Source organism: Natator depressus, chromosome 28 (genome assembly GCF_965152275.1).
Source record: "Natator depressus isolate rNatDep1 chromosome 28, rNatDep2.hap1, whole genome shotgun sequence".
Taxonomy (NCBI): domain Eukaryota; kingdom Metazoa; phylum Chordata; order Testudines; family Cheloniidae; genus Natator; species Natator depressus.
The window spans coordinates 4,726,117-4,787,064 of record NC_134261.1 but is presented as its reverse complement, the minus strand read 5'-3'; the positions used below and the strand labels follow the sequence as shown (position 1 = coordinate 4,787,064).

At 50.7% G+C, this 60,948-nt stretch overlaps 2 protein-coding genes and 1 non-coding gene across 7 annotated transcripts; 1 reads left to right on the top strand and 2 right to left on the bottom strand.

The window, feature by feature from the left end:
• The first annotated feature begins 8,731 nt into the window (after positions 1–8,731).
• LOC141978963 (uncharacterized) lies at positions 8,732–17,582 on the top strand. Of its 5 annotated transcripts, none has more exons than XM_074941372.1 (4): positions 8,732–8,776; positions 9,801–9,927; positions 13,409–13,522; positions 13,867–17,582. In XM_074941372.1, exons 2-4 carry the CDS (start codon positions 9,894–9,896, stop codon positions 15,558–15,560), a joined length of 1,842 nt encoding a protein of 613 aa, XP_074797473.1. In that variant the 5' UTR covers positions 8,732–8,776; positions 9,801–9,893; the 3' UTR covers positions 15,561–17,582. The 5 variants fall into 5 exon arrangements, with proteins under 5 accessions (XP_074797473.1, XP_074797478.1, XP_074797477.1 ...); XM_074941377.1 differs by lacking the exon at positions 8,732–8,776 and adding an exon at positions 8,979–9,098; XM_074941376.1 differs by lacking the exon at positions 8,732–8,776 and adding an exon at positions 10,148–10,366 and having other exon boundaries at positions 9,678–9,927; positions 13,870–17,582.
• A 6,442-nt stretch (positions 17,583–24,024) lies between these two features.
• On the bottom strand, positions 24,025–46,697 carry LOC141978956 (uncharacterized). The gene is made up of 4 exons (XM_074941365.1): positions 46,396–46,697; positions 43,623–43,749; positions 30,953–31,066; positions 24,025–30,610 (listed from the first exon to the last, which is right to left on the bottom strand). Exons 1-4 carry the CDS (start codon positions 46,459–46,461, stop codon positions 28,581–28,583), a joined length of 2,337 nt encoding a protein of 778 aa, XP_074797466.1. The 5' UTR covers positions 46,462–46,697; the 3' UTR covers positions 24,025–28,580.
• A 9,574-nt stretch (positions 46,698–56,271) lies between these two features.
• Positions 56,272–56,343, bottom strand: TRNAG-UCC (transfer RNA glycine (anticodon UCC)). The gene has a single exon. It is a non-coding gene; the product is annotated as a tRNA-Gly (tRNA).
• Between the last annotated feature and the right edge of the window lie 4,605 nt (positions 56,344–60,948).

Genomic DNA, 60,948 nt, shown 5'->3' with positions numbered 1-60,948 from the left:
TCAAGCCTAAGTTAATTGTATCCAATTTGCAAATGAATTCCAATTCAACAGTCTCTCGCTGGAGTCTGGGTTTGAAGTTTTTCTGTTGTAATATCGCAACTTTCATGTCTGTAATCGCGTGACCAGAGAGATTGAAGTGTTCTCCGACTGGTTTATGAATGTTATAATTCTTGACATCTGATTTGTGTCCATTTATTCTTTTACGTAGAGACTGTCCAGTTTGACCAATGTACATGGCAGAGGGGCATTGCTGGCACATGATGGCATATATCACATTGGTAGATGTGCAGGTGAACGAGCCTCTGATAGTGTGGCTGACGTTATTAGGCCCTATGATGGTGTCCCCTGAATAGATATGTGGGCACAGTTGGCAACGGGCTTTGTTGCAAGGATAGGTTCCTGGGTTAGTGGTTCTGTTGTGTGGTATGCGGTTGCTGGTGAGTATTCGCTTCAGGTTGGGGGGCTGTCTGTAGGCAAGGACTGGCCTGTCTCCCAGGATTTGTGAGAGTGTTGGGTCATCCTTCAGGATAGGTTGTAGATCCTTAATGCGTTGGAGGGGTTTTAGTTGGGGGCTGAAGGTGACGGCTAGTGGCGTTCTGTTGTTTTCTTTGTTAGGCCTGTCCTGTAGTAGGTGACTTCTGGGAACTCTTCTGGCTCTATCGATCTGTTTCTTCACTTCCGCAGGTGGGTACTGTAGTTGTAAGAATGCTTGATAGAGATCTTGTAGGTGTTTGTCTGTGTCTGAGGGGTTGGAGCAAATGCAGTTGTATCGCAGAGCTTGGCTGTAGACAATGGATCGTGTGGTGTGGTCAGGGTGAAAGCTGGAGGCATGCAGGTAGGAATAGCGGTCAGTAGGTTTCCGGTATAGGATGGTGTTTATGTGACCATCATTTATTAGCACTGTAGTGTCCAGGAAGTGGATCTCTTGTGTGGACTGGACCAGGCTGAGTTTGATGGTGGGATGGAAATTGTTGAAATCATGGTGGAATTCCTCAAGGGCTTCTTTTCCATGGGTCCAGATGATGAAGATGTCATCAATATAGCGCAAGTAGAGTAGGGGCGTTAAGGGATGAGAGCTGAGGAAGCGTTGTTCTAAGTCAGCCATAAAAATGTTGGCATACTGTGGGGCCATGTGGGTACCCATAGCAGTTCCACTGATCTGAAGGTATACATTGTCCCCAAATGTAAAATAGTTGTGGGTGAGGACAAAGTCACAAAGTTCAGCCACCAGGTTAGCCGTGACATTATCAGGGATAGTATTCTTGATGGCTTGTAGTCCATCTTTGTGTGGAATGTTGGTGTAGAGGGCTTCTACATCCATAGTGGCCAGGATGGTGTTATCAGGAAGATCACCAATGCATTGTAGTTTCCTCAGGAAGTCAGTGGTGTCTCGAAGATAGCTGGGAGTGCTGGTAGCGTAGGGCCTGAGGAGGGAGTCTACATAGCCAGACAATCCTGCTGTCAGGGTGCCAATGCCTGAGATGATGGGGCGCCCAGGATTTCCAGGTTTATGGATCTTGGGTAGCAGATAGAATATCCCAGGTCGGGGTTCCAGGGTTAGTTATAGCTATAACATTCCATTCAATTTCATATTTATTCACACACACACACACACACACACGTTCTGCAAGGTTGTTATCATAGTTACCAACCTTAGAACTGCTCATGCCAAGCCACTGGCCAGGTGGCCTGGACATGAGGAGGGAGCAGGGCTTTGTCAGATGCACATCTGATGCTCCTGGAAGTTGGTTAGCAGAATCAGACCCCAAAGTTCTAACTTTCTAGAGTCCATTTTTATAGGAATTTATTCCTATGCCAGTCTATGGGAATTGCTTCATTGATTCAGCGACAGCATAATCAGCAGATGGCACATTCCTGACGGCTCCATGCTGCCAGATGTTATCTTGTTCTTTGGTTCTCCCATCCTTGAGGCTGTTGGGTGGATTCTAGTCTGCCCTCTGCGGGGTCCTCTGGTTGTTTCCACTTGACGCCTTTTTTCGGCCAATGGACACTGCATTCTTAGGCTGGCACCTCCCTGATCATTCAGTTATTATCCACACCAAGCATCCATCCACATACATCCTCTATCTTTATTTTAATCACAATTGTTAACAAAGCGAGATGAATACAACAAATGGGTGGGGAATCTCTGGGTGCTGTTTCTGTTTTTACAGAGTATTGCTTTGAGTCTCTCTCTGTGTGAGTAGTTGTTGTTACAAAGAATTGCTTTGAGAACAGACTCTGTCTTAGAATGTACTAACACAATTAGCAGCTTGCAAGTTTCACACAGAGAGGGAGAGAAACAGTACCAAAAACCAAGAGATCTCTTCATTAGTAATACCCTGGAATTTAAACTATGGGGAATCAAACTCATTTGTGATTTTAATACAGAACTTCTTTAATATGATCCAACACGAGAACCCCCATTCCTGGGCCGTTCACGCACCGCCTCTGGCATGTAAGCTGCTCCCAGCTACTTGCAAGCAAATGACACTAGCTGATATCTCCGGTCCCAGACACAACCCTAGGAACCTCCATCTTGCAGTGTCCAGTTATGCCCGCTGGACACTGCAACCTAAGATGCAACCTGCTGCTTGCCAGGAGCTAAGATTTGCGATGTGACGGAGAGACTGCTGAGACTCATCAAGCCCTCAGATCACTACCCCTTCCTGCTTCTTCACGTGGGCACCAATGATACTGCCAAGAATGACCTTGAGCGGATCACTGCAGACTACGTGGCTCTGGGAAGGAGGATAAAGGAGTTTGAGGTGCAAGTGGTGGTCTCATCCATCCTCCCTGTGGAAGGAAAAGGCCTGGGTAGAGACCGTCGAATCGTGGAAGTCAATGAATGGCTACGCAGGTGGTGTCAGAGAGAAGGCTTTGGATTCCTTGACCATGGGATGGTGTTCCAAGAAGGAGGAATGCTAGGCAGAGATGGGCTCCACCTAACGAGGGAAGAGCATCTTCGCAAGCAGGCTGGCTAACCTAGTGAGGAGGGCTTTAAACTAGGTTCACCAGGGGAAGGAGACCAAAGCCCTGAGGTAAGTGGGGAAGTGGGATACCGGGAGGAGGCACGAGCAGGAGCGCATGAGAGGGGAGGGCTCCTGCCTCATACTGAGAAAGAGGGGCGATCAGCAGTGCCTATATACAAGTGCCTATATACAAATGAACGAAGCCTGGGAAACAAGCAGGGAGAATTGGAAGTCCTGGCACAGTCAAGGAATTATGATGTGATTGGAATAACAGAGACTTGGTGGGATAACTCACATGACTGGAGTACTGTCATAGATGGATATAAGCTGTTCAGGAAGGGCAGAAAAGGTGGGGGAGTTGCACTGTATGTAAGAGAGCAGTATGACTGCTCAGAGCTCAAGTATGAAACTGCAGAAAAACCTGAGAGTCTCTGGATTAAGTTTAGAAGTGTGAGCAACAAGGGTGATGTCGTGGTGGGAGTCTACTATAGACCACCGGCCCAGGGGGATGAGGTGGACGAGGCTTTCTTCCGGCAACTCACAAAAGTTACTAGATTGCAGGCCCTGGTTCTCATGGGAGACTTCAATCACCCTGATATCTGCTGGGAGAGCTATACAGCAGTGCACAAGCAATCCAGGAAGTTTTTGGAAAGGGTAGGGGACAATTTCCTGGTGCAAGTGCTGGAGGAACCAACTAGGGGCGGAGCTCTTCTTGACCTGCTGCTCACAAACCAGGAAGAATTAGTAGGGGAAGCAAAAGTGGATGGGAACCTGGGAGGCAGTGACCATGAAATGGTCGAGTTCAGGATCCTAACACGAGGAAGAAAGGAGAGCAGCAGAATACGGACCCTGGACTTCAGAAAAGCAGACTTTGACTCCCTCAGGGAACTGATGGGCAGGATCCCTGGGAGAATAACATGAGGAGGAAAGGAGTCCAGGAGAGCTGGCTGTATTTTAAAAAATCCTTATTGAGGTTACAGGGATAAACCATCCCAATGTGTAGAAAGAATAGTAAATATGGCAGGCGACCAGCTTGGCTTAACAGTGAAATCATTGCTGCTCTTAAATACAAAAAAGAAGCTTACAAGAAGTGGAAGATTGGACAAATGACCAGGGGAGAGTATAAAAATATTGCTCGGGCTTGCAGGAGAGAAATCAGGAAGGCCAAATCACACCTGGAGTTGCAGCTAGCAAGAGATGTGCAGAGTAACAAGAAGGGTTTCTTTAGGTATGTTAGCAACAAGAAGAAAGCCAAGGAAAGTGTGGGCCCCTTACTGAATGAGGGAGGCAACCTAGTGACAGAGGATGTGGAAAAAGCCAATGTACTCAATGCTTTTTTTGCCTCTGTCTCCACGCACAAGGTCAGCACCCAGACTACTGCACTGGGCAGCACAGCATGGGGAGAAGGTAAGCAGCCCTCTGTGGAGAAAGAAGTGGTTCGGGACTATTTAGAAAAGCTGGAAGAGCACAAGTCCATGGGGCCGGATGCGCTGCATCCGAGAGTGCTAAAGGAATTGGCGGATGTGATTGCAGAGCCATTGGCCATTATCTTTGAAAACTCATGGCGATCAGGGGAGGTCCCAGATGACTGGAAAAAGGCTAATGTAGTGCCCATCTTTAAAAAAGGGAAGAAGGAGAATCCTGGGAACTACAGGCCAGTCAGCCTCACCTCAGTCCCTGGAAAAATCATGGAGCAGGTCCTCAAGGAATCAATTCTGAAGCACTGAGAGGAGAGGAAAATGATCAGGAACAGTCAGCATGGATTCACCAAGGGCAAGTCATGCCTGACTAATCTAACTGCCTTCTATAACGAGATAACTGGCTCTGTGCATGAAGGGAAAGCAGTGGACGTGTTGTTCCTTGACTTTAGCAAAGCTTTAGACACAGTCTCCCACAGTATTCTTGCCAGCAACTTAAAGAAGTATGGGCTGGATGAATAGACTATAAGGTGGATAGAAAGCTGGCTAGATTGTCGGGCTCAGCGGGTAGTGATCAATGGCTCCATGTCTAGTTGGCAGCCGGTATCAAGTGGAGTGCCCCAGGGGTCGGTCCTGGGGCCGGTTTTGTTCAATATCTTCATTAATGATCTGGAGGATGGTGTGGATTGCACCCTGAGCAAATCTGCAGATGACACTAAACTGGGAGGAGTGGTAGATACGCTGGAGGGTAAGGATAGGATACAGAGGGACCTAGACAAATTGGAGGATTGGGCCAAAAGAAATCTGATGAGGTTCAACAAGGACAAGTGGAGAGTCCTGCACTTAGGATGGAAGAATCCAATGCACCGCTACAGACTAGGGACCGAATGGCTCGGCAGCAGTTCTGCAGAAAAGGACCTAGGGGTTACAGTGGACGAGAAGTTGGATATAAGTCATAGAATATCAGGGTTGGAAGGGACCTCAGGAGGTCATCTAGTCCAACCCCCTGCTCAAAGCAGGACCAATCCCCAATTAAATCTTCCCAGCCAGGGCTTTGTCAAGCCTGACCTTAAAAACTTCTAGGGAAGGAGATTCTACCACCTCCCTAGGTAACGCATTCCAGTGTTTCACCACCCTCCTAGTGAAAAAGTTTTTCCTAATATCCAACCTAAACCTCCCCCACTGCAACTTGAGACCATTACTCCTTGTCCTGTCCTCTTCTACCACTGAGAATAGTCTAGAACCATCCTCTCTGGAACCACCTCTCAGGTAGTTGAAAGCAGCTATCAAATCCCCCCTCTTCTTCTCTTCTGAAGACTAAACATCCCCAGTTCCCTCAGCCTCTCCTCATAAGTCATGTGTTCCAGTCCCCTAATCATTTTTGTTGCCCTTCGCTGGACTCTCTCCAATTTTTCCACATCCTTCTTGTAGTGTGTGGCCCAAAACTGGACACAGTACTCCAGATGAGGCCTTACCAATGTCGAATAGAGGGGAACGATCACGTCCCTCGATCTGCTCGCTATGCCCCTACTTATACATCCCAAAATGCCACTGGCCTTCTTGGCAACAAGGGCACACTGCTGACTCATATCCAGCTTCTCGTCCACTGTCACCCCTAGGTCCTTTTCCGCAGAACTGCTGCCTAGCCATTCGGTCCCTAGTCTGTAGCGGTGCATTGGGTTCTTCCGTCCTAAGTGCAGGACCCTGCACTTATCCTTATTGAACCTCATCAGGTTTCTTTTGGCCCAATCCTCCAATTTGTCTAGGTCCCTCTGTATCCTATCTCTGCCCTGCAGCATATCTACCACTCCTCCTAATTTAGTATCATCCGCAAATTTGCTGAGAGTGCAATCCACACCATCCTCCAGATCATTTATGAAGATATTGAACAAAACCGGCCCCAGGACCGACCCCTGGGGCACTCCACTTGACACCGGCTGCCAATTAGACATGGAGCCATTGATCACTACCCGTTGAGCCCGACAATCTAGCCAACTTTTTACCCACCTTATAGTGCATTCGTCTAGCCCATACTTCTTTAACTTGCTGGCAAGAATACTGTGGGAGACCGTGTCAAAAGCTTCGCTAAAGTCAAGAAACAATACATCCACTGCTTTCCCTTCATCCACAGAACCAGTAATCTCATCCTAGAAGGCGATTAGATTAGTCAGGCATGACCTACCCTTGGTGAATCCATGCTGACTGTTCCTGATCACTTTCCTCTCATGTAAGTGCTTCTGGATTGATTCTTTGAGGACCTGCTCCATGAAGTCAACAGTGTGCCCTTGTTGCCAAGAGGGCCATTGGCATTTTGGGATGTATAAGTAGGGGCATTGCCAGCAGATCGAGGGACGTGATCGTTCCCCTCTATTTGACATTGGTAAGGCCTCATCTGGAGTACTGTGTCCAGTTTTGGGCCACACACTACAAGAAGGATGTGGAAAAATTGGAGAGAGTCCAGCGGAGGGCAACAAAAATGATTAGGGGACTGGAACACATGACTTATGAGGAGAGGCTGAGGGAACTGGGGATGTTTAGTCTTCAGAAGAGAAGAAGAGGGGGGATTTGATAGCTGCTTTCAACTACCTGAAAGGGGGTTCCAAAGAGGATGGCTCTAGACTGTTCTCAGTGGTAGCAGATGACAGAACAAGGAGTAATGGTCTCAAGTTGCAGTGAGCGAGGTTTAGGTTGGATATTAGGAAAAACTTTTTCACTAGGAGGGTGGGGAAACACTGGAATGCGTTACCTAGGGAGGTGGTGGAATCTCCTTCCCTAGAAGTTTTTAAGGTCAGGCTTGACAAAGCCCTGGCTGGGATGATTTAGTCAGGGATCGGTCCTGCTTTGAGCAGGGGGTTGGACTAGATGACCTCCTGAGGTCCCTTCCAACCTGATATTCTATGAGTTAGTCAATTTAACAAAGAAATTGATACGTACCAGGCTTGTTCTCCCAAGGGGGGACTCTGACACGCTTCAAACCAAATGCACTGCTTCCGGTAGAACAAACAAATTTATTAACGATAAAGGTAGATTTAAGGGATTATAAGTCAAAGCACAACAAGTCAGATTCGGTCAAATGAAATGAAAGCAAAGAGCATTCTAAGCCCATCTCACTAGGGTGAGGGGACGAAGAGAGAGCCCCTTGTCTCTCCCAGCAGATCCATCACACACCGACTAGCCACAGACTGGAGCAGGAGAGCCCTTAGCAGGGTCTAGGGAGAGCTGCCTGGTAGGAAGAGAAGGGGGAGTCAATAATGTTAGGAGAAATGGGGGAATTTATATCTATATGTGATAACAAGAGAGAAAGGGGGAAGAAGTAGAGAGAATTTGTATCAGTATTTGGGAGGCAAGTGGCACAAACAGGGAAAGGATGCAATTACCTCCCCTCCCAAACACACACACCTCCCCCTGGAAATTCCTGGCTGCACAGAGAGGGCTCAGTCCCCTGTAGTGTGAAAAACTGCTCTCTGTCTTAATGTGCTAACAGGAGCAGTTACTGATGAGTCAGGTGGGGTGAGGGGGTGCAGGTCAAACATTTCACTGCACCACCTCAGTTCCCTACATCAGCCAGGGAGACGCTGCCGCGACTCGGCCGTGCCCCGCCTGGGCCTTGAAGCACCAGCCCCGGGAAGCCCATGCTGGGAGGTGCTGTCTGGGGGGGGGGAAATAAAGAAGCCCCTCTGCCCCCCCATTGCAAACACTGGTGTCGCACTGGAGTGTAACTGGCCCCCCTCTGCCTGTGCCGGGCTTTTGCCCCCCTCACCCTCAGGCAGGCCTCACCCCGGAGCTTACGCCCGGTTCCTCCCCCCACGATTTTGCCCTCAGCCCCCTCCTAACCCTGCCTCCAGCTGCTTGACCCCCCGCCCCGACCTGTCAATTCCCGCCCCCCGCTCAGACCCCGGCCGCCCCCCGCTCCGATCTGCCCCCTGGCCCCTTTCTGAGCCCGGTGAAGGGCAGCCGGCAGAACCGGGGGCCAAGGAAGGGCAGGGAGAAGGGCAGCGGCTTCCGCAGATGTTACTGAGCATGCTCCGCGCCCCCTAAGTAGCCGAAACAGAGATTTCCACACTACACCCCCCCCCCCCCCCGGCTTGCAAGGAGCGGGGGCTTTGCGCGCTAGGTCCCCGCTGCAGCGTCCCGCGCGGGCTGAGCCTCCCCCTGGCCCCGCGGGGCTGGGGCGCCCTTCGCAGCCACCGGCACCAGCCGCCCGCGGTCTGGCGCCAGGGCCGGACGCTCCGAGCCGCACAAGCCCCGCGGGGACCGGCTGGGGCGCTTGGAGCAGCCGACCCGCCCCCCGCAGGCCGCACAAAGCTCGCGGGGATGGAGGAGCCCCGCCCCCCCGCAGCCCGAAATAAGGCGACGGATGCACCGACCCCCCCACCCCGCAGCAAGGTCCTGCCTGCACCGACCCTCCCGCCGCCTCCCCCGGCCCGGCCCGGCCCGGCCCCGCCCGGCCCCGCCCGGCCCCGGGCTCAGCCCCTGCAGCGGCTCCGCGACTCACACGCACGCCGGGGCCCGGCCAGGAGCGCGGCAGCCCGGGCCGGCGTCTGCAGGACCCACAGGAAGGGGCAGGAGCAGCCGGGAGCGGGGCGGGCTGGAGGAAGCAGGAGAAGAAAGCCCGGAGATCGGGCCCGGGGCAGCCGGGCCGGTCCCTTCTCCGCGGGGAGCCAGCCCCGGGCTCTGCCCCCGTCCGCTCCGGAGCCAGAGACTCCAGGTGCCCGAGAGCCCCCGGGGGCAGCGCTGGGGCCGGGCAGGAAAGTGACTCTCTGCCCCGGGAGCCCCAGACGCTGCAGTCCCCGGGGGTCGGCCCCCGGCACGGCTGGGATTGGGGGGGGAGACTGGGGCCTGGGGGGGTTCCCCTGGGGAAGGGGAAAAACCGGAGGTGCAGGGCGGGGGAAGGCCGGTCGGTCGGGGGCGTTTGAACTGTCTCTGTGCAGCCAGGAAATCCCAGGAGGAGAAGTGGGGGGTGGGGTAGGGGTGAGTTCATTGCACCCTTTCCCTGTTTGTGCCGCTTCGCTCTCTCACACTGCTCCAGATTCTCTCTAGTTCTTCCCCTTTTCTCTCTCATTATCCCGTATGGCTCATCGATTCCAAGGAGATCCGTCCCCTATTTCTCTTAAAATGATTGACTCTCCACTCTCTTCCTACCAGGCAGCTCTCCCTAGACCCTGCTAAGGGCTCTCCTGCACCAGTCTGTGGCTAGTCGGTGTGTGATGGATCTGCTGGGGGAGACGAGGGGCTCTCTCTTCGTCCCCTCACCCTGGTGTTTCCTGGATGCTCGGAGCCTTGTGGGGGGTTGAAACTCTTTTGACAGCGAGCCTCCCGGAGCTCCAATTTGATTGGCTCCTCTCCCCCACGAATAGTGGGGCTGTGAGTGGGGCAGCAGGTCCTGAGTGTTGGACTCTTGCTCTTTCAGGGACCGGTGACCTTCGAGGAGGTGGCTGTGTATTTCACCAGGGAAGAGGGGGCTCTGCTGGACCCCGCTCAGAGAGCCCTCTGCAGAGACGTCATGCAGGAGAACTATGAGAATGTGACCTCGCTGGGTAAGGATTCCTGTCCCCTCAGTTCTTGGAAGGGGAAATGCAGAGTTAAGGTTCACACCAGCCGCAGAATGCAACCTCTACTCTGCCCTGTTTCAGCATCACCCCAGCGTGCCCGTGACACACACACTAGCCCTCTGCCCTCCCCTGCTACACAACACTTTGGGAACGGGAGCAGTACAGCATAAAGTCTAACAACTTCTCTTTACACATACGCCACCAGGCTGCTGACAGTCTATGTGACAAGAACACGTCCTTGTGCACCTTCACTGACACGACCTACAACACTCAGCATGGAAATGAGGCAGACTTGGTGCCCCAAGTTTCACACGCACCCCGCTTCATATCCCAGTCACAGCTCTGCCAAGCTGCTCCAAGGAATCCCTCCAGCAACAAATTCTAGCTAGAGATGACGGAGTGCACACAGCTGGAGGGCATGCAGGTAAATGCCGGTGTTCCCATCTGTGCAACACAACACAAACACTGACAGGTTCTCTTAGTCCTTCCTTGTATCTATTGTAGATTCATGGGTTTTTTATGGGCAGATGTGACGATTAGGTCATCTAGTCTGACCTCTTCTATAACACAGGCACGAAAATTTCATCCATTTGCTGCCAAGTTGAGCTGAATGCCTTGTGTTGGATTAAAGCATCTTCCAGAAAGGCATCTAGTCTTGACTCAAAGACTTCCTGAGATGTTGAAGCTGTCACTTCCCTGGTAATTTGTAAACCTTTGCACGAGCCTTCCTGAACCATTCCCAGTGGCGAGTGCCAACTCCAGGGATAGGGAAGGGGCAGAGTTAAGGTTGTGTTGCAGTTAGGACATGTACTTTAACTCTTCATTTCCTAGTTTTCAGAGGTTTAACTTAAGCTCCCATCCACATGCTGGGAGGGCAGGAGGAAGCACTGGGCCACTGTAACTCTGCATTAATGTAGTTTGTAGGCATTTCATTACCATCATTTTTGTTCAGTGTTTTTTTTTTTTTTGGCCACTATGACTGTGTGTACCCTAGAGCTTTTGCCGTCCGTCCTAGCTATGATGGTTAGCGGTATAGTTCACTCTAAGGTGCACCCCTGGGCAGCTGCCCATGAGAGAATGAAGGGCCATGCACCTAATTAGATGTGCCGCACACGCATGGCTCTACTAATTAGGTGCCCCTGGATAGGACATGGAAAAAGGTGAGGTTATGGGGGGGAAATAGGGGGTGGGTGGAGTGAGGTTGGGGAGGGGAGTTTAGGGTGTCCCGACTCCCAGCTGGGCTGCAGCTGCCGGTGCCGGGGAGATACAGAACTCGCTCTCCGCTCCAGGCTGGGCTGGGGGAGCAGGCTGCACGGGTCGGGGGGTGGGGGGGCTGGTGGGAGTAGGCTGCACGTGGGTTGGGGTGCTAAGATTTTGGGCGGGTTGCTGGCATTTTGGGGCATGCGGGGAATGTGGCTACATGGGAGGTGGGGTGCTGGGGAAACTCCATTGTCTGATTAATGCATCAGAGCAAGATCAGTCCAAGCACATCTTGCCTTTTCTTGTTGTTGAGTAAACACCAGTACAAGTCAGATTCTGCATTAAGATCTGCTAATGCAGAATCCCTCAGCCCTCTTTACTGCTCTGCTCTGGATCTGTCTCCCTCCAGTCAAACTAAATCTTAGCCCAGTCTTTCTCACATCTCTGGCAGATGTCCACCAGCTGTCAACTGAAATGCAACAAATGCCCAAAGCAAGCTCTTCATCTTTCCCTGCTGATACTAAGTGGAAAATATTTTGGTTTAGAACCGCAGAGGATTCACTGTTTTGTGTTTGCTCTATAATTCTAACAGGGGAAAATAGCGGGGGTGCCACATTATTCCTTCCCCATCAGATTATTCCTGGGATATTTCAGATCTCGTAATTATATCAACAATCAGGTGGTAATTAATACCAGCTCTTCACCCTAGCCTCATAGAATCATAGAATATCAGGGTTGGAAGGGACCTCAGGAGGTCATCTAGTCCAACCCCCTAAACTCCAACTCCTACAGGTATTGACTTTTTCAGTCCTGGTTTCCCAAAGAGCCAGTGGGGGCTACGTACTAACTGAGATAAATGCCAAGTGACCGAGATCTGTCAGGGAACAAGGAGAACCGTAGTTTCAGCCCCAGCTGTGTGCAGTGAAATGTTAAAAGAGCAAGATGACTGTGTAAAAAGCTGCCTCTGGTGGCAAGGCTGTATCTCAGGAACCTGATGATCAAATAACCCCATATTTGGACCAATAACCCTTCCCTGAATGGCCATAAACAGCTTCTACAATACCTTCCTGCTTACGCAGAAGCCAGAAACACAGTTCCCTTGGAACAATCCAGTCTTGGGCTCCCACCCAGACAGCCAAGTCAAATATGATGAGGCTTATTGAAAATCTTGTTCATTCTATAAAAAGTTCTAACAATCCCAAAGGATCGGACACATTACCCCCCAGGTCAGTGAATAGTTCAGATCTTACACAAATACACACAGCCAATTCTTATTAACTAAACAAAGACTTATTAAAAAGAAAAGAGAGAGAGAGTATTGGTTAAAAGACCATGATCCAGGCAGATATGAGTTGAGTTCTTAGGTCAGTTTCATAGTTTCATGGTGAGCTTCAGAGTTGTAAATCGTTTTTCCAGAACTAGTTCCATAGGTCACAGTCCAGTGCCCAATATCGGGGTGACATAGACTGGAGCTGGGGACCTCAGCCTTGCGACTCGAACTTCCCATGATGAAGCTTAAGCAGATCGGAGATAACAGGATCAGGGCCCAGGAGTTCTTTTTATAGCTCTCCTGCAGCCTCTTGACAGCCCGCGTTCCTTGGGTGCGACATTGTGGCTTGAAATAACCCCCCCTATTTCCTAAGGATACACAGGTAACTAGTTGCATTCATCAGCCCAAGGTAATTCTCCATTGAGCAGTTCATAGACTGTTTATTACAGACTTCAAAGAGAAATGCAGACGATGACATTATTACACCCAAGTTTCATCTAAATGTTAACATTCCCTTTTGATCTCTGAATCAGTAGATATAGTGACGGACAGGAACCGTCTGTTTACTTGGTTACCATCTAACAAGATAGAAGTGAACACATACAATTAGTATTACCCCTAATTCTCTCACAAGACCTGTTTGCATTTCAGAGCTCTAGTCTATGGGACATGGCTATGTTAGCTATTTATAAGGAATAGCCCTAATTACCATTTACATACTTTTCTAGCATGTCTCTAAAGGTTGAATTTGGGTCATTTAGCCTGTGAGCTGCTTGACCCTTTCTGGCTCAATGTCACGGGAGTGTCTGGCTGTGTGTGTTCCCAGCAGAGATGGGGATGGTTAAATCCCTCATACGCAGAGTGTCCTGCCCCTGGGGAGCTGCCTCCAGGATTTGAGTGCTTTAAAATAGGCTGGGGTAAAACCGATAGACTCTTCTCGGTGAGAAATGTCCCATGAACTCCCCTGATCTCCTTTGTTTTCTATCCCCTGAGCAGGGTTTCCCGTTCCCAAACCTGACATGATCTCCCAGCTGGAACAAGGGGAGGATCCGTGGGTCCTGGATCTCCAGGGCTCTGAGGAAGGAGAGATCCCGAGAGGTGCCTGCGCAGGTGAGGGATCCTTAAATCAATTCAAAAACGCTCCGTGGCTGAAAGAAATACCTGCAACTCCCTAAAAAGGCCTTGGGAGCTCTCGGAGTTCAGGAGTATCCCTAGGAGCCTTGCACCCTATGGGCAGCTATCGCTCACGGCTTCCTACCCATCTTGACTGACACCCGGCAGCAGCTCCCTCCCTGATGGATACAGTCTGCCTCCACATCCTCTCTTCTCGCCGCTGTGGAGAAAAGTTTAGGAGAATTCACTACCAGTGTTTTTTTCCCTGTCCCTCAAGCTCTAATTTCAGTTTGTTTCCTTCTTTTCCACCCCTGTTTCTGAGGTTTCTCTCTCTGTCCTAGCAGGTGCTGGGATGGTGAATGAGAACGAGGAGCTGACTCCTCAGCAGGAAGATGCTGAGCAAGTGGAAGTGCGTGGGGGATTATCCCAAGGATCCAAAGGGAATGTGTCCAGGTGTTGTGTGAAGGGGAAAGCCTGTGAGAGCCAGCACAGGCCGGAGAGGCAGCAGGGAAACCAGCCCAGGGAGAAAGTGGGTAAATCCATTAATTGTCAGGGGACTCACCAAGACTCCAGGGAAATCACAGCCCAGCAGGGAATACGTACAGGAGAGAGAAAAAACACATGCACTGAGTGTGGGAAACACTTCACTCTGAACTCCACCCTCGTTAGACATCAGAGGATCCACACTGGGGAGCACCCCTACCAATGCTCTGAGTGCGGGAAACAGTTCAGTGAGAAATCAAACCTTATTACACATCAGACAAGCCACACAAGAGAGAAACCCTATGAGTGCTGTGAGTGCGGGAAAAGCTTCACTCGGAGTTCAACCCTTACTAGACATCAGCGAATCCATACAGGAGACAGACCCTATGAGTGCTGTGAGTGTGGGAAAAAGTTCACTCAGAGCTCAGTCCTTATTAATCATCAGCGAATGCACACAGGAGAGCGCCCCTATACATGCTGTGAGTGCGGGCAAACATTCGCTCAGAGCTCAGCCCTATTTAAGCATGAGAAGATCCACACAGGAGAGCGCCCCTATGAATGCTCTGAGTGCGGGAAACAATTCATTGAGAAATCAAAATTTATGAAACATCAGACGAGTCACACAGGAGGGAGACCCTATGAATGTTGTCAGTGCGGGAAACAGTTCAGTGAGAAATCAAGCCTTACTAAACACCAGGCAAGCCACACAGATGAGAGACCCTATGAGTGCAGTGAGTGCGGGAAAAGCTTCACTCGGAGCTCATCCCTCATAAGACATCAGAGGATCCACACAGGAGAGAGACCGTATAAATGCTGTGAGTGCGGGAAAAGCTTTGCTTTCAAATCAGACGTTAATAAACATCAGAGGGTCCACACGGGAGAGCGCCCCTATGAATGCCGCGAGTGCGGGAAACAGTTCAGTCAGAAATCAAACCTTAGGGCACATCAGAGAGGCCACACAGAACAGAGTCCCTATGAGTGCCGTGAGTGCGGGAAGAAGTTCACTCAGCTCTCAGGCCTTGTTAATCACCAGAGAATCCACCCGGGAGAGCGCCCCTATGAATGCTGTGAGTGGGGGAAACAGTTCAGTGAGAAATCAAACGTTCTTAAACGTGAGGCAGGCCACGCAGGAGAGAGACCCTATGAGTGCTGTGAGTGCGGGAAGAAGTTCACTCAGCGCTCAGGCCTTGTTAATCACCAGAGAATCCACACAGGAGAGCGCCCCTATACATGCTGCGAGTGTGGGAAAAAGTTCACTCAGAGCTCAGGCCTTATTAAACATCGGAGGATCCACACAGGAGAGAAACCCTATGAGTGCTCCGAGTGCGGCAAGAACTTCACTGAGAGCTCATCTCTTATTAGACATCAGGGGATCCACACGGGGGAGAGACCGTATGAATGCTTTGAGTGTGGGAAAAGCTTCACTTTTAAATCGGACCTTATTAATCATCAGAGGATCCACACACGAGAGCAGCCTGTGAATGCTGTGAAAGCGGGAAAAGTTTCACCTGGAGCTCACACCTTAATAGACATTAGTGATTTCACAGGATAGAGACACACCATAAGAACTTTGTGTAGGGCAGAGAAAAGGTTTTTTTTTTTTTTTTTTTTAAAGACATTTGCTAATTCCTAAACAGGGACTTTGGTGAAAACAGCCCTAAATTTGCGTCACCCTGTTCTCTCAGCTCCCCCTGGTGAGTTGCCCACTTTTTCTTTGCAGGTCGCCCTTCTCTGGGGTGACCCATGGTCCTTTCTACCAACTCCTTTCTCCTGTGAGTCATGAGAGTGTGTCTCCCTCCGGCCAGGAGTGTCCATCAGCCTCAAGTGGGGTTAATAGGGGTGACCTAAAATTGACCTGGGCTTTGTCTCCGCTAGGATTTTCCAGCCTGCTGGAGGTAGTGATCCTAATGTAAACACCCTGCTGTATGTGCCGTGCTGACACAGCCCAGGCTGGGGTTAGCTCGCACCTTCCCCTTTGACCTGTCCTAATCGACACCAACGTTCCTGCTCTGGACAATCCCTGAGCAGCACATCTATACTGGCCCCGCTCTAGCAGAGCGAGTGTTAGTCACCAAGTTCCCCCTTTGGCAACAGATTGTCTCATTCCCAGTTGTTCTCATGCTGGTCCAGGTTGTTCTGGGCAGTAGGTATTTTTCTTTTTAACATTTTCCTTATTGAAAATCTATTTCAATATAACAAAGAGGAGGAGCAGGAGTGGGACAAATGTATCATTTCGGCCCCTGTGACACTGGAAGGAAATGGGGTGAGTCAACGGGATTCCCTCCTTCCCCATCACCGTCACTAGGCCCGCTCACTCCAGCAGCGCTGGGGTCTGTCTGAGCCACAATGGAGTTTATCCATCTATAATCTACCCCTCCACCTCCCAAAGAGTCTCTGCACTTCATAGCAAATTGATCCTAAATCCGAGTCGTTAGGGCTGGAGATGAAAATGTCCCAGACCTGGATGAGGAATTTCCATGGATCCCAAACACCATGCGATCATTCCCCATTTAAATCTCAGTTTCTGTCTATTGACAGAGCACCTTCTGGAAATTTTCCTGCTGAGCTGGGATCGTGTGCAGACGAGAAGGTCAGCAGTTTTTCCCTGATATGATGATAATTTTCTTGTTTTGTCAATAACAATTCCATAATAATGAAGTGCTGTTGAGTGAAGCAGGTTTGAATGGATCAGAGGAGAAAGTGACGGGGGAATCTGCTCTCCTGATTTTTGAGTTATCGGATGTAACCTGCTCTGGAATTTAATTTTATATGAAACTGAAAGTGACTTATACAGAGCTAGTTGAGTGGTGTTAAGTATAGTTTACGTTTAGTGAGCTGTGTTCTTCATTTTATTTGTTTGTTCATTTTAATGAAATGTATAAAAGCAATAGTGAGTCATCTCTTTCAATAAGTCACATGGGTCAGAACCGTGTAGCATCTGGGTGGAGATCAGCCAGTCCAAGTTGGAGCCTTATCGGCTCCCTCTGTATTAACCTTTGGCTCTCACATGAGAGCAGCTGTGGGGGGAGGCGGTGGGAACCCATCTCAGCTCCCGCTGGATTCTAGGGAGCTCAGAGCATCACAAGTAAAAAATGAGCTCCCCTACACAGGCTTTTAGGAGTAGAGAGTTGGTGGAAGGGCAGGGTATCTCTAAGTAGGGGTGGGATGGCGGTGGATTTCTCTGCTGTCACTGTCATGACCAGGACCAGCCAGCACACCTATCTGGCTTGCCCTGGGATTGTGTCTGGTCAGGATCAGCTGAAGTTGGGGGTCTGGTTCGAAGGGTTGTAAATGGAGGGGAAGAGATTGTGCCTTTTAGCCATTGTGGTGTTGGCAGACTGAAGATGTGTTTGTGTTTTGGGGGAACATTGGGGAATAACTGAAAGAGGGCAGAGTTAAGGTTGTGTGGGCAACCTTATCTCTTAGTTTCCTATTTTTCAGGCGTGTGAATTTTGCTGAAGTTGAGCTTCTCCAGGCAGACAACATTCCACCAGGCACTTAACTCCTTGTTAATGATGGTTTTTGTCCTTTAATTACTCCTTGAGGAATTCTGCACCAAAAAATTAAAAATTCTGCACACTATTTTAAAATTTTGTGTATTTTATTTGTCAAAGTAACACAATATAATCACTCCAGTTTCAGTTATTCAAAATACCTGTCAACAAATATGTCAACAATACAGACAACAGCAAAAATGATTCCCCGAGGAGAAAGAGAGTTAAAGAAACCCCTACAACAACCGAATTCCAGATGGGGGATGCTGGAGGGGGCTGTGTGGGGCCCCCAGAGCCCAGACACCTGCACTCCCATCCCCCCAGAGCCTAGCTACAGGGCAGCCCCCAGACACCAGTTCCCCCTCTCCCCATAGCCCAGCTGCGGGACAGCTGCCAGACACCAGCTCTGGCCTCTCCACAGAGTCCAGCCCAGGGGGCAGCCCCTGGCCCAGACGCCAACACCCCAGGGGCTTTACTCCCCACAACTTCTTTACTGTCCTGCCGGGTGACATGGTGTGGTGCAGCCCTGCCCTTCCCCGCTCTTTGCCAGAGCTGGCAGGGTCTCCCAGGCCCTCTCCCGTCCCCAGGAGAATGAGGATCAGGCAGAGTGTGCAGACTCCAGCCCTGCCACGCTCTGCTCCCTGCGAGCTGGGTGTCTTTATAAGAGGGAGAAAGACAAGAAAATCCAGTGAAAAGTCCCAGGAAGAAGTTAGCAGATTTCTTCCCCCTCCCAGGCCCCTTTTCTCTGCATGACCCTTTGCTGTGTGTGAGGGGTGAGATGGAGGATGCTGGGGAGTCAGTACCACCTAGATGACAAAAAGGGAAGTTAGCTGATTAAATGGGACATGAGGAAAATAGAGAAGTTGTCATCATTGGAGTAAAAGAAGTTTTCATTGGCTGGGGATTTGGCCCATCTGCTCGTCTTTTCCCCAATCCTGGTCGCAGACCCTACCAGCTGCTGCCCCTCGGTCCCAGCTGTGAGGGGTGTGAAGCCCTTTCACTGTGCAGTGACTAGTTCCCAGACATCTGAGGGACTTCAGCTGCCCTCTGTCCCCAGGGACCCCCACTCCCAATCCAGTTCCTACCGCTCCAAGGGGCCTTCTGCCAGGAGAGGAGCATGGCAGGGGGATCATAGAAATCATAGAATATCAGGGTCGGAAGGGACCTCAGGAGGTCATCTAGTCCAACCCCCTGCTCAAAGCAGGACCAATCCCCAACTAAATCATCCCAGCCAGGGCTTTGTCAAGCCTGACCTTAAAAACTTCTAAGGAAGGAGATTCCACCACCTCCCTAGGTAACACATTCCAGTGTTTCACCACCCTCCTAGTGAAAACGTTTTTCCTAATATCCAACGTAAACCTCCCCCACTGCAACTTGAGACCATTACTCCTTGTTCTGTCATCCGCTACCAACAAGAACAGTCTAGATCCATCGTCTTTGGAACCCCTTTCAGGTAGTTGAAAGCAGCTATCAAATCCCCCCTCATTCTTCTCTTCTGCAGACTAAACATCCCCAGTTCCCTCAGCCTCTCCTCATAAGTCATGTGTTCCAGTCCCCTAATCATTTTTGTTGCCCTCCGCTGGACTCTTTCCAATTTTTCCACATCCTTCTTGTAGTGTGGGGCCCAAAACTGGACACAGTACTCCAGATGAGGCCTCACCAATGTCGAATAGAGGGGAATGATCATGTCCCTCAATCTGCTGGCAATGCCCCTACATATAAATCCCAAAATGCCACTGGCCTTCTTGGCAACAAGGGCACACTGTTGACTCATATCCAGCTTCTCGTCCACTGTAACTCCTAGGTCCTTTTCTACAGAACGGCTGTCTAGCCATTCGGTTCCTAGTCTTTAGCGGTGCATTGGATTCTTCCATCCTAAGTGCAGGACTCTGCACTTGTCCTTGTTGAACCTCATCTGATTTCTTTTGGCCCAATCCTCTAATTTGTCTAGGGCCCTCTGTATCCTATCCCTACCCTCCAGCGTATCTACCTCTCCTCCCAGTTTAGTGTCCTCTGCAAACTTGCTGAGGGTGTAATCCACACCATCCTCCAGATCATTTATGAAGATATTGAACAAAACCGGCCCGAGGACCGACCCTTATGGCACTCCACTTGAAACCGGCTGCCAGCTAGACATGGAGCCATTGATCACTACCCGTTGAGCCCGACAATCTAACTTTCTATCCACCTTATAGTCCATTCATCCAGCCCATACTTCTTTAACTTGCTGGCAAGAATACTGTGGGAGACCGTGTCAAAAGCTTTGCTAAAGTCAAGGAACAACACGTCCACCACTTTCCCCTCATCCACAGAACCAGTTATCTCGTCATAGAAGGCAATTAAATTAGTCAGGCATGACTTGCCCTTAGTGAATCCATGCTGACTGTTCCTGATCATTTTCCTCTCCTCTAAGTGCTTCAGAATTGATTCCTTGAGGACCTGCTCCATGATTTTTCCGGGGACTGAGGTGAGGCTGACTGGCCTGTAGTTCCCCGGCTCCTCCTTCTTCCCTTTTTTAAAGATGGCACTACATTAGCCTTTTTCCAGTCATCCGGGACTTCCCCTGATCGCCGTGAGTTTTCAAAGGTAATGGCCAATGGCTCTGCAATCACATCCGCCAACTCCTTTAGCACTCTCGGATGCAGCGCATCCGGCCCCATGGACTTGTGCTCTTCCAGCTTTTCTAAATAGTCCCGAACCACTTCTTTCTCCACAGAGGGCTGGTCACCTCCTCCCCATGCTGTGCTGCCCAGTGCAGTAGTCTGGGAGCTGATCTTATTCGTAAAGACAGAGGCCAAAAAAAGCATGGAGTACATTAGCTTTTTCCACATCCTCTGTCACTAGGTTGCCTCCCTCATTCAGTAAGGGGCCCACACTTTCCTTGATTTTCTTCTTGTTGCTAACATACCTGAAGAAACCCTTCTTGGTACTCTTAACATCTCTTGCTAGCTGCAACTCCAGGTGTGATTTGGCCTTCCTGATTTCACAATATTTTTATACTCTTCTTTGGTCATTTGTCCAATCTTCCACTTCTTGTAAGCCTCTTTTTAGTGTTTAAGATCAGCAAAGATTTCACTGTTAAGCCAAGCTGCTCGCCTGCCATATTTACTATTCTTTCTACACATCGGGATGGTTTGTCCCTGTAACCACAATAAGGATTCTTTAAAATACAGCCAGCTCTCCTGGACTCCTTTCCCCCTCATGTTATTCTCCCAGGGGATCCTGCCCATCAGTTCCCTGAGGGAGTCAAAGTCTGCTTTTCTGAAGTCCAGGGTCCATATTCTGCTGCTCTCCTTTCTTCCCTGTGTCAAGATCCTGAACTCGACCATCTCATGGTCACTGCCTCCCAGGTTCCCTGTTAGCCAATTCTCTCTCGCTAGAACAGTCAGGGTGCGCAGAACTGGGGTCTCTGAGCGCCGTGGTCCTGTGTGGGGCTGCCACTCACCTTCCCCTCCTTTGGTCTCATCGTGCATTGAATCCAGCCTTTTTTCTCTCCACCACCATCAGCCTAAACATGCTGCACTTGTCTCCTGCTCCCTGTTGTGTGTAAAGAGTCTTCTCTGTAACCTCTGCCTGCTTCCCCCACCCCATTTCCTCACCGTTCAGTCTGTGTTGATGTGGCTTTTTCTCTCTGGGATCCTCCCCTTCTCCTTCGGCATTGAGCATCCTCCCGGGAAGCCCATGAGGTTGGATTCTGAGAAGCACCAAGGTGACCTAGGAGCACAAACCCCCACTGCCCTTCCATGGGACTGGCGCTTGGCCCTTTGCTGTGAGCAGGATTTGAACCTGTGCAGGCAAACCTCATAGGATTGGGGGAACCAGAGACAGGCTGGGGTAGAATCTGCTGTTTGATCCCCCGCCTCCCCGGACAGTTTCGTGCTTTGGTGACCCTGTGATTCCATTCCCAGATCACAGAACCCCACAAAGGAGAGATTTGCAGATTAACGGGGTGGGGGCTTGTGCTGAGCGAAGGCTGTTCTGACCACAGAAAAAGCCGTGGTGGGGTTTGAAGGACAAATCCCCAACCAGAGCCCTTGCTGGAGCTGGGGTGATCTCTGGTTCTTTCCTTGTTTTTAATGCTTTCCCCTGAAGAATAAAGGTGCTTGCACCAAAGAGCTGGGTGGGTATCAGTGTTGGCTGCCCTTAGTCACTGCCGAGACAGCAAAGGGCAGGCGCTGGCCGTTTAGGACTTGCTGAGGGCTAGTACAGGGTAAACAGGGCTGGTGCAGCCTGGAAATACGCTGTTTAGGAGAGGGAGAGACACGTGTCTCTGCCCAAGAGAGGTGACATCTGGGAAGTCTAAGGGTGGGTGTCACTGGTGGACCACGGAGGGGGAATCCAGGTGCAGTTGCCCTGAACGGTGACAGCGAGGTTACAGCGGGACCCTGCAGCCAGCACAGCCAGCTCCAACCACCCACTGGCCTGAACTGCCATGCAGTGTTTTTAACACCACCTCGAGATCTCCTGCAGCTGTGGAAGAAAGGGAGCTGGAGACATGGGTAAAGGGTTTCCCCTCCCTCCAGGGGCAGGGGAGGGAGAGTGGTCGTCTGCCATGGAGTCAAGACACCCCCTTCCAAAATATTACTGTTGGGGACAAGATACCCCTCCCACCAGAGACGATTTGTACCTCCTGATACAGGAAGGCACAATGTAAACATGGGCGGGGTGGGGGCACATGACTTCCCCATGTGTCGCCTCTGGAAGGAACCTGGGGGGCTGGGGCCACAGGAGCGGGGAACACGTCTCCGGGCTGGCCCCGGCCCAGGGAGACTCAGAGACCACAGCGTCTGCTCGGAGCTCCAGCACCCTCGCGAGCACCTCAGCAGGGGAAGGGGGCAGGACAGAGCCGCTTCTCAGGCCGGCAGAGGGTGGCCACTCGGCGAAGGGTTGCCAACTTTCTAATTGCACAAAACCGAGCCCCCTTACTCCACCCTGCCCCTTCCCCAAGGCCCCGCCCCACTCACTCCAGCCCCGCCCCCTTCAGTCCCTCACTCGCCCCCACCCTCAATCACTTTCACTGGGCTGGGGATGCGGGCTCTGGGATGTGGCCAGGGATGAGGGGTTGTGGGTGCGGGAGAGGGCTCCGGGTTGGAGCCAGGTGTTGGAGTGCAGGAGGGGGTGAGGGCTCTGGGGTGGGGCCGTGGGTGAGCGGTTTAGGGTGCAGGAGGGGTTCTGGGCTGGAGCCAGGTGTTGGAGTGCAGGAGGGGGTGAGGGCTCTGGGGTGCGGGCGGGAATGAGGGGTTTGGGGTACAGGAGGGGGCTCTGGGTTGGGGTAGGGGATTGGGGTGTGGGAAGGGGTGCAGGAGGGGGCTCAGGCCTTGGGTAGGGGGTTGGGGTGCGGGCTCTGGGAGGGAGTTGGGGTGAGGGAGGGGGTTCCAACCTGGGACCGGAAGTTGAGGGTGTGGCTGTGGCTGGGCGATGCTTACCTTAGGCAGCTGCTGGGTGGCGGCGCAGCAGGGCTAAGGCAGGCTCCCTGCCTGCCCTAGCTCTGCGCTGCTCCCAGAAGCAGCCGGCATGTCCAGCCCCTAGGCAGAGGCGCGGCCAGGGAGCTCTACACCTTGCACATTGCCCACACCCGCAGGCACCGCCCCCAGCCCTGAGCCCCCTCCTGGATTCCAACCCACTGCACGAGCCATGAGCCCCTTTCCTCAGTTCCTGGCCAATGGGAGCTGTGGAGCCAGCGCACGGAGCTTCCCTGATCACTCCTGTGTCTATGGGCTGCAGGAACATGCCGGCCGCTACCAGGATCCGTGCGGAGCCAGGGCAGGCAGGGAGCCTGCTTTAGCCCTGCTGCGCTGCCGACCGGACTTTTAACAGCTCAGTCAGCGGTGCTGACCGGAGCCACCAGGGTTTGTTTTTTAACCAACTGTTCCGGTGAAAAACTGAGGGCCTGGGAACCCTAACTCCGGGTTGCACAGCAGCAGCTGCCTGCGAGAGAGCCCGGCTGGGGTGGGGGCAGTAGCAGCCCGCCCCCTCCGCTCCCTGACCAGGCCGGATGCTGGGGACAGGGGCCAAGCAAGCCGGAGCCATCCCAGCACATTTCTGGCTTGCTTGGCCCCTTTCACCTCCATTTATAACCTTTCAAACCAGACCCCCAACCTCACCTTGGCCTGATCAGACACAAGCCCAGGGCAAGCCAGACCGGTGTGGCGGCTGGGTCTGGCCATGATAGTGACAGCAGAGAAATCCACCAACCACCACCTGTTTAGAGATACCCCGTCCTTCCAGCAATCTCTCATCAGGGAGACGCACTGCCCGGCCCCCCTCCCCTGCCCCCACTCCATGCTCCCGAAAGGCTGCGCAGGGGAGCTCATTTCCCCTTGCGATGCTCTGACCCCCTAGGATGCAGCCAGAGCTGAGATGGGTGCCCCCCACGCCCCCAGCTGCTCCCATATGAGAACCAAAGGGTTAATGTAGAGGGAGCTGATAAGGCTCCGTGGTCCATCAGCTGATCTCCACCCAGATACTCCACGATTCTCGCCCATGGAGCTTATTGAAAGACATGACTCAAAAATATCCCTTTTATACATTTAATTAAAATGAAGAAACAAATAAAATGAAGAACACAGCTCACTAACCCTAAACTATTACCACCACCCAGCTAGCTCTCGAGTGTACAACACAGTGATCACGTTCAGGTCAGATCAGAAAATCCGTCAGTGAATAACGATCTTGCTTTGGACTCAAGTCATCACTTTAGCCAAATCAGCACAACAATACAGCAGAAAATGAACCTTTGTTAAATCCTGAAACAGGAACCGAGGAGGCAGCTGTCCATTTAGTTATTAATCCCAATCACAGAACTTCACCCAGGCCGTGCGATCCACACTCAGCTGCTTGAATATTTCAGTTCTAACACCAAGTTATTGTTCACATTTAAGCCACAACTTCAGAGCTTCCACCTTAGATCTCACCAGTCTGTGGCTAACCTTCTCCCAGTGGCTTCTATAAAAACCTTAATACGGACACAGACCTTAATACACAGAATTTTAACAGTATGTATCCGACAGCTTAGGTTCTTTGACCACTTTCACAGAACGAGGAGCATGTGTGCACTGACATTGTAGGGCAGCATTTTAGGATTATTTAGGTTTGGGAATTATTCCTTTTAGCTCCTTTCCTGCATGGATGCGACAGGTTTCATACACACCTGCACACACTGACCCCACTGTGCCACCGGCGTAGAACAGGAAGGATGGAATGGCTCCCAGTTGATAAAAACTAGAACAAGTAACAATCAGATATTGAAACTGACAAATGAATCCAACTCTGCAGCTCTTTGGACTTCCACGGAGTAGGATCTAGAGCTGCAGTCAAGGAACCAGGCGATGGGGTCGCCAGCTCAATACTCCACATTCACAAGTGCTCTCAGGTAAGAGGAGACAGGTCAAGGCTGGCACAGCCTGGTGTTGATGTTACAACTTCCTGCTCCAGACGGGATCAGTCTGGGAGTCCTGGAATGTCCGTCTTTCTTAGACAGGTTCCTGGTGCAAAAGGGCTTCCACCTTTCCTTGGTCTTCATGGTTGACAATTCCAGATCACCCCACATTGTGGTCACTCCCCTGAAGTCACCAGGCAAATCAGGTGTGAATTATGCATTGGTACAGACAATGTGGCCTGATCCATTTCAAGTGAGGCTGACTTCAGGCTATCTTCAGTTTGGAAAAGTCCCATTAAACACACAGTTTTGTTAAAATATTGGTTGCTGTGAACCACATGCACTGTGGAGGGCTGAATCCCAAAGATCTCAAAAATGAATGACGTCTAAGGACAGTTTTGGGGAGGTTTCCATAGCCTGGCTTGAGGGTCAAAAGGCTGAGCTGTGACAATGGGCTTCCTTAAAAAACGAAAAGGGGTCTCTGCTCCCATAAAAATAACGGGCAGCCAACTCCCTCCTCCCCAACACACGACACCAAACTACCTCTTGCCTCATGCTTCCATTACCATTCATAAAAAGAACCGTGGCCATCTCCTGACAGACATTATACATCTTCGCTTTGCAGAGAAGAGGGGAACTCAGTGACCCATACAGTCTAATTGGGTAAAAGGTTACACAACTTGTCTCCTTAAGTAATTTTACTTTAGAGCTTGTCAAAACAAATTACATTTGAAACAGAAATAACTGAAGTCTGGGTCTGTGTTCTCCTGTACACTATTTCTCTCTTACGTTCCCCCACCTCAGCCTTGAAGGGATATTGTACTTCAGAGCCCCTTAGTCCAAAGGGTGTTTTACATCAAATAAACTTTTTAAGGTTAGTAATATAGGAAGTGGTGGATAACAAAAAACAAACCAATGTAAGTCACAGTGTTCCACTATAATTCAGGTTATCACTACATTAGGCTTTAACCAATAATTAACTTCATTTTCACTGGTAAAAAGAACATAGTCAAAGATTATGAAATCTTATCATAGAGGTTAGTTTCATTTTAAGCCCCATTTCCACCACGTGAGCACTGTGTAAATGTGGTCTACACCAGCATAGGGGCTTTCCACATCTGAGAGTTCATTTATCTCTGCTCCTTCTGATGTAAGTGTTGGTGGAAGGGGTCTCCTGCTATGGGGGAAGGTTTGCATCATGAGAAAAAGGACCTCAGCTCTATATCCACACCTTCCAATCTTTCAAAGTATCAGGAGGTGCATGCGAAGTGGTACAACTGAATCAGACACAAGAGCAAAACTAAGTGACAACAGCATAGAATCAGGACTCAACATTTCTCTATCCAGCAGTCTGAAACTGGAGTCTGACACACAGAATGACAGTAACAGATGAGGGAATCAAACAACATGGAAGTCCTTGGTGCTCAATCAGGCTGGGGCAGGAATCTCCTCTGAAGGCATCAGCTAGTTCTCACTTTGGTCTCAAAGAACCATGGATCCAAATAGTGAAGGACCTTCCACTCGAGCCATGGTAACATTTGGGACTCTAATCAGTGACAGTGAACTAGGGAACGGTGTTAAAAACAAACAAAAAGTTTTACCTGGACCGTAGTTCAACACAGCTTCCTCTCTGGGGCGAAAATCAACTACTGGGTGTCTGCTGTATCAAACTGAGTTCTTGCCAAATCCTTGGCCTCGTCAGGGTACATTAACACTCCTGTGGAATAGAATCCTTTACAAAACCACCCAAATTCTGAGCAGTGTTAGTGAGGAATGACTTCCCCAAACACGGCCAATTTATTTCTTTAATCCGGTAGCACAGGTCTAAGTTAGGGACTAGAAACACTCCAGCATCAGAATCCCCATATTCTGCAGCTATCCCACATACAACACTGATTTCATTTCAGTGCACATTTGCAGCATCTACCGAGGGCAAGTTCATCAAAAATGCCATTTCTGGTTTCTCCACATCAACACAGACAAGGACAGCATTTCCTAAATCATAGGCCACACGCACCCAGTTACTTCAGTTAGTTGCACAATCTGGGGCGTGCTGTTCTTCACCATTTCAGAGTGGAGACCTAAACCCACTACTGTGTCCTTGGTAGCACACCCGATGGCTCAGAGCATCCTCTCCTGGTGAGTGAACTGCACTTGAGCTTCTTCCATGTCCTCGTGCAGCGGTGCGGGAAAGACAAAAATAAAATAAGAAAGCACTATTTTAGCTAACAGTCATTTCTCCCAAAGTCCCCAATAAATCTGAGCTACATCCTGGACAACTAAATTAATATTAAATTATGTGATCAAATGGCCTTCAGGAGAGAGAGAAATCCCACGACAAACAGCGGTGTAAGTCACTTTCTTTTTCATACAAAATGAAATTCCAGAGCAGGTTACATCCGATGACTCAAAGATCAGGTGAACAGATTCCCCTGTCGCCTTCTCCTCTAATCCATTCACACCTGCTTCACTCAACAGCCCTTCATTATTATGGAGTCGTGTTATTTAGGAAAAAAAAAGCTTCATCGTAATAGGGAAAAACTGCCAACCTTCTCATCTTCAAACAGTCTCAGCTCAGCAGAGAAAAGCCCAGAAGGGGCTTTGTCAATAGAAAGAAACTGGGATTTAAATGGGGAATGATCACACTGTGTTTGGGATCCATTGGAATTCCTGATCCAGGTCTGCAACACTTTCCTCTCCAGCCCAAACGAGTCGGATTTAGGATCAATTTGCTATGAAGTGCAGAGACTCTTTGGGAGGTGGAGGGGTAGAATAGAGGTGGATAAGCTCCACTGTGGCTCAGACGGACGCCAGCGCTGCTGGAGTGAGCGGTCCTAGTGACAGTGATCGGGAAGGAGGGAATCCCGTCGACTCACCCCATTTCCTTCCAGTGTTGCAAAGACTGAAATGATACATTTGTCCCACTCCTGCTCCTCCTCTTTGTTATATTGAAATAGATTTTCAATAAGGGAAATGGTAAAAAGAAAAAAAAAAAAAAACAACCTGCTGCCCAGCACAACCTGGACCAGCGTGAGAACAACTGGGAATGAAACAATCTGTCACCAAAGGGGGGACTTGGTGACTAACACTCACTCTGCTGGTGGGGTGGCAATATACACGTGATGCTCAGGGCCTGTCTAGACTATGAAAATTGGTGTCGATTAGGACAGGTCAAAGGGGAAGGTGCGAGCTAACCCCAGCCTGGGCTGTGTCAGCACAGCACATACAGCGGGGTGTTGGCACTAGGATCGCCACCTCCAGCAGGCCGACCCCATGGAAAATCCTAGTGGAGACAAAGCCCAGGTTGATTTTCGCTCAGTGTAGCTACTTGAGGTCACCCCTATTTCCCCCACCTGGGGCTGACGGACGCTCCTAGCAGGAGAGACACACTCCCATGATGAATCGCAGGAGAAGGGAGTTGGTAGAAAGGACCACGGGATTCACCCAAGAGAAGGGAGACCTCCAAAGGAAAAGCAGGCAACTCACCTGGGGGAGCTGAGAGAACAGGGTGACGCAAATGGTGCAAACAGCCCGAAAAAGTCGCTATGTGGGAATTAGCAAATGTCTTTAAAAAAAAATCTTTTCTCTGCCCTACACAAAGTTTTATGGTGTGTCTCTAGCCTGTGAAATCGCTGATGTCTATTAAGGTGCGAGCTCCGGATGAAACTTTTCCCGCTTTCACAGGATTCACAGGCTGCTCTCATGTGTGGATCCTCTGATGATTGATGAGACTTGAGCTCTGAGTGAACCTTTTCCCGCACTCACAGCATTCATAGGGGCGCTCTTCTGTGTGGATTCTCTGATGAATAATAAGCCCTGTGCTCCAAGTGAATTGTTTCCCGCACTCACAGCATTCATAGGGGCGCTCTCCTGTGTGGATCCTCTGATGGTTATTAAGGTCTGATTTGAAACTGAACCTTTTCCTGCACTCACAGCATTCATATGGTCTCACGCCTGTGTGGATCCTCTGATGTCTAGTAAGGGATGAGTTCTCAGTGAAGCTTTTCCCACACTCAGAGCACTCATAAGGTCTCTCTCCTGTGTGGATCCTCTGATGTTTAATAAGGCCTGAGTTATGAGGAAATGTTTTCCCACACTCAGAACATATATAGGGTCGCTCTCCTGTATGCATTCTCTGATGATTAATAAGGCCTGAGCTCTGAGTGAACTTTTTCCCACACTCACTGCATTCATAGGGTCGCTCTCCTGTGTGGATTCTCTGATGATTAATAAGGCTTGAGCTCTGAGTGAACTTTTTCCCACACTCACAGCACGTATAGGGTCGCTCTCCTGTGTGCATTCGCTGATGATGAAAGAGGCCTGAGCTCTGAGTGAACTTTTTCCCACACTCACAGCATTCATAGGGTCTCTCTCCTGTGTGGCCTATCTGATGTGTGATAAGGTTTGATTTCTCACTGAACTGTTTCCCGCACTCACAGCATTTGTAGGGGCGCTCTCCTGTGTGGACCCTCTGATGTTTATTAAGGTTTGATTTGAAAGCAAAGCTTTTCGCACACTCACAGCATTGATACGGTCTCTCTCCTGTGTGAATCCTCTGATGTCTAATAAAGGATGAGCTCCGAGTAAAGCTTTTCCCGCACTCACTGCACTCATAGAGTCTCTCTCTTGTGTGTATTCTCTGATGATTAAGAAGGACTGAGCTCTGAGGGAACATTTGCCCGCACTCACGGCATTCATAGGACTGCTCTCCTGTGTGGATTCTCTGATGTTTACGAAAGGCTGTGCTCCAAGTGAACTGTTTCCCACACTCGCGGCATTCATAGGGGCGCTCTCCTGTGTGAATTCTTTGATGTATATTAAGGTTTGATTTGAAAGTGAAACTTTTCCCGCACTCACAGCATTTATACGGTCTCTCTCCTGTGTGGCTCCTCTGATGTCTAATAAGGGATGAGCTCCGAGTGTAACTTTTGCCGCACTCACAGCACTTGTAGGGTCTCTCTTCTGTGTGACTTGTCTGATGTTTATTAAGGCTTGATTTCTCACTGAACTGTTTCCCGCACTCAGAGCATTCATAGGGGCGCTCTCCTGTGTGGATCTTCTCATGTTTAAATAGGGCTGAGCTCTGAGCGAATGTTTGCCCGCATTCACAGCATGTATAGGGGCGCTCTCCTGTGTGCATTCGCTGATGATTAATAAGGAATGAGCTCAGAGTGAACTTTTGCCCGCACTCATAGCATTCATAAGGTCTCTCCCCAGTGTGGATCCTCTGATGTCTAGTAAGGGATGAGTGCCGAGTGAAGCTTTTCCCGCACTCACAGCACTCATAGGGTCTCTCTCTTGTGTGGCTTGTCTGATGTGTAATAAAGTTTGATTTCTCGCTGAACTGTTTCCCGCACTCACAGCATTGGTAGGGGTGCTCTCCCATGTGGATCCTCTGATGTCTAACGAGGGTGGAGTTCAGAGTGAAGTGTTTCCCACACTCAGTGCATGTGTTTTTTCTCTCTCCTGTAGGTATTCCCTGCTGGTCTGTGATTTCCTGGGAGTCCTGGTGAGGCCCCTGACAATTAATGGATTTGCCCACTTTCTCCCTGGGCTGGTTTCCCTGCTGCCTCTCTGGCCTGTGCTGGCTCTCACAGGCTTCCCCCTTCACACCACGCCTGGACACATTCCCTTTGGATCCTTGCGATAATCCCCCGCACGCTTCCACTTGCTCAGCATCTTCCTGCTGCGGAGTCAGCTCCTCGTTCTCACTCACCATCCCAGCACCTGCTAGGACACAGGGAGAAACCTCAGAAATGGGTGGAAAAGGGGAAAACAAACCAAAATTAGAGCTGGAGAGACAGAAAAAAATCTAGAACCTGAATTCTCCAAAACTCTTCTCCTTAGGGGAGAGAGGAGGGGAACAATTCTGCCTCCACATCCCATCAGGGAGGGAGCTGCTGCCAGGTGTCAGTCAGGATGGGTAGGAAGCCGTGAGCGATAGCTACCCATAGGGTACAAGGCCTCCTGGGGATACTCCTGAACTCTGAGAGCTCCCAAGGCCTTTTTAGGGAGTCCCAGGTGTTTCCTTCAGCCACAGAGTGTATTTGAATTGGTTTAATGATCCCTCACCTGCGCAGGCACCTCTCGGGATCTCTCCTTCCTCAGAGCCCTGGAGATCCAGGACCCACGGCTCCTCCCTTCGTTCCAGCTGGGAGACCATGTCAGGTTTGGAAACGGGAAACCCTGCTCAGGGCATAGAAAACAAGGGAGATCAGGGGAGTTCATGGGACATGTCAGAAATATAAAGGGAAGGGTAACCACCTTTCTGTATACAGAACTATAAAATCCCTCCTGGCCAGAGGCAAAACCCTTTCATCTGTAAAGGGTTAAGAAGCTAGGATAACCTCGCTGGCACCTGACCAAAATGACCAATGAGGAGACAAGTTACTTTCAAAACTGGAGTGGGGGGGAACAAAGGGTCTGTCTGTCTGTGTGATGCTTTTGCCGGGACCAGGTCAGGAATGCTCTTCAGAACTTCTGTTAAGTTAGTAAGTAATCTGGCTAGAAATGTGTTAGATTTCCTTTTGTTTAATGGCTGGTAAAATAGCTGTGCTGAATGGAATGTATATTCCTGGTTTTGTGTCTTTTTGTAACTTAAGGTTTTGCCTAGAGGGATTCTCTATGTTTTGAATCTGATTACCCTGTAAGGTATTTACCATCCTGATTTTACAGGGGTGATTCTTTTCCTTTTTCTTTAATTAAAATTCTTCTTTTAAGAACCTGATTGATTTTTCATTGTTCTTAAGATCCAAGGGTTTGGGTCTGTGTTCACCTATGCAAATTGGTGAGGATTTTTATCAAGCCTTCCCCAGGAAAGGAGGTGTAGGGCTTGGGGGGATATTTTGGGGGGAAGACGTCTCCAAGTGGGCTCTTTCCCTGTTCTTTGTTTAACACGCTTGGTGGTGGCAGCATAGGGTTCAAGGACAAGGCAAAGTTTGTACCTTGAGGAAGTTTTTAACCTAAGCTGGTAAGAATAAGCTTAGGGGGTCTTTCATGCAGGTCCCCACATCTGTACCCTAGAGTTCAGAGCGGGGAAGGAACCTTGACAGGACATTTCTCACAAAAAAGAGCCTATCAGTTTTAACTCAGCCCATTTTAAAGCAGTAAAATGCTTGAGGCACCTCCCCAGGTGCTCCAAGGTGGACACATATGAGGGATTTAGCTATCGCCATCTCTGCTGGGAACACAGAGGAAGGTTGGACATATGACCAGGGAAGATTATAAGAATATTGCTCGGGCATGTAGGAAAGATATCAGGAGGGCCAAATCGCACCTGGAGCTGCAGCTAGCAAGAGATGTCAAGAGTAACAAGAAGGGTTTCTTCAGGTATGTTGGCAACAAGAAGAAAGCCAAGGAAAGTGTGGGCCCCTTACTGAATGAGGGAGGCAACCTAGTGACAGAGGATGTGGAAAAAGCTAATGTACTCAATGCTTTTTTTGCCTCTGTTTTCACTAACAAGGTCAGCTCCCAGACTGCTGCGCTGGGCATCACAGAATGGGGAAGAGATGGCCAGCCCTCTGTGGAGATAGAGCTGGTTAGGGACTATTTAGAAAAGCTGGACGTGCACAAGTCCATGGGGCCGGACGAGTTGCATCCGAGAGTGCTGAAGGAATTGGCGGCTGTGATTGCAGAGCCCTTGGCCATTATCTTTGAAAACTCGTGGCGAACGGGGGAAGTCCCGGATGACTGGAAAAAGGCTAATGTAGTGCCAATCTTTAAAAAAGGGAAGGAGGAGGATCCTGGGAACTACAGGCCAGTCAGCCTCACCTCAGTCCCTGGAAAAATCATGGAGCAGGTCCTCAAAGAATCAATCCTGAAGCACTTACATGAGAGGAAAGTGATCAGGAACAGTCAGCATGGGTTCACCAAGGGAAGGTCATGCCCGACTAATCTAATCACCTTTTATGATGGGATTACTGGTTCTGTGGATGAAGGGAAAGCAGTGGATGTATTGTTTCTTGACTTTAGCAAAGCTTTTGACACGGTCTCCCACAGTATTCTTGTCAGCAAGATAAGGAAGTATGGGCTGGATGAATGCACTATAAGGTGGGTAGAAAGCTGGCTAGATTGTCGGGCTCAACGGGTAGTGATCAATGGCTCCATGTCTAGTTGGCAGCCGGTGTCAAGTGGTGTGCCCCAGGGGTCGGTCCTGGGGCCGGTTTTGTTCAATATCTTCATAAATGATCTGGAGGATGGTGTGGATTGCACTCTCAGCAAATTTGCGGATGATACTAAACTGGGAGGAGTGGTAGATACGCTGGAGGGGAGGGATAGGATACAGAAGGACCTAGACAAATTGGAGGATTGGGCCAAAAGAAATCTGATGAGGTTCAATAAGGATAAGTGCAGGGTCCTGCACTTAGGATGGAAGAATCCAATGCACCGCTACAGACTAGGGACCGAATGGCTAGGCAGCAGTTCTGCAGAAAAGGACCTAGGGGTGACAGTGGACGAGAAGCTGGATATGAGTCAACAGTGTGCCCTTGTTGCCAAGAAGGCCAATGGCATTTTGGGATGTATAAGTAGGGGCATAGCGAGCAGATTGAGGGACGTGATCGTTCCCCTCTATTCGACACTGGTGAGGCCTCATCTGGAGTACTGTGTCCAGTTTTGGGCCCCACACTACAAGAAGGATGTGGATAAATTGGAGAGAGTCCAGCGAAGGGCAACAAAAATGATTAGGGGTCTAGAGCACATGACTTATGAAGAGAGGCTGAGGGAGCTGGGATTGTTTAGTCTGCGGAAGAGAAGAATGAGGGGGGATTTGATAGCTGCTTTCAACTACCTGAAAGGGGGTTCCAAAGAGGATGGCTCTAGACTGTTCTCAATGGTAGCAGATGACAGAACGATGAGTAATGGTCTCAAGTTGCAATGGGGGAGGTTTAGATTGGATATTAGGAAAAACTTTTTCACTAAGAGGGTGGTGAAACACTGGAATACGTTACCTAGGGAGGTGGTAGAATCTCCTTCCTTAGAGGTTTTTAAGGTCAGGCTTGACAAAGCCCTGGCTGGGATGATTTAACTGGGAATTGGTCCTGCTTCGAGCAGGGGGTTGGACTAGATGACCTTCTGGGGTCCCTTCCAACCCTGATATTCTATGATTCTATGATTCACACACACAGACAGACACTCCTCAGCAAAGGGGCTCCTAAAACACAGAGACAGTAACTCCGTGTTCCAGGAAGTAAAGACTCCAGCCAGAGGGGAAGTCACCTTGGACCTGCTTCTTAATCACAGAGAGAAATACTGAGATTATGGGAGAGTGTGACATTCTACACCTTGGTGGAGCGTACTGTAACCCCCACATTCCTCATTTTCATATAATCATGATTTTACATATAAAGCGTGCCTTGTAAGGTATCAGAGGAAAGGTTATGATCTGCTGAAAGTCATTTCTCTATCCGTCCATGTGAATCATTCATGCATATGAAGTTATGAGAATTGTGTAGTATGGTTGTCACTGAGACATGCTGTAAATTGGGGAATTAGCCAGATCTTAGCTCCCCAGAGGCAACAGCAAGGAAAGTAACCAACCCCCGGGTGGGGTATCAAACAACCCATCAACAGCCATTGTCCAGCAAGGAAGCTACAATGCAATGACTCACCTGCATGGGGCCACACCAGGGGAATCGCTCAACCTTGTTTGGAGAGACTCAGTAATGCTCACCTGACTCTGAAGGGGGGGCAAAGCCAAGAGGGAGGAAAGGGCAGTGGACAGGCTAACAGAGGGAGTTCACCTAGGGAGAGCCCGCTGAAGATTTCATCTTACAGGCTTCTCTGAGTAGTAACTGTAGTAACTCGTAGAAGGAAGGTAATATGGATGGTGAGCGATCAGCCGTTGTAACCTGCACAGGATGTGCCATGTTTGTCTTTCTTCCACAGGACAGAAGCGGCTTTGTCTGTACAAAATGCAAGCTGGTCTTCATATTGGAAGAGAAGGTTCAAGGTCTGGAGAAACAAGTATCAACCCTGAGTTGCATAAGAGAAAATGAAGATTTCCTGGACAGACATCAGGATATGCTTCTGCGGGCACAACTTTCTGAAGATTCAGAGCAAGCTGTGCAGTGGGGACAGAAGGACGCTGAGGAAAATTGGCAGCATGTGACCTCCAGAAGAAGAAAGAGGAGCACCCTTGTACCAGCAACGCAGATACAGGTAAGCAACCATTTTCATGTTCTCTCCGCAGGTACTAATGCGGAAAGTGATGATACATCTGAGGGAAGGGAACAGAAGAAGACTCCTCCGATTGGAAGGCATAAGATGCACTGTCCTAAGGATGGGGGTTCCACGACCACTGCTCCCAAGAGAAGGAGGCGGGTGGTGGTGGTTGGGGACTCCCTCCTAAGTGGGGACTGAGTCATCTATCTGCAGTCTCAACCGGGAAAACCGAGAAGTGTGCTGCTTGCCAGAAGCTAGGATTCACGATGTGACGGAGAGACTGCCGAGACTCATCAAGCCCTCAGATCACTACCCCTTCCTGCTTCTCCACATGGGCACCAATGATACTGCCAAGAATGACCTTAAGCGGATCACTGCAGACTACGTGGCTCTGGGAAGAAGGATAAAGGAGTTTGAGGCGCAAGTGGTCTTCTCGTCCATCCTCCCTGTGGAAGGAAAAGGCCCAGGTACATAGCTGCTGACTTTTGGTTTTGCCGGCGGGTGCCCCATCCTGGCTCTGCCCCCTTCTCCAAGGTCCTGCCCCCACTCCACCTCCTAGACCCCCCTGAATGCCTCCTTCTTGCTGACCCCCTCTGCTAAATGCCTCCCACCTGCCGCTCACTCCTTTCTGCCCCTTCCTGCCTTAAGGGCGAGGTGTGTGTGCTGGAGGGGTGCTCTGCCAGTTTTGAGGGGAGGCTATTTTCAACATATTTATACACTTTCATTCTAGTTATTGAAAGTGTGTCTATCATTGGTATCTCCCCTTCCTGATGTTTCCCAGTTCTTGCTCTCCACCCGTGTCCCTTTTCCCATCTCTCTCTGCTCCCCACCTCCTGGTGGCTCTGTTTAGCGCCCGCTCCCACCCACACACTCCACGCAGCTCTGTCTCCCCCCAGCCCCACCCCCTGCGGCCAGCCCAGAAACTGCCCACCCTGAGCCAGAGAGAGACATTTAATTCAACAGCCCAGCACAGAAACGGCCCGTTCCTTCATCCTGCTGTGTGGCGAGGCTGTGTTGCTCCAGCTCCTCCCAGTCCACAGGGCTGCAGCCCACCCCCGACTCCCGCACACACTCTGCAACTTTTGTGGGCGGGGAGCCCCTGGTGGGACCATGGCCAAGGAGGGGGGTTGCTTCCTCCACCCGGCTGCTGCAGCCCGGCCCCCTGAAGCAGGAGGAGCTCAGGTGTCCCAAGGTGAAGCGAGGCAGCAGCTCCTGACATGTAGCGGATACAGGGGGGTAGATGGAAGGGAAGGAATTCCCTGGGAACTGCGGGGAATGGATCCAGGGGAAGGGAATCAATCCTTCCTGACGCGGGGAGGAGGGGATGCTGATGGGTGTGGGAGGGGATAAACTTCCTCTCTGGGAGGAAAAGCCGCTCAGGCAGGCTTGATCTGGTCGTGGGGGCGGGGGAGACAGCTTGGAGCTGGGCAAGCGTTACTTTCCCAGGCATGAGAGCCGGCCATGGAGAAGAGCCCACGGGGAGGATGGGGCTAGAAGTACTGGGGCTGTGTTGCCCCCTCCCGATCCCCCACACACGGGGAAGGGATGCGGAGCCCCGGGACCTGGGTCAGAACCATAGGGGTTGGGAGCCCCCAGAGCCCACCTGGGAGGGGTCCAGGCACAGGCAGGGTCCGGGCTGGGGGAGGCTGCTCATTTGCACCAGGGGCTGCAGTGAAGCCCCTCTCACCTTTGGCCATGGCTGGGCGCACCCGACTCGCTGGACGGAGCACGGGGGTGGGGGAGGCAGGGTGTGAGCTGCTGGCCCCAGCCCAAGTTCACTCATCAGGCACAAGGGCAAACTTTTCTTAAAGGAGCCATGTCCTTTGGTTTGTCCCTCTGCCCAGCACTAAGGGGGTCTGCAGTTGGTTTCTCCTGGCTGGAGGGGGAGCACAGGTCCTGGGGGAGACACCAGGGTGGGCTGAGAATGGCTGGCTCAGTCCCTGAGAAACCCCCTGGCCCATACTCTCCCCAGCAGCCTCCTGCGGCCAGCCGAGAGGCTGCCCATCCATCTCCCCCCAACCCCCTACCGAGGGGCTGCCCACTCATCTGTCCCACCCCTCCAGAGCTAGCCCAGAAGCTGCCGTGCCCTGGCTGCTTGTCCCCCCAGCCTAGCTCCCTCTGCCCTGAACGTTAAAAGGACTCACACATGCCTGCAGTGGGAGCCCGCTGGGAGCTTCAGCAGCTGCAGGGGAAACAGCTGATAGGTGGGACTTCGTGCCAAACAGCTGATTGGCCACAGCCACACAAAGAGCTGATGAGGGCGGCTGTGCATGCTAAATAGCTGATTGGCAGTTGCCAACAGTGAGCTCCCCGGTGGGTGCAGAGCACCCACAAATTTTTTTCCGTGGGTGCTCCAGCCCTGGAGCAGCTTAGAATGCATTTTGCTTTTGTTTCTGTTTCATTTGACCAAATCTGACTTATTATGTTTTGACTTATAATCACTTAAAAATCTATCTTTATAGTTTATAAACCTGTTTGTTTATTCCACCTGAAGCAGTGCGTTTGGTTTGAAGCATGTCAGAGACTCCCCTTGGCATAACTAGCCTGGTACATATGACTTTGTCAATTTAACAAAGAAATTGATATAAGCTCATTTAAGCTTGCAGCGTCCAGCGGGCATAACTGGACACTGCAAGATGGAGGTCCCTTGGGTTGTGTCTGGGACTGGAGATATTCACTAGTGTCTTTCGGTTGCACAATCCAAGGAGCAGCTTAAATGCCAGAGGCCGTGCGTGAACAGCCCGGGGGGGAGGGGGGATTCTCACAGCAGAGCAGGGTAAGGCCGGCTCCCAGAGTCAAGGAATGGAGTGACCTATCAGATCACTGGTCCACATAACACCAGAGGGGAACGTCACAGACATTTGCAGGAAAGCCGGGACCAGCGACCACAGGCTGGAGGGATTCAGCGCCGTAAGGAAAAGGAGGGACTGGGGGTGTCACTGAATGTCGTATCTCAGGGCTTGTCTACACTTGAGACACTGCAACGGTACTGCTGTAGTGCGTCAGTGTAGACACTCGCTACAGCAACGGGAAAGGTTCTCCCATCAGCGTGACGAAGCTCCTCCACTCCTGTCTGTTTCTGGCACGTCTTTCAATGGTTCCCCAGCTGTGCCCCAGGTTTCTCAGCTCAGCTTCCACAGCTCGTCACCATGTTGTTTTCAGGCGGTCGCGTTTTCGCTTGCCTTCAGGTGTCCATCTTAGTGCTATTCTGGTGATGGAATCAGTTTCCATCTCAAGCACATGACCGATCCATCTCCAGCATCTCCCAGCAATGATGGGGCTCAGATCCTCTTGGCTGTACTGTGTGAATCAGTCTTGGTTTGAGATTGTTGTGGGACAAAAGATACGGAAGATTTTTCTGAGGCAGGTTGTACGGAACGAAGACAGTTTGGACGTGTCAGACTTTGTCATTCCCCAGCATTCTGCACTATAAAGTAGTGTTGGAAGTATGCAGCTCTGATAAAATCTTGAGTTTGGTTTTGGTGATTTCCAGACTGTATTTAAGCTCCTGAAGGTGTTCCTGGCTTTATTGATTCTGTTCCGGATGTGCTGGTTTGCTCCACCGTCCTGCCTGATGGTGCTGCCCAGTTATGTGAATATTTCTATATTGGTGAGAACATGACCCTCTATCTCGACTAGTGATGGTGAGGCAATATTAAAGGTCATGATATCTGTCTTATTGCAGTTGATTTTCAATCCATTTTGTTGGCTGAATGTGTTGAGTCGAGTTGTTTTTTCTTGTACATGGTGTTGGGTATGTGATAGGAGAGCAAGAGAATCTGCGAAGTCCAAGTCTTCAAGTTATGAGAAGGGTGTCCAGTTAATGCCTCTTGGAACGTCTTCTGTTGTACGCCGCATTACCCAGGCAATGCTGAAGAGGATTGCAGACATGACACACCCCTGATGTACTCCTGTTCCGACTTCAAAACTGAGCTCACTGTGATCAACACTGCATGTGAAGTTGGAATAGATGCTTTTGATAATGTTGATTATACAATATGTTTCATAGGCCGGTCCCGTGAATGCTATCAACAGCCTTCTCAAAGTCTAAGCAGTTTATGTAGAGTTGCCATTGCCATTCTAAGCATTGTTCTATCATGTTTCGTTGAGTGAAGATCTGGTCTGTGCATGCACGCCCTTTCCGAAAACTGGCTTGCTCTTTTCTGAGAACGCTATCAACTGCCTCTGATATAAGCTGGACTATGATCTTACCCAATACCTTGCTTGGCACAGATAAACGTGTGATACCATGCCATTTTTTAAGGATTTGATGGCTTGAATGATCTCTTGCTTTGTTGGGGTGTCTGTGTTGATATCAAGATCTTCTTCTGCCTCCTGGATGTTTGCTTCCTCTATAGGTGGATCCCTGTCCAGCAATTCTTTGAAATGCTCTGTCCAGTGCATTTCTTGTTCTTTTTCTGTTGTCAGTAGGTGGCCTTCTGTGTCCCTGATGAGAGTGTTTGTTGGTGTCTGCCATTTACCACTGATAAGATTTTGTAGACGGTTTCTTGTTCACCATGAGCAGTTGCCTCCCTGGCTTGTGTTGCTAGATTATCAATATAATGTTGACTGTCTGCTCTCACAAGGCGTTTGATCTCCCACTGTGCCTTGCTATACTGCTCGTGGTATTTGTCCTTTAGCTTCTGGGATTTTATGTCAAACTTTTTTCTTCAGGGCTCGTCTGGTTTCTATGGTGTTCTATGTGCTGGGTATAATCCACTCCTTTCTTCTCTTCTGCCTCTGGCTTAGACAGGCTTCACTGTTCTTTTCATAGATTGTAGTTACTTTGTCCCACTTCTTGTTGATCTCCTCATCTGCCTTCTCCTCCTCTTCATCAATGTCTGCAAGTGTCTGAAACCTGTTCTTTCACTGCAGAGCGAAGGCTTTCTGTACTTCAGGGGACTTTAGCTTGTCAACATCATAACGTCTATGTCCCTTGTTTGGTGGCCCCACACGTCTCAGTTTTAGCTTGATGGAGGCTATCACAAGGTGGTGGCCGCTGCCAACATCTGCCCCCCTTCTCACTTTCACATCTGTCAGTGAGCGTCGCCATTTGCCATTGATCATCATGTGGTCAATCTGGTTCTTATCTCTGCCATTTGGCGAACACCATGTCAGCTTGTGAATTTCACGATGTTGAAATAGGGTTCTGTCGATGACTAGATCCTTCACATGGCAGAAATCAACAAGCCTCTCTCTGTTTTCATTCATCATGCCACACCCTTGTCTTCCCATTCCTCTGGCACTGTTCTCCTTACCAACCTTGGCATTCAGGTCTCCCATGACGATAGGTCGTGCCGTGGTACTCTCTCTAACTCCTCCTGTAGCGTAAGGTAGAATTTGTCCTTTGCTTCTTCATCACAGTCATTTGTCGGAGCGTAGCACTGAATCAGGGTGATGTTATTGTGTTTCCCTTTCAGTCAGGCTCTCATAATTCTGCTGCAGATGGATTTCTACTCAAGCAGGGACCGCTCCACTCCCTTCTTCAAAAGGATGGCAACACTTTCATGGTGTTGTCCATCATCCCGTCCAGAATACAGCAAAGTTTCTACTGAGGCTGTTGTTAATCTTCCTGATCCTGTCCACCTGCTCTCGCTGACACCCAGGATGTGTGAGCTGTAGCGTCTAATCTTTGCTGGGACCTGAGCTAGCTTCTCTTTTCTCGTACATTGTCCGTACATTCCAAAAACCAAGTTTGGTTTTTCTCTTGGTGTTGAGCACTTCAGTCTTCATGCCAGTGGCTTCCTTTCGGCTTTCACCACTGGCAGTCATATGGGTGTTTGACTCCTGAAGGCCATCGCACACAGTAAAGCAGCGATTCTCAAACTTCATTGCACCACAACCCCCTTCTGACAACAGAAATTACTACACGGCCCCAGGAAGAGGGACTGAAGCCTGAGCCCGCCGGTGCCCGGCCCCCGTGGGCAGGGGGAGGGAAGGAGCAAAGTCCAAGTCCCACCATCCTGGAGGAGGGGCAGGGTGCGGGGAGCAAAGCCCAAGCGCTGAAGCCAAAGCCCAAGCCCCATTCCCCAGGGACCCCATTCTTTGGGCTTTGGCCCTGGGGGGTGTGGCTCGGGCTTCGGCCCTGGACCCCAGCATGTCTAAATACCAGCCCAGGCGACCCCATTAAAACCAGGTCGCAACCCACTTTGGGGTCCCGCCCCACAGTTTGAGAACTGCTGCAGTGAAGGTCGATTTCTCAGCTGCTGTTTCCATAACATATTTTGTTTTTTACGAGCCAGGATGTCAGTTTTGTCTGGCCGGTTGACTCTGCATTGTGGGCTATGGAAGCCCCACCCACTAAGCCCCACTGGGCATGCTCCAAATGTAGCAGGAGTATAAAGGGGAGCAGCTCAGCTCAGCCTGGGCTGACAACTGAAGAGGAAGGACACTCGCTGCAGGCTCCAGACCAGGAAGCCCCAGAGGCTCTGACAGCAGGAGCAAGGGCCACCGAGACCCAGGTGGAAACCCAGACAGCAGCAGATGTCTGGGAAAACCCAGGATTGCTGGGAGCCTCCACACTGACAAATCCAGGAACCTTGCAGACGCCCAAAACATGACTACCAGAGACGTAGTAGGAAGTAGCCCAGGGAGGATGCCAGTCGCAGGGTTGAGAACACTCAGCATGTTACAGTCGGCTCCCTGCTGACTCAATAGCAGAGACACTTGCCACAGACAGGGCCCTGGACTGGGACCTGATGGAGCAGGGGGGCCTGGGTCCCCCTACCCCGGCCTCCACCCACCCCAAGGTGGCAACCCATTGTCCTTGACATTGGCCACTAGGCCTTTCTGCCGTGCAGATAAGGGTAATCTAATTGATCCTGGCTACTAGGCCATAGCACCATGAAGATCAGGGCAACCCAAATGACTCTGGCCATTAGGCCTTATTGCCCTATGGATAAAGGCAATCCTATAGACCAGGGATCATAGAATAATAGAATATCAGGGTCGGAAGGGACCGCAGGAGGTCATCTAGTCCAATCCCCTGCTCAAAGCAGGACCAATCCCCAATTAAATCATCCCAGCCAGGGCTTTGTCAAGCCTGACCTTAAAAACTTCTAAGGAAGGAGATTCTACCACCTCCCTAGGTAACGCATTCCAGTGTTTTACTACCCTCCTAGTGAAAAAGTTTTTCCTAATATCCAACCTAAACCTCCCCCACTGCAACTTGAGACCATTACTCCTTGTCCTGTCATCTTCTACCACTGAGAATAGTCTAGAACCATCCTCTTTGGAACCATCTCTCAGGTAGTTGAAAGCAGCTATCAAATCCCCCCTCATTCTTCTCTTCCGCAGACTAAACAATCCCAGTTCCCTCAGCCTCTCCTCATAAGTCATGTGTTCCAGTCCCCTAACCATTTTTGCTGCCCTTCGCTGGACTCTCTCCAATTTATCCACATCCTTCTTGTAGTGTGGGGCCCAAAACTGGACACAGTACTCCAGATGAGGCCTCACCAATGTCGAATAGAGGGGAACGATCACGTCCCTCGATCTGTTGGCTATGCCCCTACTTATACATCCCAAAATGCCATTGGCCTTCTTGGCAACAAGGGCACGCTGCTGACTCATATCCAGCTTCTCGTCCACTGTCACCCCTAGGTCCTTTTCCGCAGAACTGCTGCCGAGCCATTTGGTCCCTAGTCTGTAGCGGTGCATTGGATTCTTCCATCCTAAGGGCAGGACCCTGCACTTATCCTTGTTGAACCTCATCAGATTTCTTTTGGCCCAATCCTCCAATTTGTCTAGGTCCTTCTGTATCCTATCCCTCCCCTCCAGCGTATCTACCACTCCTCCCAGTTTAGTATCATCCGCAAATTTGCTGAGAGTGCAATCCACACCATCCTCCAGATCATTTATGAAGATATTGAACAAAACCGGCCCCAGGACCGACCCTTGGGGCACTCCACTTGATACCAGCTGCCATCTAGACATGGAGCCATTGATCACTACCCCTTGAGCCCGACAATCTAGCCAGCTTTCTACCCACCTTATAGTGCATTCATCCAGCCCATACTTCTTTAACTTGCTGACAAGAATACTGTGGGAGACTGTGTCAAAAGCTTTGCAACCTTTGGCATGTAGCCCATCAGGGAAAGTCACTGGCAGGCTGGGCCGGTTTGTCTACCTGAGGCGTCCGCAGGTTCAGCCGATCGCAGCTCCCACTGGCTGCAGTTCGCCATCCCTGGCCAATGGGGGCTGCAGGAAGCAGCAGCCAGAACATCCCTCGGCCTGCGCCACTTCCCTGGTAAAGGGGTGATATCACTTTGCAAGTCTGAGCTGGTGAGTTTGGAGTAGGCTCAGTGTTTTAGTCTCAACCAGGGGTCAGAAGCTTCTGGTCTTTACGCTGGACCCAAATTCAAGTTTGGCCTTAGCAAAGTGAAGTTGTTAGACTTTGTGCTGAACTGCCCCTGTGAAATGTTCCCAGTGTGTACTGTAGCGGGGAGGGCAGACTGTTAGTATGTGGGCCACTGCCTTGTCGGGGTGATGCTGAAATAGGACAGAGAAGAGGTTGCATTGTGGGGTGTTGTGAACCATAACTCTGCTTTCCCCTTCTAAGAACTGAAGGGACAGGAATCCTTACCCAGCGAGGTCACATTCTCATAGTTCTCCTGCATGACGTCTCTGTAGAGGGCTCTCTGAGCGGGGTCCAGGAGAGCCCCCTCTTCCCTGGTGAAATACACAGCCACCTCCTCGAAGGTCACCAGCCCCTGAAAGAGAAAGTGTCCAACAGTCAGTACCTGCTGCCCCACTCACAGCCCCACTACTCAATGGGGAAAGGAGCCAATCAAATGGATGCTCCGGGTGGCTTGCAGTCAACAGAGTCCTACCTGCACACCGCTCATACTAGGTCAGACCAAAGGTCCATTTAGCCCAGTATCTTCTAACAGTGGCCAATGCTAGGTCCTTCAGAGGGAATGAACAGAATAGGTAATCGTCAGTGATCCATCCCCTGTTGCCCATTCCCAGCTTCTGGCAAACAGGGGCTAGGGACACGATCCCTGCCCATCCAAGCTAACAGCCATTGATGGACCTAGCCTGCATGAACTTATCAAGTATTAGAGCATCCAGAAAACATCAGGGTGAAGGGACGAAGAGAGAGCCCCTCCTCTCTCAGCAGATCCATCACACACCTACTAGCCAAAGACTGATTCAGCTGATGCTAGCAGATTAGGGTTGGTAGAAACCTCAGGAGGTCATCTAGTCCAACTCCCTGATCAAAGCAGGACCAACCTCAACTAAATCATCCCAGCCAGGGCTTTATCAAGCCAGGCCTTAAAAACCTCTAAGGATGGAGATTCCACCACCTCCCTAGGTAACTCATTCCAAGGCTTTACCACCCTCCTAGTGAAACAGTTTTTCCTAATATCCAACCTAGACCTCCCCCATTGCATCTTGAGACCATTGCTCCTTGTTCTGTCATCTGCCATCACTGAGAACAGCTGAGCTCCATCCTCTTTGGAACCCCCTCTTCAGGTAATTGAAGGCTGCTATCAAATCCCCCCTCACTCTTCTCTTCTGCAGACTAAATAAGCCAAGTTCCCTCAGCCTCTCCTCATAAGTCATGTGCCCCAGCCCCCTAATTATTGTCGTTGCCCTCCGCTGGACTCTCTCCAATTTGTCCACCTCCTTTCTGTAATGGGGCACCCAAAACTGGACGCAGTACTCCAGGTGTGGGCTCACGAGTGCTGAATAGAGGGGAATAATCACTTTCCAGGGACTGAGGTGAGGCTCATCGGTCTGTAGTTCCCCAGATTCTCCTTCTTCCCTTTTTTAAAGATGGGCACTACATTTGCCTTTTTCCAATCGTCTGGGACCTCTCCCGATCGCCATGAGTTTTCAAAGATAATGGCCAATGGGTCTGCAATCACATCCGCCAACTCCCTCAGCACCCTGGGATGCAGCGCACCCGGCCCCATGGACTTGTGCATGTCCAGCTTTTCTAAATAGCCCTTAACCTGTTCTTTCACCACTGAGGGCTGCTCACCCCTCCCCATACTGTGCTGCCCAGTGCAGCAGTCTGGGAGCTGCCCTTGTCTGTGAAGACCGAGGCAAAAAGAGCATTGAGTACTTCAGCTTTTTCCACATTATCTGTCACTAGGTTGACTCCCCCATTAAGTAAAGGTCCCACACTTTCCCTGATCACCTTCTTGTTGCTAACATACCTATGGAAACCCTTCTTGTTACCCTTCACATCCCTTACTAGCTGCAACTCCAGTTGTGCTTTGGCCTTCCTGATTACACCCCTACACACTCGAGCATATATTTATACTCCTCCCTAGTCATCTGTCCAAAAGTTTCCACTTCTTGTAAGCTTCCTTTTTGTGTTTAAGCTCACCAAAGATTTCTCCGTTAAGCCAAGCTGGTTGCCTGCCATATTTGCTATTCTTTCTGCACATCGGGATGGTTTGTTCCTGCACCCTCAATAAGGATTCTTTAAAATACAGCCAGCTCTCCTGGACTCCTTTCCCCCTCATGTTATTCTCCCAGGGGATCCTGCCCATCAGTTCCCTCAGGGAGTCTAAGTCTGCTTTTCTGAAGTCCAAGGTCCGTATTCTGCTGCTCTCCTTTCTTCCTTTTGTCAGGATCCTGAAGTCGACCATCTCAAGGTCACTGCTGCCCAGGTTGTCACTCACTTCTACTTCCCCTACTAATTTTTCCCTGTTTGTGAGCAGCAGGTCAAGAGGAGCATGGCTCTTAGTCGGTTCCTCCAGCACTTGCACCAGGAAGTTGACCCCAACACTCTCCAAAAACTTTCTAGATTGTCTGTGCGCTGCTGTATTGCTCTCCCAGCAGATGTCAGGGTGATTGAAGTCCCCCCTGAGAACCAGGGCTTGTGATCTGGAAACTTCTGTTAGTTGTCCGAAGAAAGCCTCGTCTACCTCATCCTCCTGGTCTGGTGGTCTATAGTAGATGCCCACCACGACATCACCATGACATGGGTAGGAAGCCCAACACTCTCTTCATTGTGAGGAACTGGATATGAGGGATGAGTCATCTCCCCTAAGCCTGACTGGTCGGTGCCCCCTTCATATCTCACAGCAGCTGCTGGTTAGTCAGGTCAGGCTCCAGCACTGGAAGTCTGGCCACTTTTCCTAGCCCCATCTAGGTGGGTTGTTTCCTCTTCCACAAATTAGGACATTTCCACCTCCGAACCTCATGAATCTGTTCCTAGACTCTAAGCCACTTATTAAACTAGTCCCGGAAGGTTTGCCACACCCTGGCCTCATCCCTTTCTCCACCCTGGGCACTTCCTGCCCTGCTCCAAAATATAAACCAAACTTCCCATCTCTGGTGTATTTGCTGTCCCTCTCCCTCCAGCAGGAACCCACCAGCCACCCCCCGATAATCCCTACCTGAGCTGGCATTTCTCTCCCCTGTCCCGTGGGAGGACAGGGTGAGCTGGAGCGAGACGTGGGCATCGTTCTGCAGCCTGGCAGGGCGATAAGGGCAGTTGTGGAGGTTTCAGAACAGGCTTTAGTTCATTTCACATCTCAATTCCCCCGGGCCCTTTTCCTGCAGAGAGACACCCTAGAGTCTGCCAGACAGGGAGAGAACAGGGGAAGCACTAGAGGGAATTTCTATCAGCATTTGAGAGGGAAGTGGCAGAGACAGGGAAAGCATGGGTGGAGGATGAAGCTTCTCCTGGGGGAGGCTAGCTCCCTGCCTCGCCTCTCCAGCCCCAGGCTCCCCCCCTTCACCCCATCTCTCCTCTCCTCTTCCCCCTTCTCCCTGGGAAGAGGGATAGGATGAGGAGGGACAGAGTGGACGGGGAGTCTTGTGAGGGAGGGGGAATGAGGAGGGACCAGGCAGGCCAGCGGGGTCTCAAGGGGAAGGGGGTGTGAGGAGGAACCTGGTAGGTGCAGGGGGGGGTATGGTAAGGGAGGGGGGTGAGGCGGGACTCTGCAGGCGGGGAGGCAGTTCTCGCAGGGAAGCGGGGGTAAGGAGGGACCCGGCGGCCGGGGGAGGGTCTGGCACTGGAGGGGGGCGAAGAGGGACTCGGCAGGTCGGGGGGGTTCTGATGGGGCAAGGCAGGACCTGGCTGGCTGGCAGGGATGGGGTCTCGCCAGGAAGAGGGGGTGAGGAGGGACCTGGCAGGCGAGGAGGGACCTGGCGGGCAGGGGAGGGGGTCTCACAGGGAAGGTGTGGGGTGAGGTAGGACCCGGCGGGCGGGTCTGTTTGGGGTGAGGGAGCAAGGCAAGACCCGGGAGGGGATCTCCGAAGGAAGGTGGGGTAAGGAGAGACCCAGCAGGCAGAGGAGGGTCTAGTGGGGGAGGGGACGACGCATGACCCGGCTGGCAGCGTGGGGGTCTCAAAGGGAAGTGGGGGTGAGGAGGGACCTGGCAGGCGGTGGGGGTCTGGCGGGGGAGGGGGGACAAGCCAGAACCCCGGAGAGGGTCTTGCAGAGAACAGGGGGGGTGAGGTGGGACACGGAGGGTGGGGGAGTGAGGCGGGACCGGGAGGGTGTCTCAGAAGAAAGGGGGGGTGAAGAAGGACCCAGCAGGCAGGGGAGAGTCTGGCAGGGGATGGGGGACGAGGTGGGACCCAGCAGGTGTGGGGTACTGACATGGCGGGGGGGGGTGAGGAGGGACCCGGCAGGTGGGGGGATCTGACAGGGGACTGGGGTCGAGCCGGGACCTGGGAGAGGGTATTGCAGGGAAGGGGGTGTGAGGTGGGACTCGGCAGGTGGGGGCGAGGTATGATGTGGAAGGGCAGGGATGTATCCCAGCGGGGTGGGGGGAGGAAGGAAGGGGCATCCCGGTGGGGGATGGAGAGGAAGGGGTATACTGCGGGCAGGGGGGGGGTATACCGGCGGGGGGGGAGGAAGGGGTATACCGCGGGCGGGGGGGGTATACCGGCGGGGGGGAGGAAGGGGTATCCGGCGGGCGGGGGGAGGAAGGGGTGTCCTGTGGGCGGGGGGGGGTATCCCAGCGGGGGGGGACGGAGGGGTCTCCTGCGGGCGGGGGGAGGAAGGGGTCTCCCGGCGGGGGATGGCGAGGAAGGGGTATCCGGCGGGCGGGGGTGGGAGGAAGGGGTCTCCCGACGGGGGGCGGGGGAGGACGGGTTAACAGGCGGGCGGGGGGGGAGACCCCCGGAGAGGGGGCACAGCGGGCCCGGAGGGGTCTCACCAGGCCGCGGCGGGGCCCGGGGATGGGGCGGAGCAGGGCCGGGAAGAGGCGGACCCAGAGCCCGGCGTGGGGCTCAGCGGCTCTCAGCGCCCCCAGGGCAAGCGGGGCCAGACCCCCGAGTGCAACGGCGGAGCCTCCCCCGCGACCCACCTTTGTGCTCGGGGAATCTGCCCGGCCAGGTCAGCCCCTGCGTTTAATTCCCTTCTGCCCCTTCCCCCGGGCGCGTCCTGGCTGCACGGAGACAGTTCAGCCCCCCCCAAACTCCGGCTTCTCCCCTCCTGAGCCTCCCCCCATCCCAGCGGGGCCGGGGGCCGACCCGCGGGGGCTGCAGCGTCTGGGGCTCCCGGGGCAGAGAGTCACGTTCCTGCCCGGCCCCAGCGCTGCCCCCGGGGGCTCTCGGGCACCTGGAGTCTCTGGCTCCGGAGCGGACGGGGGCAGAGCCCGGGGCTGGCTCCCCCCCGTCCCTTTGTTCCCCCCGAGTCCTGCCTCCTCCAGCTGCTCCTGCCCCTTCCTGTGTGTCCTGCAGATACCCACCCGGCCTGCCTCTGTCTCCCTGCCCGCCCGAGGGGACAGCAGGGGAAGGGGTGTAAACCAAACCAGCCTGTGTTCACACCCTGCACCCTATTGGAGTAATCTGCCTGCCAACAGGCCTTGTGAGGTAGCCTTTGAAAAGTAACAACTAAGTAACAACCTTAAACTTAGTGCTTCTCCTTTTGTAACCCTTCTGCCCGTCAGAGTTGGCAGCAACAAGGGCCGGGTTCAATATCTAGGGGATTCATTCCAATAACACAATGCAAACCGGCTCGAGCCCCCACCCAGTGACCTGGGACAAATATATACCCCCCCCGCTGGGCACCTCCAAGAGGCAATACTTCCCCTCTCGCAAGCACATAGTCTGAGCGTAGCAAAAAGCCTTTTAATAACAGAGAGAAACAATGTGGCATTATGTTGGGGAAACACCACCAACAGGATTCGTAACACAACCCATGAGCAAAAAAAATCACCCCAAGCAAATTGGGGCATGCCCCTTTCCCTTTGGTTCTTGAGTCCAGCAACCCCAAATCACCCAAAGTCCCAAAAGTCCAATGACCCAAAAGTCTCTGTCCCTGGTCAGGGCAGCCCCAGAGTTCGAAAGTTTATCTGCAGAGCTTTACCTCCCAACCTGGGTGGAGATGAGACGGGGGTAAGAGGCACCTTACATGATCTGACGCTGACCGCCCCACAGCTCCATGGCCTTTGCTCCGTTCCGTTCCGCTCCACCAGCCGCCCCACAAACTGCTTCGCTCAGCTCCACAGCCCACCAGCAGCTCCCACCATCCTACGAACTGCTCCACAGCCCACCAGCAGCTCCCGCCATCCCACAAACTGCTCCACCAGCCTGTCCACAAGGCACTCCAGCCGTCCCAGAAACTGCTCCACAATATATCTTCAGGCTCCCCCACTACTTAACACAACGCTCAGTGATTTCAGCTCTTAGGTGAATTCAGCTGGTACTAGAAGAGCCTCAGTGCTGGTGCACCATTAGCCCAAAGTGAGCTCAGCAGCCTGTAACTAGACTCCTCATGGAATCAAAATTAACTCTGATATTCCACAGTGGAGAGAAGAGAAAGCACAATTAGCATATAAGGCCCTCACCAAAGGGCCCATGCCATCAAGTATTAATACTTGTCCCCAACCTCTCTCTATTCACAGAGTTTCGGAACCCATGACCCTTGCCTAGCGAGTGCTACTTAGGTGATGGTGAGTCCCTCCATCATAACAAAAGGTCAAGTACAGTTCCCATAATCAGGGTAATAACAATTTATTCTTCCTGCCCCAATAACAGAGACACTGGGGATCCCACAGCAGCCAAAGTGACCATTTGGGCAGCTATGGCCTCATTCTAGGCGGGGTGGGTGTGCCTATGCAAATGAGATCGGCCCCTGAAGTTCTTTTCCACAACTTGCCACACCTCACCACCAGATGTCAGGGTGGAGCTCATCCTGACACTGCTTACACTTACTTACAACACTCCTGCTAATACATCTATCCTGGAGTGTGGGGCAGTCCAGGCCCTGCACCCCCCAATTCCTGCGATTCCCCGGGACTCTCAGCCAGCCAGTAATACAGAAGGTTTATTAGACAGCAGGAACATGGTCTAAAACCAAGCTTGTTGGTACAGAAAACAGGACCTCTCAGTCAGGTCCATCGTGGGGGCTGGGGAGCCCAGACCCAGGTTCTGGGCCTCCCCCCGTCTCCCCAGCCAGCTCCAACCTGAAACCCCCTCCAGCCCCTCCTCTGGACTTTTTCTCTTCTCCGAGCAAGGAGGCCACCTGATGTCTGTTCTCCGACACTTTCAGCTGGCACCTTGCAGGAGAGGGGCCCAGGCCGAGAGTTGCCAGGAAACAGGGTGTCGGCCATTCTCTGTGCAGATAGCATCACACCTGCCCTCTAGGGCTCTGCAACAATTACACCCCCTTATCCCACCACCTAGGTACTTAAGAAATGCATAGGGGAAACTGAGGCACCCACACTGTATTCAGAGAAAACATTAAGAACATTCCCACTTCATCACAACATCCCAGAATGATGTTGGCTTTTTTCCCTTGTATGATGTTCCTTGTTCAAAATCAGGCCATCCTGCCTAGGTAAAAGTTATTAAACAGGCTTGTCCTAAGCAAAGAATCTGCATCTGTTTAAGTAGCAAATTGACCCATCGAGTCAGCAGGGGGAGGAGATTGCAGGAGACTGAAGAATTTGGGTTTCTTGCCAGATCCTGGGCCTTGGTCAGGGTTATCTTACACTTCTCTGGCGCAGAATCCTTTACCAAACCACCCCAACACTCAGCAGTGCTAGTGAGGAGTGGCATCCCCAAATGTGATCAGTTTATTTCTTTAATCTGATCATGGCACGGGTCTAAATGAGGGACTAGAGACAGGCAAAACCACCACTTCTGTTTCCTGCACATCTGCCTAATTAGGGACAGTAGTTCCCAAAGCATAGGATTCAGTAGGAGAGATTCAGGAGTAACCTCCTGTAAGACCCCGGGTCACAACTGCTTTGGGAACCAATACATGGGCATTTTGCATACTTGGAAGTCTCTTACTATGGAAGTCCCTCATGAGATCATCTGAGACAACACTGATCTACACAACTGCCATTGATCCGTGTTGTCCCAGAGAGCCGGAACAGGAATACCAGGGGCCTTCAGTCCTGGTGGGTCGGGTCTCATGTGCATGCCCCGCAAGCAAGCATCCCTGGAGTAGAGTCCATCTCTTCAGGAAGTCAGGAGTGCTCGTGAGGCTCAAAGACTGACTTGGGGGTTAGACAGGACCACTGAGATATTTGGGGATAGGGGAACCTTACATTAAGAAAAAAAACCCTATAAGAAAATAGCCTGTGAACAGAGAGATATAGATATATTTCTTTGTATAGCACATTCTATTTAAGTATTTACTTAGTAGTAAGTTTTATATATAATCTCTCTCTCTCTATATATATATACACACACACACACATATATATAAAAAATCTCAAATACCATATGTTCAAACTGTATGTTCACGTGATTAATTGCACTCTTAAACAATAGAATACCATTTATTTAAATATTTTTGGATGTTTTTTACATTTTCAAATATATTGATTTCAATTACAACACAGAATACAAAGTGTACAGTGCTCACTTTATTTTTTATTACAAATATTTGCACTGTAAAAAACAAAATAAATAGTATATTTCAATTCACCTAATATGAGTACTATAGTGCAATCTCTTTATCATGAAAGTTGAACTTACAAATGTAGAATTAAAAAATGTAGAAAAAAACAACTGCATTCAAAAATAAAACAATGTAAAACTTCAGAGCCTACAAGTCCACTCGGTCCTACTTCAGCCAATCGCTCAGACAAACAAGTTTGTTTACATTTGCAGGAGATAATGCTGCCCGCTTCTTGTTTACAATGTCACCTGAAGGTGAGAACAGGTGTTCGCATGGCACTGTTGTAACGAGGAGCGTCGCAAGATATTTACGTGCCAGATGCGCTGAAGAGACATATGTCCCTTCATGCTTCAACCACCACTCCAGAGGACGTGTTCATGCTGATGACGGGTTCTGCTCGGTAATGGTCCAAGGCAGAGTGGACCGATGCATGTTCATTTTCATCATCTGAGTCAGATGCCACCAGCAGAAGGATGGATTTTCTTTTTTCGTGGTTTGGGTTCTGTAGTTTCCGCATTGAAATGTTGCTCTTTTAAGACTTCTGAGAGCATGCTCCACACCTTGTCACTCTCAGACTTTGGAAGGCACTTCAGATTCTTAAACCTTGGGTTGAGTGCTGTAGCTATCTTCAGAAATCTCCCATTGGTACCTTATTTGCGTTTTGTCAAATCTGCAAAGACAGTGTTCATAAATCAAACGTGCTGGGACATCATCTGAGACTGCTATAACATGAAATATATGGCAGAATGCAAGTAAAACAGAACAGGAGACATACAATTCTTCCCCAAGAAGTTCAGTCACAAATTTAATTAACACACTATTTTTTTAATGAACGTCACCAGCATGGAAGCATGTCCTCCGGAATCATGGCTGAAGTATGAAGGGGCATACGAATGTTTAGCGTAGGTTTAGAATGTCACATAAATACCTTGCAATGCCGGCTACAAAAGTGCTATGCGAATGCCTGTTCTCACTTTTAGGTGACATTGTAAACAAGAAGCGGGCAGCATTATGTCCTGCAAATGTAAACAAACTTCTTTGTCTTAGTGATTGGCTGAACAAGAAGTAGGACTGAGTGGACCTGTAGGCTCTAAAGTTTTACATTGTTTTATTTTTGAATGCAGTTATGTAACAAAATAATCTACATTTGTAAGTTACACTTTCACAATAGAGATTGCACTACAGTACTTGTATGAGCTGAATTGAAAAATATTATTTCTTTTGTTTATCATTTTTACACTGCAAATATTTGTAATAAAAACTAATATGAACTTATCCTTGCAACAAAGCCTGATGTCAACTGTGTCCACATATTTATCCAAGTGACACCATCATAGGACCTAATCACATCAGCCACCCTATCAGAGGCTCGTTCACCTGCACATCTACCAATGTGATATATGCCATCGTGTGCCAGCAACGCCCCTCTGCCATGTACATTGGTCAAACTGGACAGTCTCTACGCAAAAGAATAAATGGACACAAATCTGACATCAGGAAATATTCAAAAACCGGTAGGAGAACACTTCAACCTCTCTGGCCACTCAGTAAAAGATTTAAGGGTGGCAATTTTGCAACAGAAAAGCTTCAAAAACAGACTCCAACTGCTGAGCTTGAATTAATATGCAAACTAAATACCATTAACTTGGGTTTGAATAGAGACTGGGAGTGGCTGGCTCATTACACATATTGAATCTATTTCCCCATGTTAAGTATCCTCAAACCTTCTTGTCAACTGTCTAAATGGGCCATCGTGATTATCACTACAAACATTTTTTTTTCTCCTGCTGATAATAGCTCATCTTAACTAATTAGCCCCTTACAGTTTGTATGGCAACTTCCACCTTCTCTCTGTGTGTGTGTGTGTGTATATCTATCTATCTATCTATCTATCTATCTATCTATCTATCTATCTATCTATCTATCTATCTATCTTCTTATTCTATGTTCCATTCTATGCATCCGATGAAGTGAGCTGTAGCTCAGGAAAGCTTATGCTCTAATAAATTTGTTCGTCTCTAAGGTGCCACAAGCACCCCTGTTCTTTTTTTAAGGGGGGTTAGTAGAGCACCGCCATTCGTTCTGCCAAAGCCTGGGGAGGTGCGGTTGGCTGCTGGGAGGAAGAATCCTGTGGCTGCCTCTTGGCTTCCCTTGCAGCCCAGGAGAAGGACGGTTCTGGGTGAAAGGAAGACAAGGAAATTTGGGTGCAGGCTCTGCGCTGGGGGAGGGGGTGCAGGAGGGGCGGCGCTTACCCCGGGCAGTGCAGCTCCCAAAGCGACCAGCGCACACAACCCTCCGGCAGCAGCTCCTGGGTGGGCAGGGCCAGGGGGTCTCCGTGCACCATTGCCTGAAGGCACTGCCCCCAGAGCTCCCATTGGCTGCAGTTCCTGGCCAATGGGAGCTGTGGAGTTGGTACTTGGGGCAGGGGCAGCACATGGAGACACTCCCCCCGCCCCAGGGGATGCTGGCACTTCTGGGAGGGGCAGGGAGGGATGGAGGCAGGGTGGGCAGGGCGCCACCTTAGTGCTGCTGGCACATCTCTGCACACCCATTGGGGGAGGGGAGCAGAGGGCCTCCATGCGCTGCGTGGGGTGGGGGCAGTGCACAGAGAATTGGTCCTGCTTCGAGCAGGGGGTTGGACTAGATGACCTTCTGGGGTCCCTTCCAACCCTGATATTCTATGATTCTATGATTTTATGAGGAGAAGAGGTGGGGGCAGGGCCTTGGGGAAGGAGCTGGAATAGGGGCATACCCCTTCCAGCCCCCTGCCGTGAGCACCCCCACGACCCCAACCCACACCCCCAGCCCCCTGCCCACCCTTACCCCTGCACCCCCCTCACACACACCCAGCCCCCTGCCCTGACCCCTGCACCCCCTCACACACACCCAGCCCCCTGCCCTGACCCCTGCTCCCCCTCACACCTCCCCAACCCCTACTCCCCCCACACATCCCCCCCCACACCCCATGCCCTGACTCTTGCACCCCCCCATCCCCACCCCAATCCTGAGCACCAAACGGGAGCTCCTGCACCTCCCACATTCCCACCTGCACCCCTCGCACCAAACAGGAGCTGCCCCAGGGAAGCGCTCCACACCCCAACCCCCTGCCCCAACCCTGAGCTCCCTCCAGCACCCTAGATCCTGGCCAGACCCTGCACCCCAACACTTGTTACAATATGTGGAAAGATCACTAAGTGGTCCGTCGAGACCCTCCGCAATTTTCAAGTGGTCTGTGGAAAAATAAATTAGACTCAAGAACAATCAAGGTACCTCACTTTATTTTCATTTACTTTCTATTACTTATAGGAGGATGAAGAAAACAACAATGACAAACGGGGGCAGGGGAGATAAGAGAGAATGTTCTTTTTCTTGGCTGGATCCCAAGGAGGGGCCCCAGAAATGAAGCTGAGCACAGGGCCGGGGGCCCCCACTAACTCTAAATCCACCACTGGCTGTCACGTCATCTGGGCTGGGGGTACTGTGTTGACTAATTCCCCCAGTCTCCAACCTACCTGGGCAGTACAGCAGACATGGTCCTGCCCACCAGCTCCTCTCCACCACTTGTTTCCCCCTCTCCCCCCTTAAAAATGATTGCTTGCCCCTCCCAGGCTTTCCTGGCAGCCCTGTTGCCAGGTCTCCAGTTTTAGACTGGAAACTCCAGTAGAAAAAGGGACCTGAGTGTCCGGTTAGCAGTGCTGCCTGGAAACTAAAAGTCCGATTATAGGAGTAACCACATTAGCCTCTGTTCCTCCCACTCCCAACACCCGCCCCAGAGCGCTGGAGGAGAGCCTGTCCTGCTGCCGCAGGCAGGGGGCAGCTCAGTGCCCATAGAGACGAAGAGATGGGGCTAGAACCAGGTAAGTATGTGGGCAGGGGCAGGGCAGGATCCTGTTTACCTCCTCCTCAGCCCTGCTGCGCTTGCAGTTCACCCCGGCCCCTCCCTTGCTCCAGGGACCAACCCTTGCTCCCCACCCCACTACGCTTTTGACCCCACCCCCTTTTACAATCATTCCCCAGGCGGGCCCACAAATATATTTGGTGCCAGGCCCACAAAAAGTTAATCTGGCCCTGAAGGTTAGGGGTCTGTTACAGGAGTTGGTGGGGTCTTTTGGCCTGCAAGGTGCAGGAGGTGGGACCAGATGATCACGCTGTCCCTTCTGACCTTAAAGGCTCCGAGTCTAAAAGGGAGAGGGAAGTAAAGGAAAAAAACGTAAAAATAAACCAAACATTGTAATACAAGGATGACTCCAACAGCTCACTGTATAGTCCCGCCCCTTTCTTCCTCCACTGTGTGTTGAATGACCTGCTGGGATTTGGGACATCAATTCTCTCATTCCATTGATAAAATGATACAATGTGACTGAAATTAAACCAATTCCCAGCCAAGAAAACATCACATCGCTGCATTGGCTGCGAATCAAACCCAGGTCAACTGCTTGGAAGGCAGCTATGCTCACCACTATACCACCAATGCACCTGGCAAATTCTCTCTCCTGTGTGCCACTGATGCTTGCTAAATGGCTCACCCCCCACAGAACTAAGCAGCTGGCTGGAGAGGCTGGAGGTAGCCTGTCAACTGTGAGCACAGACAGGTTCCCAGCGTGACTGACAGATGGGGACATGGGCTCCACATCCTAGCCTGCAGTGGCACCAACCCCATCTCTGCCCTCAGAGAAGGGCAATGAAAATCGATGACCATAATGGCAAATTTTACCCCAGAAGGAAGGAGACAGCTCCTTTTAAAGCACATTGTGCGTTGGTTCCTGCTACCTACAGCTGGTTTTGTTGCTGCTGCTGATGCCAATCCTTGGGCTCTGCTCGGATAAGGAACGATTGAGGCTGTCACTCAAATGAAGACGGGAGATGATTTTTTTGACAGGGACGGCTGCCTTGTCTTAAGGGTGTTTCTCGGTCACCTTCTAATCTAGTGGGTCCTTGATACATGCAGGCAGCCCCCACTGCTGCATCTCTCCCGAGGAAATAAAGTTTCTACACAAAATCCCAAAGCTTTTCACCAAAAGGAGGGAAAGGAAATGGCCACAAGATGGCACCAGGACATAAGGAAAGTAACACAACCCCATTCTTAGGGGTAAGCCATTAATTTTTGTCAAGGTCCAAAATTGTTAATGAAGGTTCAGTCAGTGTGGACTCCAGTGGTGCAGTGGGTACTAGTGCATGGTACTTATCAAGCTGTACTGCATGGAGTGAGGTTGAGGTTGTGAGTTCAAGCCTCTTCTGGAGCATCAGTTTTGGGGGATTTGATAGCAGCCTTCAACTACCTGAAGGGGGGTTCCAAACAAGATGTTCTCAGTGGTGGCAGATGACAGAACAAGAAACAATGGTCTCAAGTTGCAGTGGGGGAGGTCTAGGTTGGATATTAGGCAACACTAATTCACTAGGAGGGTGGTGAAGCACTGGAATGGGTTCCCTAGGGGGGAGGTGGAATCTCCATCCTTAGAGGTTTTTAATATCCGGATTGACAAAGCCCTGACTGGGATGATTTAGTTGGGGATTGGTCCTGCTTTGAGCAGGGGGTTGGACTAGATGACCTCCTGAGGTCCCTTCCAACCCTGATATTCTATGATTCTATGAATAAACAGAACGGTAATCATCAAGAGATCCATCCCCTGGGCCCATTCCCAGCAGCAAACAGAGGCTAGGGACACCATCCCTTCCCATGCTAGTTAATAGCCACTGTGGCTGTGATGAAGCGGGACTGTTCTTAATGTTTTCTCTGAATATTGTGGGGGTACCTCAGTTGACTGGGGACTCTGTGACAATGGCCCTATCCTCCATTAATTTATCTAGGGTTTTTTTGAACCCTGTTATAGTCTTGCCTTTATAACATCCTTTGGCAAGGAATTTCACAGGTTTACTGTGCATTATAGGAAGAAATACTTCCTTTTGTTCATTTCAAACCTGCAGCCTATTCATTTCATTGGGTGACCCCTAGTTCTTGTGCTAGTCCTTTAAAAAATATTATGTGACATGTCCTGGGACCAACACGGATATAACAACACCTCAAACAACAAAGTTCAAAGTCAGTGCACATGGAAAAAGCATCTTGTGTTTCATTCCTTATGTCCTGGTCCCATTGTGTGGTATTTTTGCACAGAAACTTTATTTCCTCAGGAGAGACCCAGGAGTCGGGGCTGCATTCCTGTACCAAACAGTCACTAGAAGGAGGCAGACAAAGTCCTTTAGGACAAGGCGTCCATCACTGTGAAAAAATCATCTCCCTCTTGCAGGTCACTGGCAGCTTGAATTAGTTCCTTATTGTCCCGGAGTCTGGGAGCTGGAATCAGCACTATCCAGCCCCTCTGTACGTAGCAGGAACAAACACAAACCTTGTCTTTAAAACAAGCTGTCCCCTTCCTTCTCAGGGAAGATTTTTCTATGATTGAAATTGAGCTCCAGTTCCCCTCTCCTAGGGGCGGGCTGGGTGTGGGGCCAGCTCCCAAGGAGCTCCGTTTTCACCTTTGCCCCTTTCAGTCACTCTGGGATGGTAACTCTGCTCCCAGCTGTCAGGCGGCTTCCAGCCCGTCCACCCGGCTTACTAGCTCCGTGGTTGTGTGTCACCGCCTTTGCTAGCACCCATAACACACGGGAAAGCTGCCCATGCTAGCTGTAGAATGGTGAGCATAGCTGCCTTTGAAGCAGTGGACCTGGGTTTGATTCCCAGCCAATGCAATAATGGCTTTTCTCCTTTGTTGTTTCCTTGTCTGGAAGTGGTTTAATTTCAGTCACATTGTGGTATAATCACATTATTAATAGAATGAGACAATACATTTCTCAAAGCCCAGCAGGTCATAGAGGATGGAGGCATACAAGGGGCTGGAATGTGTCATCTGAGAAAGACAGAACACTTGGAAACCTGCCTCTCCCATCCCCTTGCCTTCTGTGTTATGTTTGTATTATGTTCCTGAATGATGGGGAAATAAAGTTTTGGGTCAGTTTTTGCTCCTGCAGATTCCTTTGCTGTTACAATTATGACATGAATAAAAGGGAGGGAATCATAGAATGTCAGGGTTGGAAGGGACCTCAGGAGGTCATCTAGTCCAACCCCCTGCTCAAAGCAGGACTGATCCCCAACTAAATCATCCCAGCCAGGGCTTTGTCAAGCCTGACCTTAAAAACTTCTAAGGAAGGAGATTCCACCACCTCCCCAGGTAACGCATTCCAGTGCTTCACCACCCTCATAGTGAAAAAGTTTTTCCTAATATCCAACCTAAACCTCCCCCACTGAACTTGAGACCATTATTCCTTGTTCTGTCATCTGCTACCACTGAGAACAGTCTAGATCCATCCTCTTTGGAACCCTCCTTCAGGTAGTTGAAAGCAGCTTTCAAAACCACCCTCATTCTTCTCTTCTGCAGACTAAACATCCCCAGTTCCCTCAGCCTCTCCTCATAAGTCATGTGTTCCAGTCCCCTAATCATTTTTGTTGCCCTCCGCTGGACTCTTTCCAATTTTTCCACATCCTTCTTGTAGCGTGGAGCCCAAAACTGGACACAGTACTCCAGATGAGGCCTCACCAATGTCGAATAGAGGGGAACGATCACGTCCCTTGATCTGCTGGCAATGCCCCTACTTATACATCCCAAAATGCCATTGGCCTTCTTGGTAACAAGGGCACACTGTTGACTCATCTCCAGCTTCTCGTCCACTGTCACCCCTAGGTCCTTTTCTGCAGAACTGCTGCCGAGCCATTCAAAAGCGTTGCTAAAGTCAAGGAATAACACGTCCACTGCTTTCCCCTCATCCACAGAGCCAGTTATTAGATTAGTCAGGCATGACTTGCCCTTGGTGAATTCATGCTGACTGTTCCTGATCACTTTCCTCTCCTCTAAGTGCTTCAGGTCCTGCTCCATGATTTTTCCAGGGACTGAGGTGAGGCTGACTGGCCTGTAGTTCCCAGGATCCTCCTTCTTCCCTTTTTTAAAGATGGGCACTACATTAGCCTTTTTCCAGTCGTCCGGGACTTCCCCTGATCGCCATGAGTTTTCAAAGGTAATGGCCAATGGCTCTGCAATCACATCCGCCAACTCCTTTAGCACTCTCGGATGCAGCGCATCCAGCCCCATGGACTTGTGCTCATCCAGCTTTTCTAAATAGTCCCGAACCACTTCTTTCTCCACAGAGGGCTGATCATCTCCTCCCCATGCTGTGCTGCCCAGTGCAGCTGTCTGGGAGGTGGCCTTGTTTGTGAAGACAGAGGCAAAAAAAGCATTGAGTACATTAGCTTTTTCCACATTCTCTGTCACTAGGTTGCCTCCCTCATTCAGTAAGGGTCCACACTTTCCTTGACTTCCTTCTTGTTGCTAACATACCTGAAGAAACCCGTCTTGGTACTCTTAACATCTCTTGCTAGCTGCAACTCCAGGTGTGATTTGGCCTTCCTGATTTCTCTCCTGCATGCCCGAGCAATATTTTTATACTCCTCCCTGGTCATTTGTCCAATCTTCCACTTCTTGTAAGCTTCTTTTTTGTGTTTAAGATCACCAAGGATTTCACTGTTAAGCCAAGCTGCTCGCCTGCCATATTTACTATTCTTTCTACACATTGGGATGGTTTGTCCCTGTAACCTCAGTAAGGATTCTTTCAAGTACAGCCAGCTCTCCTGGACTCCTTTCCCCCTCATGTTATTCTCCCAGGGGATCCTGCCCATCAGTTCCCTGAGGGAGTCAAAGTCTACTTTTCTGAAGTCCAGGGTCCGTATTCTGCTGCTCTCCTTTCTTTCCTGTGTCAAGATCCTGAACTCGACCATCTCATGGTCACTGCCTCCCAGGTTCCCATCCACTTTTGCTTCCCCTACTAATTCTTCCCGGTTTGTGAGCAGCAGGTCAAGAAGAGCTCCGCCCCTAGTTGGTTCCTCCAGCACTTGCACCAGGAAATTGTCCCCTACAGTTTCCAAAAACTTCCTGGATTGTCTGTGCACCGCTGTATTGCTCTCCCAGCAGATATCGGGGTGATTGAATTCTCCCATGAGAGCCAGGGCGTGCGATCTAGTAACTTCCGTGAGTTGCCGGAAGAAAGCCTCGTCCACCTCATCCCCCTGGTCCGGTGGTCTATAGCAGAC

Coding starts and splice junctions, on each gene's coding strand:
- LOC141978956 (XM_074941365.1), bottom strand. CDS start 46,461: ATGCCCACGTCTCGCTCCAGCTCACCCTGTCCTCCCACGGGACAGGGG. Junction 43,750..46,395: donor GGAGAGAAATGCCAGCTCAG/GTAGGGATTATC, acceptor TTTCTCTTTCAG/GGGCTGGTGACCTTCGAGGA. Junction 31,067..43,622: donor TGAGAATGTGACCTCGCTGG/GTAAGGATTCCT, acceptor TGCCCTGAGCAG/GGTTTCCCGTTTCCAAACCT.
- LOC141978963 (XM_074941372.1), top strand. CDS start 9,894: ATGCAGGAGAACTATGAGAATGTGACCTCGCTGG. Junction 9,928..13,408: donor TGAGAATGTGACCTCGCTGG/GTAAGGATTCCT, acceptor TCCCCTGAGCAG/GGTTTCCCGTTCCCAAACCT. Junction 13,523..13,866: donor CCCGAGAGGTGCCTGCGCAG/GTGAGGGATCCT, acceptor TCTCTGTCCTAG/CAGGTGCTGGGATGGTGAAT.